This window comes from Cornus florida, unplaced genomic scaffold (genome assembly GCF_030987335.1).
Source record: "Cornus florida cultivar Cherokee Brave unplaced genomic scaffold, ASM3098733v1 CherokeeBrave_3.0.0_Hap2_Chr08, whole genome shotgun sequence".
NCBI lineage: Eukaryota > Viridiplantae > Streptophyta > Magnoliopsida > Cornales > Cornaceae > Cornus > Cornus florida.
The window spans coordinates 62,179,679-62,251,767 of record NW_026775578.1 but is presented as its reverse complement, the minus strand read 5'-3'; the positions used below and the strand labels follow the sequence as shown (position 1 = coordinate 62,251,767).

The 72,089-nt window shown below is 37.4% G+C and overlaps 1 protein-coding gene, 1 long non-coding RNA gene and 1 pseudogene across 2 annotated transcripts; 2 read left to right on the top strand and 1 right to left on the bottom strand.

Moving 5' to 3' along the window:
* Positions 1 to 14,675: 14,675 nt before the first annotated feature.
* LOC132271855 (uncharacterized) lies at positions 14,676 to 20,526 on the top strand. The gene is made up of 3 exons (XR_009469861.1): positions 14,676 to 14,965; positions 15,834 to 17,563; positions 20,512 to 20,526. It is a non-coding gene; the product is annotated as an uncharacterized LOC132271855 (long non-coding RNA).
* Positions 20,527 to 34,170: 13,644 nt separating this feature from the next.
* Positions 34,171 to 34,269, bottom strand: LOC132272094 (small nucleolar RNA R71; annotated as a pseudogene).
* Positions 34,270 to 49,061: 14,792 nt separating this feature from the next.
* Positions 49,062 to 50,430, top strand: LOC132271854 (U-box domain-containing protein 21-like). Its single transcript, XM_059773356.1, has one exon. It carries the CDS (start codon positions 49,501 to 49,503, stop codon positions 50,230 to 50,232), a length of 732 nt encoding a protein of 243 aa, XP_059629339.1. The 5' UTR covers positions 49,062 to 49,500; the 3' UTR covers positions 50,233 to 50,430.
* Positions 50,431 to 72,089: the final 21,659 nt, after the last annotated feature.

Genomic DNA, 72,089 nt, shown 5'->3' with positions numbered 1-72,089 from the left:
GTGTGTATAGAGGGAGTGAAAGTCAGTGTCCTAGTGAGTACAAGGTGGTTGGAAAGTGAAGATGGTGAGCTAGTGTGTGTGGATCGGTTGTGAAAGCTAGTGTCTATTCATGTACAAGGGTGTGTGCAGTGAGTGAGATAGCTGAGTGTGTAACAAGATTCATACTACCAGTGGAGGCATTTATTGGCTGAGGCCAAGAACCAAGGTTTTTCCCTTTTGAAAGGGTTTCCTTGTATATCTTGTGTTATGTGCTTATTGTGTGTTTAATTGGTATTGTTGATTGAAAAGTAAAAGGTTTAGAAAGACCAATTCACCCCCCCTCTTGGTCCAACACAAATGGAAGTCCTCTCCAAGCTTTCCAACTTTCCCTTCTTCCCCTCCCTCAAAATATAACACTAACCTCTCCAAAATCAAGATTTAATCCATAGAGATATATATGTGTTTAGATGTAGAAATATGGACAGAAAAAAGGAGAAAGATAGAAAAAGAATGGGGATTGCCGAAAATAAAGAGAAAATGGAGGGGTTGGCTTGTCTTCCCAACTCATGAATGGCTCTTATTAAGCCACTTGTCAACACATGAATGGATACTAATATTTGGTCAAGTTAACATTTTGTCCTTGCTTTTTCCTTACAATGCCTTCCATATCTCACAAAATATCTTTCTAATATATAGCTACACATATATGTATATGCATGTGAAATGACTACAATGCCCCTCACTTAAAATAAGAAAACTGGGAAAAGTTTCCAAGTCCAGAAATCGTTCCGACTACCGAAAAATTCTAAAAATTATACCGTCACTTCTAATTGACTTAAAATAATTAAAAATAAATGTCTTAAACCCTCGGTTCAAGGAATTAACTAAAATGGCCATCGGGACCTGCGTGACATACAAAACGAGGCAATGATTAAAATAATCCTGAAAAATAAAATAACCTAGAAAATGGAAAATGGAAAAATCAATAACATTACAATCTCCCCAACTCTAAAATATTTTGTCCTTGAAATCAACCCACCTCACAAGAGAAGGACGAAAGGATACAAAAACGGAGTATGTCTCTGAGTACCCTAAGCAACACGCTACAGTAAAAATCCCGACACGAAGAATCCCACATCCCATGTCACTCGCAACCGTGTGCTTGTGACCTAACGTAACATCGACCGATCAATGACCACCATCACATGCAACCTTCCCCCCACAACAACTAATTGAACGTAGAGACATATCTCGTGCCGAACAAAACTCTCTACCACCACTTACCATAAATAAGGGTATCAACCACTAAGCGCACTAGGCGCAAGCACCCAACCAAACTCCATGACTCCACCGAGTCCTGACCACAGAGAACCATTAAAATCGTCATCCTTCTAACTAGAATATACCACTAGTCGATATTAAATCTGCAAATAACAGCTTCAGTCCTCCCACCCAAATACACGTATCACAAAAAGAATCCTCCAATCCAAGTCACCATAACACTCAACCATCTACTTCCGCATGAAAGATCAAGGGAAAAAAAATACTTAACCCAGGACAAAACCATTCCGACAGATAAAATCGTACTAACACAGCCCACGTAAGACATCCACTAAAAAGCTATTGGATCCCATACACGGTACGTCTAACCAGCAGCACCTCACACAATCCGTGCTAAATGTTCTAAGGCCCACAAAACAGTGGTTACAAAACTACTCAACAAACCTACACTCGAGTTGAACTCGCGATCCCAAAGAAACCTTTAAAACCATCTCTGATGACTGTTGCCTTCAATAGCTATAAAATAGCTGAACACCCATGACTATAATTGAGAAAACCATTAGCATAACTCAATGATCAACTGATCCAACAACTGAAATTCCTTAGACACGTAGTCCCGTACCAAGTATACCACCATCCACGACAAGTCACCTGAACACGTACAAAGAATACCAAAAATACCAAGCGAGACTCACTCTAAAATGGGATTGCACATCTAAACGTACGCAACACAAAACACCGTACTCTAACTGTCCCTAATAACACTAAAAGCAATGATCATTGACCTTTGACCTAACATTATGTTAAGGAAAGACTGACTCAGAGAAATGGTTGGCTAGGCTATTTCCGTCGTCAATCCGACCTAAACATTGACATTATCCTTATCCTCAGGTGCAATCCTCAAGCATACACACACGACACTCTTTATATCTAACTCTAAACACACGGTTCAGGAGACATGGTATAACCATTCCCCACACATGAGTCACATCACAGCTACTAGATACCAATGCTAACACCAAGATTATAAGAAAACATACATAACGGTCAACAAGTCTCATCAATAACATTTAGAGTAACATGGTTAAAAATCCTCTTGTCATTAATCTATCAATAAAATTAACACATAAGAGCTCAATTGCTCATAAAATACACATCGTTATCCAATAAAGTTATCTATAAATACATATATAGTCATACAAATACGTCATTGCCTTAATACTTAATGGTCATAACCGGTACAATATTACAAACTTGAAACCTATACAAAATATCTCAAACTATAGCATTCCCCAATCCGGAACCATACTACGGGACATGTCCACCATCCTGGCATAGATGAAACAGATATTACATAAAACCAGAACAATAGTGTACAGGTGTTCACCCAATCTCACAGGTATCCCCTATTACAACCAGCACAATAGTTCACAGGCATCCGCCCAATCTCACAAGTATCCCCCATTACAAAACTCACAGGTATCCCCCGTTACAAACCAGACTCATAGGTATCCCCGTTACAAAACTCACAGGTATCCCCCGTTACAAACTAGACTCACAGGTATCCCCCGTTACGACATAACACATACACAACTCACTGACAATAACACGACAAGACTCATAGATAATAATATGACGTGACTCACATATAACAATACGATATGACTCACAGACAACAATATGACATGACTCATAGACAATAATACGACATGACTCATAGGTGTCCAATGTTACAATGTAAACTGACTCACAAGTGTCCCCCGTTATAACATGACACAACTCACGGGTATCCCCTATTACAACATGACACGACTCATAGATATCCCTCATTACAACATAATTACAGGTAACTCCCCGTTACAAAACTCACAGGTAGCCCCTACAACCTGTACAATAGTGTAGAGGCATCTGCCCAATCTCACAGGTATCCCCTGTTACATCAAGAACCAATCACAGTAATGTCTCATCTCTTCTATAGACAATCCCTTTTCATGTGGCCTGGCTGACCACACAGAAAACAAACTCCAGAACTAGGTCTATCAAAAGGAAACTTCGTCTTGCGGTGTCTTGGATGTCTACAATGACAACATACCATACTCACCTTAGAAGACTCTAAAGACATACCAACAGTAGGAGTAACATATGTCGTCCACTGCTCTTGAGAAAGCAATAAAGCACCCCTATGCCTTTTCCTATCCTTGCTCCACGAAAAAGTACCCGCACTCATACCTCGTTCTTGAGAACCTACAATACCATTCTTTTCTTGCCAATCCTTGGTTTCTGCCTCTACCATCAGTTCTTTCATAACCGCCTCCGAATAGCTCTTTAATCCCAAAAATGTCATCCCCAGCCTAATAGAATGATTTAGGCCATACAAAAACTGCTATGTCTTCTCCTCCCCATTCCCTAACACATCCGTAGCGAAACGCGAAAGAGAAGTGAACTTATTCTCATACTTCGTCACTGACATATCACCTTGCTCAAGACTGTCAAATTACGTCCTCAATTCCCGTCTCTTGGTCTGCAGGAAATACTTATCAAATAAAAGATTCTTGAATGTATCCCAACTCATACTGTCAATATCATGCGCGCTAGTCATGGTCTTCCACCATACTGCCGTATCGCTAACAAACTTATTCATGGCTAAGGAGATCTTTAACCAATCATCGGGCACGGCTATTGCCCTGAAATGCTTTTTTACTTGATTAAGCCAGTTATCTACAACTAACGGGTTTGGACCTCCCTCAAATGTCACTTTCATGAGTTTGTTAAACTAGATAAGGTACCAAAGATTTTGCTCCATACCCGTCTCTTGTGGCTGAATAGTTGGTTGTGGTACCACTTGAGGAGCTGTGGTACTCGCTAAATTCTGAAAAGCTGAGGCTATAGCCCTTGCTAATTGGACATCGTCCACCGGTACTTATGGATTATCTTCACCTGCTCGCTCCACAACTTCATTTGGATCCATCACTTCATATAGTCCTTAAGCACGGTACTACAAAAACAACTATATGATTAAAACAATAATACTTGAAATAACTCAATCCACAAGCTATGGTACTCGCACTATCCGTTCGATAAGAACTAAAATATTTATAAATGTAAGAATAATCAAGTTTCGCACATACGTGGGTCAGAACCCACCATAACCCAACACACAGCACCATCATAGTGTAAACTTAAACGTGCAACTACGTCCCAAAACAGGATCATAACTATCGTACTCAAATAGACGTCATCACCTCATATAACACATGCTTTCATAAATAATAAAAACTTAACAATTAGGTACGTAGTCAATTAAGCATGCTTTCATCAACATTAAATAGTTAACAATTAACCACATAACAAATCAAACATACTTTAAACAAATTTAATCACATAAGTAGTTGCACATAAACATTTAACATCAATCAATTGGTCATGCATTTACATTCGATAATCAATAAACTCAATGAGAAATGAACACATAAACATCTACCAAACATGACCATGAAATACACATATTAACATTTAAACATATACGCACATAGTAATAAGTTATGCTTTAGAACTAAACAAACAATAGTCATATAAGTACGCAATGCCGTTAAACCCAACTCTGACTCAACCTTGGTTAACCCTACCCGTTGTCCTTAAGTTTTCTAACCTAAAGCTCTGATACCAAATTTGTAACAACCCAAACTCGGGGATCCAAATCGCTAATCGGGTCCTTACCCGAACCCTATGACACATTAGGGGCAAAATGGTCTTTTTAAAATAAGTAAGGATAATCTGTCCTTAAACTAGTCAAATGAAGTTTAAAATAATCATCCTAGTCATTCCATAACATTCGAAGAGACTCTACAGTCATTGGTCAGGATTTCTCAGAAGTGCCCCTACTCGGTTTAAGGGAAATCTCGACACTGTCTCACTAAAATGACCATATCTCCTAACATGAACAAAATTTGAAGATTAGGTTAGTATCAATAGAAAACTGACTCTAAATCCTTAAAAATGGACTCAAGAATAACCTTATTTGGGTTTGGAACGAAGAAATTATGACCGCACAAAGTCAGGTGATCAAAACTGACAAACTGTCAAGGAAAAATGAAACACTGGAGGACCTGAACCAGTTCAATGACCCTGAACCAGTTCAACATGGGTAGTATACCCAAACTTGAACCAAATTCACCCCTTGAACAGGTTAAATGAGGTTGAACCGATTCCAGATGACCAGAACCTTAAAATTAGTCCAAAAAAGTCTAAAATTGAGTACCTGTGCACATGAACACCCCTTTGGTCCCTTGGTGATCTCATTTAAGGTCTAAACGTGTCTTGAATCATGCAATTAACGGTGTATTAAATATAATTAAACTCTCATACCTTCAATTAAACCGAATACAAGCCCAATACATCGTTTAAAGACAAATAAGTCCAATTACATCAAAATATGGCCTTAAGGCCTTACATATACAACTTTTAATAAAAAATGAATTTCCATCCATGCCTTAGATACAAAATGTAACTCATTACAAATTTACAACAAAATGGAAGTAGATACATCAATTACAAGGGAAAACAAAAAATCTCATCCAACCCAACTAAGCTTATGGGGGCGTTGTCCGCCACCTCTTTCCCAGGACCTTTAAATGATTAGCCAAACAATGCCTTAGCAAGCCCTAACTTCAAAATTCTCAAAGCCTTAGCAATATGGGTGCCAAATGGAAGCCCTCTCTAAGCTCTCCAACTTTCTATTCTTCCCCTCCCTCAAAATCTAACTCTAACCTTTCTAAAATCAAGATTTAATCCATCAAGATATATATGTGTTTAGATGTAGAAATATAGAGAAAGGAAAGGAGAAAGATATAAAGAGAAAGGGGATTGCTGAAAATGAAGAGGAAATGGAGGGGTTAGATTGTCTTGCCAACTCATGAATGGCTCTAATTGAGCCACGTGTCAATAGATGAATGGATATTAATATTTAGTCAAGTTACCACTTTGTTCTTGCTCTTCCCTTACAATGCCTTTCATATCCCACAAAATATCTTTCGAATATATAGCTACACATATATGTATATACATGTGAAATGACTGCAATGGCACTCACTTAAAATGAGAAAACTGGGAGAAGTTCCCGAGTCCTGAAATTGTCCCGACTTTCAAAAAATTCTAAAAATGATACCGTCACTTCTAATTGACTTAAAATGATTAAAAATAAATTTCTAAAACCCTCAATTCAAGGAATTAACTAGAATGGCCATTGGGACCCACGTGGCATGCAAAACGAGGCAATAATTAAATAATCCAAAAAAAATCAAAAAACCCAGAAAATGGAAAAATTGATAACATTACATTACCTAGGCCCTAAATGACACTAAAGAGTTACCTTAAGTTAGAAATAGTTAACCAATCCTCCTCTCGTGGCGCCGGGGAGTCACCTCGGGCCGAGTTACATTTAACGGTTTAATGGTTATGGTGTTGGAAATGATTTTGGAAAATAGGGAGCGACATTGACATTGCATTACATTTTGTGGATTATGTCGGATTTGTATGACGATGAGTATTTTCCTCAAATAAGCATGCCCTCTTTCCTTTATTCTATGCCTTGTATGTGATTCACGAAACTATTAAGGAGTGCGTTTTAGACACCTCCTACTGAGCCATTGTATTCACCCTTTATTATCATTTTTTAGGTCACGGAAAGGATGTGGTGGATGATATCCCCCCGCAAGCTTAAATGGGATTAGAGGACCATTAGATTTATTTTGTAATCAATGTAAATTTTGTAAACCCATGTGCTACATAAATATTATTTTGTAATAATTGCAATGGTGATGGAGCTTTACTCTTTTGGGTTTGTATTTATTAATTCTAAACATTATTTTGTAATCAAATGTATGGCGAGGAATATTTGTGAACGAATTTTAATTCCAAAAGGGGTTTTATGTCGTGTTGCAACGTATTTTTGGGTTATGAGACCTTAAAATTATAGCAATATACTTTTGGGACATGTTTTACATCTTACATATGGATAGGCCTAAAGCTATATTTGTATTGTTTTATTTGTTTACATAAGAATAAAATAATTATTAGGATATTTTCATGTAAGTGTAATATATATATATTTATACCTATAATGGTGTTATAGTATCATTTCAGTCTTCATGCCCACACGTCGACCGATATGTGGACAGTAACCAAAACATTGTTGTTATGACAAACTGGTCGACGTGTAACCACTCTACGTCGACCGATATCCTTCAATCGGTTAACGTGTAACCACTTCACGTTGACTGATTCCTGTAACCTGCCATTTTTATTTTTTCTTTCCTGTATTACCTCTCTTACCCTTATTTGATGACCTTAGTACACCACGTACATTATACTAATGGTGTTTAGGAAAGTGAATGATTGTTTAACTACTACGAGACATCGGGTTCGGGTAAGGACTTGGAGAACGATTTAGACCCACAAGTTCAGGTGGTTACACCCCATCCAGGGAAGCCTCGTTGTCAAAGTCTTCTTTCGGGAAACCCAACAAGATGCCTCATTTAGAGAACCCTGCCTAGGGATGCCCCGTATAAGGAAGCCTCGTTGTTTAATGAGATGCCGCATTCAGAGATGCTTAACATGTCAGATCAGCTCTATTACTACGCCACCATGCGTCTCAAGTGGTAATCCCACTCTTCCATGCGTTTTCACGTGCATCAGCGGTAATCCCGCACCTCAGCCTGTCAGAGCAGCTTTGTCATCGCGCCACCACGCACCATTAGTGGTCATCATATGCTCACACGTGCCTTCAACGTGGTGAATCTTCACAAATTCATCACATATCAGTTTATAGTAATTACCACTGGGAACCTATGCACACTCCGCAACTACCTCCAAGATCTTCACAGATCCACCCTATGTCACCTGACATGTTAGCATTGGTGCATCGTCAGACATATTTTGCAACAGTGCCGGTAGTTATGCCACATCACCTACCACGTCAGTTGCCACGCAGCAGTGGTGCCAACAGTAGTGCCAAGTCACCTGCCACTTTAGTTATTATGTCATCAACCACGTTAGTATCGGTGCCACGTAAGCTACATCAGGGTGAAAGGATTGTCTTCAAACTCAAGATGGCTTCATATAACCCACCTTGACTTTGAAGGGGGCTGTTACTATATATTATAGAATATATTGTTACCATGTATTATTAGAATATATTCTATAATATATTGTTATCATGTTTAAATTTACCATATAGGGTTTGGGTTTACTTGCTATCCATAGAGCTCTCAGCCCCAACAGTAATCCAATAGTTGAAGGAGTCTTGATAGGTATGTGAATGCCATCTAATAAATTAGAATATATATTGGTTCATTTTTTTAGTCTTCCCAACTACAAATTCAATCTTTCATTTATATGTTAGATGCGAGTTATCCAATAGTTGAATGGGTCTTGATAGGTTTTTTGATCTACAAAAGAGTCAAATTTTCTTCACGGAATAGGACCCATTGTATTATGAGGGATTGTGCTAGGTAGGTACGTGAATGCCATCTAATAAATTAGAATATATATTGGTTCATTTTTTTAGTCTTCGCAACTACAAATTCAGTCTTTTCATTGTATGTTAGATGCGAGTTATCCAATAGGTGAAGGATTAATGCAAGATTTTTCTACAAAAGAGTCAAATTTTCTTATTCATTGTATAATGAGGGTTTGTGCTAGGTAGGTACCTGAATGCCATCTAATAAATTAGAATATATATTGGTTCATGTTTTTTAGTCTTCACAACTATAAATTCAATCTTTCCATTATATGTTAGATGCGAGTTATTTAATAGTTGAAGGAATCATGATAAATTTTTCTATAGAAGAGTCGAATTTTTTTCATGGAATAGGACCCATTGTACAATGAGGGATTGTGCTAGGTAGGTAAATGCCATCTAATAAATTAAATATCTTATTCATTTCTTTATCTTCCCAACTACATATTCATTCTTTATCTTCCCAACTACATATTCAGCCTTTCCATTCTATGTTAGATGCGACTCCTTCACAAAAAGTCCTTTCATGTGGCCTAGGCTTTAAATTTTCAGACATTAAAGAACCACCCTCCTTTATCATTATATATATACACAACTGTATGATACTTCTATCACTTCATTGACTTGGTTGGCTAATGGCTGCATGACAGCTATAATGATTTTTAATATCTGGTGACCAATAATTGCCCAGTACACCATCGTGGACCAAATAAAAAAGAAAAGAAATAGATCGAAAAACAAGACAATAAAAAATAATATAAAAAGCAGAAAAAAAAAAAATAGTGAAAATTTTGTTATACTTATATTGAAAGTGCATAATATAAAAATCCTAATTCTGGTAAAGAATTTTTAATTATTTGACACATTGCTGGTAGTTTAATAATATAACCGGACTACTACTCTAACTACAGTAAAGGTGGTGTATTTATGTACTACAACTAGTTTTCCATTGAAAGTGCTAGGCATATGTACGTACTAAAAGTGGTGCCTCTCTTTAGCAAGTGATGAATTGTGGTTTTTCAAATAGTTGTAAATAAATTATTTCTGATTTGGGTATTTGGTCATTAGAAGAGAGTAATTGTGAAAGACAACTAACCCACTTTTCTCAATGATCATTAAAGTGAAATTTTAGAGGAATGCTTGTGACGTTAGGAAACTCATCGTCAACAGGGTGAGATTTATTATTTTTGTTGATGGAATCCACCTTATTTTGGTGAAACTTGTTTCTGTGGGTATCCTAGGGATATATTTCTGATTTGTAAACCTCCATTTTAATTTAGAGAAGACCAATTGTAACCCTATTATTTTACATCGTGGAAGATATCATTCAGAGTTGTCTTGTGATATTTTTCTCCAATTTGAAGGGATTTTCCGCGTATATCTTGGTGTTCTGGTTGAAATTTATTTTTATTGCTATATATATATGAATTTAATTACTATGAGACTAATCATTAGAAGAATTTTGTTACTTCACATCTTCTTGTTGAAGTTGGTGCAGTTAAGGAATTTAACGCAGTAAAAGAACAAGATGGTTTTGATGAATTTGAGATTCAAATTGGTGAAGGATCATTATTTGAGCAGATTGCAATGAGAGTTTTTATTCAGAAAGGTGCTAATGAAATACTGTGGTGTTATGCTTTAGAAATTCTCATAGCAGTGAATAATATGATTTTGTGGTAGGCAAAAATTCATGTTGTTCGCGGCCAAACTCGAGAACGAGTTTTTTTTGAAGTAGAGGGACTGATGCAGGATATAATTCTGAACAGTTCAACAACCAGTTCAACAAGTCCATTTTCAATAAACCAATAGTGTTTTTTGGGTGGAAACGGCGCATTCAGAAAAACCCACAATTCTGAACAGTTCGACAAACAATTCGACAAGTCCGTTTTCGACAAACCAATAGTATTATTTGACTGGAAATGGCGCATCGAGAAAAACCCACTAGTTAAAGCTTGTGGGCCATGCTCGTTTTTGGCTGAAAACCTTCATTTAGGGCTCAAAAATCACATTTTTATCGTTTTATACGAAGCCTGCTAATTATTTAGGGATTTTTGTTTAAGGCCTTAACGAACTCAGATTGTTCTAAAATTTTAAATTTTTTATTTTTTATTTATTAGGTTTCTTATTCTATCTTTTCTGATTTTTTAGAGAGATTTTATTTTTATACTTATTTCTGATATTAGTTTCCTTGTAGGAATAGATTTTAATTTTCTTTCTAGTGTTAGGGTTTCTTTTATTATAAATATGTGTACTGCGAATTAACTTTTTATTCATTCAATTATTAATACAAATATCAGATTTTTCTAAAATTATCATTTATTTTGTGGATTCAAAAAATGCACCATACTTTGTGGATTCAAAATAAACCGTTCCTTGTGACCAAATTTATTGCTTTTGTCAACTCGAATGGATTGGTCATTTCTGATGCCATCTTTTGTTGCTGTTGGTAGATTGTAGATGGTGGGATTTTTTTTTTTTTTTTTTTTTTTTTTTTTTTTTTTTTCACTCACACACCCATTTACACAAACTTTTTTGCCCGCACCTGACATGAACCCCTACCCTCCTCTTTGGGGAATGGAAGGTTCTGCCACTGTGCTAGATTGAAGATTAATATTCTACTTTAAAAGTAAATTTTTCATTGTCACAAGCACCATAAGGCCCAATAAAACTAATTTTGTTTCTATAAAAAATTAGATTTTAGTGACCAAAATAAAAATATAACTTCAAAGCGATCTAAAAGTTACAAAAAGATGAATAGTCAACAATCTTTGCAACTAAATTGCTCTCTATGTATCGCACAATAATAGACCGCATATTCACTGCCTCCGACTACACCAATCCCTCCCAAAACTCGCCATCTAGTCCTTCATCTTCTTCGTGTCATGTCTCTCATTCTTTGTCCTATCACTCACTCTTTGCGCAAGGGATCGACTCACTCAATGTCCCACTCTCTTACCACACATCAATCTCAATACTTTGGTCATTTTCCTTTGCTTTCATATTTTCTACAACTATTAATCCAAGGGATGCACTAATATATATATATATATATATATTCATTTGCAAAAAACACATTCAAACCTCTACATACACATACACTTTTTTACCCAGGCTGAACCTCTCCCTTCTTCTTCGAGGATGGAGAGGAAATACCATTGGCAGGGACGGAGCCATTGCCCCGACTGAAATTTTTTGTAGAGCAATATATTGTTGGTTTTTTCTCTGATATCACTTTGTTAGCTTTGCTGTGATACCACTTTGTTGAAATAAGTGGGCTAGACACACAATACTCAATATTTGAGAAGAGAAGAAGATATGGAGGAATACTTAAGAAATTATTATTTTCACTTATACTATTTCATCTTATTCTTCTACTCACATATTCTCTTACATATAAAATAGGTCCATTACATGAGTTTATATAGGATTCTAGACATATGTAACCAAAATTGTTCTTGCTTAGGTCCAAGTAATTCAAATGCTTCAAATCGAGCAAGGAATGATTTAGGTTACCACCCAACGCGGTCTGTGATGACCTTGTGGGCGGGTGTGCCGTGGGCGGGTGCAAGAGACACTGTCAGGCTACCACATTGGCGAACTACGGATGCACAAGTCCCACATCACCTGGGTAGAGGAAAGGTGAAGTGCTTATATGTAAGCGTGTCACCTCCAATTGGTATGAGGTCTTTTGGGGTGAAACTCAAGTGCAAAACCGTGCGGGCTCAGGCCCAAAGCGGACAATATCATACCATGTGGTGGAGCGGGTCGTTACAAATGGTATCAGAGCCTGACCCAGCCGGAAGTGTGCCGACGAGGACGTCGGGCCTCCAAGGGGGGTGGATTGTGATGACCTTGTGGGCGGGTGTGCTGTGGGCGGGTGCAAGAGACACTGTCAGGCTACCACATTGGCGAACTACGGGTGCACAAGTCCCACATCGCCTGGGTAGAGGAAAGGTGAAGTGCTTATATGTAAATGTGTCACCTCCAATTGGTATGAGGCCTTTTGGGGTGAAACCCAAGAGCAAAACCGTACGGGCTCAGGCCCAAAGCGGACAATATCATACCATGTGGTGGAGCGGGTTGTTACATGAGGTCAGCCATATCTGCAGTACGAAAATGTTCTTCACTATTTTTCAAATATTCCTTAGCACTATCAGTTTGGGGAAGAGTTGTTTTGATCGTAATACTCAATCTGTTCGATTTCTCCAAAACTTTATGGAGAGTCTTTTTTCCTCACTGCTTTCATCAATAATAGCAGTAGGTTTCTCAATTTAAAATGCTAAATCAAGATCTAACACACCTAAGTTGAACTGAACTTGCTCATTCCATTCTGAGAAGTTAGTCCCGTTGAGAATTGGAACAGATGAAGCATGCGAATTCATTGAAATAGGAAGAGATACTGCATTAAAATAATTATAATAAGGTAAATGCTCATAACGTTAATACTTTGAGATAACAACACATATAAAAATAAATAAATACATTGTACAACTATAGTACCCCTTTGGGTAATAACCACAAAATACAAAAAATGATGCTTAGATGTATTTTTATATATAACTTCATTGGTGATGCACTAATTAATTAAATAGACAAGTTACCTTTAGATATCCTATATCTACCCAATTAAAAATTACATACAACCCCTTAATGTTTATTTAATCACTTGAAAATTAATTCCGTTTGAGGAATTATTTCTAATAATTGAATAAACCCAATATTTATGAATTTTACAAAAAATTATAAGCATCATTATTCATGAAATATTGCAATTATGCCTACCACTAAAATTAATATCCATTAATCATTATGGTTATGTCACTTTGGTACCTACCAATCTTTCTATAATATGAATATTTAATTATCTAGTGATAAATTCAACATTAAATTACCTACCACATTAAGCATACATAATTTACAAAATCAATTAATTAAATTGCTAGTGGGTGTTCAAAATTTTCATAAATATATGTACCGTAAGGTATATTAATAAGCATATATTTAATTATGTACAAAACAACAGCATTACAATTCATAGTCTTGATTTACGCAGTGGAATCAAAAGTAAAAATTTTCCATTCTGTATCATTATACAAAAAAAAAAAACAAGCAACTTGTTTTGTCTCTGTATCACTGTACGAAAAAATAACAAGCTTGTTTTGTCTCATTACTTTATATATATGTGTGTATATATATATATAATCTAAGTAATATGTGACAACCCGAATTTTCAAGATTTTAAGTTATATTTATTTCATGCTTATTAGTTGTCAAGATTGAGTATTTATTTAAATTAATGATTTATCCAATTGCGATTTAATGGATTAATTTGGTTTGTTGAATATTATATATATATATATATATATATATATATATATATATGGTTTGATGAAGAAAAGAGGGCAGGTGCCATATTAAAGGAAGAGAAATGGGTTAGATTTGGTGTCACAAAATGTGTGCATATATATAAGCATCGGATGATGATCGAAGAAAAAAGGGCAGCAAATTGAAGGTGCCAGCCGAGATTTAGAAAGAAAATAGGAAAATGGAAATTGTTATTTGTGGGTCCACTAGATGAAATATTGGTTTGATTTTTGAAGTTTGTTGCAATATATATATATATATTGGTGCAAAAAGAATGCTGCCAGCCGAATTAATGGGAGAAGAAAACTGGTAATGTTGATATGATTTTTTTACGGGTCCCACCACAAGATTGTTTGGCCAAAATGCTTTTGGCTTTGATTTTTAGTCACGTGGGCTTAAATGTGACTTACCTTTTTGTACTACTTTCGTCCAAGATAGAACTTTCACTTTATTCTTATTAGAGGGTTTTTTTTTTTTTTGTTGGTGGAGTAAGGAAAGCAAATGAGATAAGAAGGAATAAAAACGGAGCAGCCGAAGTGATAAGGGAGAGAGAAAGTGGCGGGGTCCACTATTGGTTTTGATATTTGTTAGTGCAAAGTGAGATATAATTGTATAGTGTCGGTGGTTTTGCTATATATTGATGGTGCTGTGCACTGAATGAGAAAAAAATGAAGAAAATATAGAGGAACATACATAGCCGAGATACAAAGAGAGAGAGAGAGAGAGAGAGAGCCGAGATGAATAGACAGGGAGAGGTCTGAGAGTTGCAGAGGAGGCCGGAAGCTGGAGGCCTTGATGATCTAGTGATGAAAATTCTTTGTTAAGGTAGGGGTCTCTAATACTCAAATTCTTGTTCCTTTGTGAGTTTTTCTACTTTAATTGTTGTCAAGCATGATTAAATTGAATTGATTGTTCCTTAGATGATTTAATTGAGTATATGAACCATGTAATTATGTGTATTTGTTGATTTACTTGGAAAGTATGCTTAATGTGTTAATTTTCTATGCCTATGATGCTTAATAATTTGTTAGAAATTTTATATAGAAGCATGCTAATTGTGTGATAATAATTCTCTCTATTTCCATGGTGTTAAAAAGACGTGCGATATGCATACAAGCATTGGACATAAAAGAAATGGGAAAGTGTTTTGAAATGAAATTGAAAAGGGGATTTTGGGTAGAAATTTGAGAAAATGGTTTTGAGGAAACCCGGTTGCCGCGGAGTTACCAAAGGACCGATGTGTTAATATAGCCTAGAGGGAACTAGGGAGATTGCCCTAGCGTGGTTGAGCTATCTGGGCATCAAATGATGCTGCAGAGGTACCAAAGGTTAGGGACAGTAGCCAATCCTTCTCTCGTGTCGCTGCGGAGTCACCAAAAGGTGAGCTATATTAACAGTTTTTGAAATGATGGAAGTTTTCTGAAAAATGGGGAGTGACATGCATGACATTGCATTCATGACACGGCATTCTTTTGTTTTGGACTTAAAAATGTATATTGTATTTTTCCCAGCTTTGTATGACCCCGTTCCCTATTGTCCTATTCATTGTTTAGATTCACGGGGCTACAAGAGGTGAGTCTTTGATAAGCGCCGAATATTGTATATTCAAGCGCCCTAAATTGCATTAGTTAAGTTCTTTATTTGTGTATTTTATATAGATTACCTTCATATGCACGTTTTTGCATATTTTCAGGTTCATTGGCCAAAAAGAAGCAAGAAGGATGCTTTGTGGAGTTTTGAACATCAAAGGTCACAATGCTGAATTTCTGGCAGCAGTGGAACCTGGACTTTGCTCGCCATTTTGACCTTGAAAACTCGAGAACTGGACTTCCCTCATAACATGACATATTTAGAGCTCTGAATCAGCTTTCCAAATCTTCAAGCGGTTCATCATTCGGAGTTTGGAGCAGAGAGTTATAATCTTCTTATCAGAGGTGCTCAGAACTGCCTGGCAGCAATGAATTTTTGTCTTTCTCTTCAATTTCGACCAACCAGACTTGAGAATTGGATCTCCACCAAAACATAAAGTTTTTAGAGCTCTGAATTAGCTTTCCAAATCTTCAAATGGTTCATCATTCAGAGTTCGGAGCGCAAAGTTATGGCTATTTTACCAAAGTAGGTCCGGGCAAATCAATGCAAGCATGGAGCAATCTGTTCCATTTTCGAGTGCTCGAGGCCCTATTTCGAGCACTCGAAATTGGGGCAGAATTGCCTTCAGGAATCCTCATTTTGGCAGCCACTTGTGCATTGGTTTCCTCATTTCTACTTACTTCTTTATGAGGTGGTTGGGGATGTTTTTGGAGGAGAGAGAGAGCTTTGTTGGAGGAGATAAGGCAAGGGAGGCCACACATTTACATGATCCTTCATTCTACAAGATTAGAGGAGAGAGAAGAGAGCAAGAAAGGTGTTCTTGAAGCTTAAAGAAGGGAGCTCGAAAATGGCTTGTCCATCCATGCTTCTTCCTTCTTCTAGCTCACTCATGGGTAACTAAACTCCATCTAGGGAGGTGATGAAGCCTCCCCTTTTGTTCATGTTCTAGATTAGGTTCTATTTTGGGGATTATAATGTATAAACTTTGGTCTTTTCATAGTTTAAGAGCTTATTATTTCTTGTAATGAATATTCATGTTTAAATGATTGATGTGAGTTCTTTAGCTTGTCTTGATGATTCTTACATTAGTCTTATTGCTTTTATTTTCATAGTGACAATGAAGATATTAACTATGAATGGTTTTCAAGGCATGTTGATTTTGAAACTTGATATTCCATTGCTTAGGTACCTCCTTTGATGGACTATGCTTGATTCTTACCTTCATGTGCTTCATCATTTGATTGAATGCTTGATGGTCTTCTGCTTAAGTTAATGTATTTGATACTACACCCTAGTCTAGGTAGTCCAAATGTGTTGTCTTTTGATAGACCATTCTTGTTTTAATCTCATGAACTTTTTATTGGTTATGAAGCAACTATGTGTTGCTACATAATTCTTGATCATTACCTATATAGTGTTTATCCCCAATTTAGTCTTGATTTAGCATGTATTTAGGGCGTAGGTGGATTCACTTCCTTAGTTTCCCCTTTTATTATCTCTAACTCTCATTTACTAGCATTCTTGTTTTATGCACACTTCAATTACTAGTTTAGTGACAAACCAATCAACAACTCCTTATTACACCTTATCATTCTAAAATGACTCTAGATACTTAGGTTGTCTTAAGACTAGCGCAGTCCCAGTGGTTCGACTTACCTGACCAATAGCCCTATTTTACAATGATTTGTGCTATTGCGAAGGTTGATGTATAGTTGATCAACCGATCAGTCTTAGGCACTACCTACTGAGCAATTTTGTCACCCCATTACATTTAATATTTTTCAGGACACGGATGGCAAGTGACGGACGACACTCCTCTACAGGGTTGGATGGGTTAGTAGACCATTTTGACATACTTTGTAGTTATAATCTTATTTTATTATTATTATTATTTATCTATTTATTATTACTTATTTTTTTATAAACCCGGAATGACATATATAATATGTATTAACGTAGGAAAGAATGGTGTTATCCCTAGTTGACCTCGGGTTCGGTTAAGGACCCGACTAACGGTTCGGACCTACGGATTCGGGTCGTTACAAATTTGGTATCAGAGCAATGGTTCGAATACCATTAGGACGATGGGTAGAGGCCTACTTGGTATTGCATGGGGAAGTTGAATTGCATGTTTATATACTTATGTGCTAAGTGTTTTAATTTTTTGAAAAGCATGCCTAATTGCTTACTTACTTACCTGCTTATGTGTTAATTACTTGTCGAGTTAAAGCATGCTTCAGTATTTAATGATAAGTGACAATATTTATGAGATTAATAGCATGGTTAAAATTTTTAAGGCATACTAAAATGACAAGGTGTCTGTTAATTGAGTTGCTTATCGTGTATATGGATATCCTTACGCGATTATGTACTTACTTTCTAAGTTGTTTATTGTTGTACAAGCATACTATATGTGCTAAGATGACGAGTGTTAAAGTTATGAAATATGTTATATGATGAGTATGACTATGTGCTAAGTACCACGCATGCTTATATGTTATATGTGTGTAGTACTGACTTAAATGATCAATGAGTAGGTTTTATGTTTTCAGTATGTAATTGTTTAGCCGGCGCGTTTTTATATTGTATTAGTTCTGTGAGTTGTCACCAACGACTGGGGAAGGTATCAGTGTTGTGAGCAGGGGTGATGTGAATAGCACGATCTTTTGATTCCGGTTTGATCTGGACACATTGTTCCATTATGAGTCTTTTCCCTAGAGACTGGTAACGGTGAAAGGGTTTGATTTTAGGTGTTTTCCGAGACTGAAGTCCTCATTTTTCTTGCACGGGCGAAAGCTTGTGTTGTGTTTCTCAGTATAGTGAGTGGACTCTTGGGATGATGGATTAGTAGGGTATGGTGTGTGAGTCATGGGATCCTTTCATATAAGCAAAGTTGATTATATGTCATAGGACGTGAGGTGGTATATAGGGTATGACTTGTACCTTAGATTGTCATTTTGAGAGTATGAAAGAGGTTGACCTTGAGTTGGCGACGAGATGAGTAAGTTGCACATTTTGTTTTGATTTCCAATAAGGAAGGTAAAAGGTTAGTCTGGTGCTGTTTGGTGACCATAGAGTGTTGGTCACAGATTGTGTTGAGCCAGGATGAGGAGTGACCTTTTGGGCTTAGCGGCCTGTTCTATTTGATTTCTTTGTTTTGTGGCCCTGTGGGTGGGTGTGCATGAGCATGTGCAGGTGGCACCAGAAGGCTACCACACTGGGTGAGCTGCGGGCACACAACTCAGATGAAATCGATGTGGACATTCTATTGCGTTAGATGGTAATCGTAGCGATTGATTGGGAAATGATAGTGCTGGGGGTGTAAGAGTTGTATACCCTTTGGTTTGGTCGGATAAGTCAGTTGTAGGTATGACTTGAGCGTCCAGTTAGATACCAATGAGGGACCATTGTTTTGTAGTTGTTGTAGAGTGTAGTTTACGTGGTTGATCGTTTGGGCATGGTGTCTGTTGTCCCTCTTAGGGATTATTCCTGTAGCGTTGCCGCGTAGGATTTTTATTTTCTTGTAGCGGGTTGTTGACTATGGTGTCGGGTATCATGAGTGATGTGTGTTTTCATGTCGAGTTAGCATCACTTTTGAATGAGTGGTTGGTAGTGGAGGCTTGTTGTTTCCAAGGGATTGGAGTTTGTGTAGTTATTTTGGGAAGGATGATCATGGGGATATTAGTACTTGAGGTTCCTGTATTAGAGAGTAAGTCAGTTTAGGGGTGACCCCAATATTCAGGAAAAAAGTGGTGATAGATTTCATCGTTGATGGTTTTAAGGAGACAGTTGGGTGTTGAGTATTTTGGATTTCTATGCTCATTTTTGTTTTGAGGATTTGTTGGCATGGTATTGTCATATGGATGTTCTTTTCTAGTGGTAAATAGTGGTTATTATAGGGAGTAGCAAGAGTTATGTTTGTTCTTTTGTTACAGTGATATTATCTTAAGGATGTTCGAGGAAAAATCCTTTGGTAATGACTTGATGGTCTGATGGGATAATAGGGTTGAGTGGTTATTGGAATGAGCGACAGTGGAGGTGTTATGGTGTCATGGTGTGTTATTTCATGCTAATGAGCAAGATGGTTTAAGGTGTGATCCGAGAATGGGTTAGAGATTATAAGCTGTTTATTATGTGCTGATAGGTAGGTGGTGGGATTGTGCGCCAATTGAGACAATTGTGGATAGTTGAGTCTTTAGGACCAATGAGGGCGATGTTGCCAGATAGACACCTTTTTCTTTTGACAAGTAGTGGGTTGTTATGACAGAGGTCGCGGGTCTTGTGTGCGCGGAGATCGAGGTAATGTCACCTGGGGAGGTAAAGATAGAATGGGTGGCAAAATGTTGTTTTATGGTATAAGAGTTGTCATTTGGGGGATGACGGGTTCAGGTATAATGAAATAAGGTGTTCAATGTACAGTGATGGTTCCTAGTGTAAGTACGTTGTGGGCATTCGTACCCTTATCTGATTGATTTTCTTCAGTATGGGTGTTGCGGAGTAGCATGTGTGGGGTTCCAGTGTTGATAATTATGACGATCCGTTAGCGGCGAGGTCGCCTAGGTTTATGTTCGTAGTCCCATATGTGTTTCCAGTTAATTCTTCTCATTGTGTGTAAGGAGTTCAATTCATCTCAGGAGAGATTGGGTGTCCATAGTTGGACGAATGATAAGTGATAAGCGCCGAATATTGCATATTCAAGCGCCTTTATTTGCATTAGTTAAGTACATTAGTTGATAATAATGTATAGTTTAGCTTTATTTGTTTGCTTTCGTCTCTTTCAGGCCAGTCTCCCAAATATGGTTAAAGAAGCGGTTTTGTCAATCTTTTGAAGAACCAAAGCAAGCCGTGCTGGGGACTGTTTTTGAGCCAAGTTTCTTCAGCCATCATCTGTATAAGTCTTGCAGCATCACTTTTTAGAATGACGATCGTGTCGTCAGGCCAATCCAAAGTGGCCAAGGAGAAGACTGCATGCCATGAGCACAGGCCTCCGCGGGTGCCCGCCGCGCCACCGCCAAGCATCTCAGTAGCATGCCTTCCTCCGCGGGGCCCCGCAGGTCTAGCGGGTCCCCGCCGAGCCTCCGCGGGTGCCTGCCGCGCTACCGCGGGCTCCCGCCATTTTGTTTAGAGAGCTTCTTCGATTCCCGAGCCCCCGTGGGCGCCCGCCGATCTGCGGATAATAGATCACCTGCTCCTGAATTCCAGCTGAATCTTATTCCCTATACAATTTGTGTGGTGCAGATTACTCCTAGGGTGGTTGGAGCTCGTGATGGAGTGTGGGGAGAGGGGTTTTTGGCTAGATTAGAGCCTTAGAGCTTGGATAATAAGATAGATATTTTTTTGGCAAGATTTCTAGAGAGAGAAATATTAGAGAGAGGGTTTTTGTGTGGCTTGAAGGGCTGAGCTCGAAAATGAAAGAAGTCTCAAAGCTTCCTCCTTCCTCTAGTGCATCCATGGGTAACTAAACCTTCATCTAGGGAGGTGATGAAGCCCTTTCTTGTAAACATGTTCTAGATTAATTTATATTTTGGGGATAATAATGTATAATTTTGGTCTTTCCATGACCTAGAGCTTCTCACTTGTTGTAATGGATTCTAATGTCTATAAATGGTTATTTTAAGTTAATTGTCTTGTCTTAGATGATTTCTTTTATTAACCACAATGCTTGTATTTTCATAGTGACAATGAAAATAAGGTTGTGGAATGGTTTTAATGGCATGTTGATAGAGAGCCTTGATAGTCCATTGCTTAGGTAATCCCTTTGATAGTTTATGCTTGATTCTTAACTTCATGTGCTTTATCATTTGATTAAGGGCTTGATGATCTTTTGCTTAAGAGAGTATGCTTGATACTACACCCTAGTTTAGGTAGTTCAATTTATATGAACTTTTGATGGATCATTCTTGTTTTTGATTTAATGAACTTCTTAACGATTATATGGCAACCATAGGTTGCTATATAATTCTTAACCATTATATATATTGTTTCTCCCCAATTTAGTCTTTTTCTAGCATGTGTAAAGGGTTGGAGTGGATTCATTTCCCTAGTCTTCTTTTTCTGAATTTCTTTTCACTAAAGTTCTTGCAAGTTATTGTTTTATGCATTTTAAATTCCTAAGTTTAGTGACAAACCAACAAACCTCTATATACCCTTTCATCATTCTAAAAGTGATTCTAGATATCTTAGTGGCCATAAACTAGCAGTCCTAGTGGTTCGACTTACCCGACCAATAGCCCTATTTTACAATGATTTGTGCTATTGCAAAGGTTGATGTATAATTGTCATACCGATTAATTTTTGGCGCCGTTGCCGGGGACTGCAAATGGTTTGGCAACCGAGGTTTTAGGATTACCTTTGGTTTAATTGGTAATATTGTGTCTGCGAATATTTTCTTGCGTGGTTTTGATCATTGTGACATTTTAAGTGTTTGTGAGATTCTAGGTATTCATGGCTTGTTGAGGAAAGCTAGCAAATTTGTAAGTCTAGACGACTTTAGGTAAGTTTTCGAAGCTCTAGTTTCAAAGTTGTGAATATCTTGCATGTGTTTAGATTAGATTTAGTTAAGTTGTGAAGCCCTTATCGAGGCTATTTATTGTTCTTTTCAATTGCAAGCATCGGTCCTTGTCGTGGCTATTTACATTTCTATCTTGATTTGAGGAGAACGGGAACATTGTATGTGGAGGTTATGGTGATGCATTGTTGTTTTGATTGTGTTGTGAGTTATTGATGTTTGGTCGCAGATCACTTTTCTTACCGACTCTTAACTTACCAGTTGACATAAATTCACTTGAAAGGACTCTTAGAAGAAACCTTAGGGAATCTGCTAACATAAGAGGAATTGAACTTGAATTTAATACAATGGCTAAAAATGTAGGAAATGTCAGAAATAAGGGAATTAATAATGATAGGGTCGAAATTCCAAATGTGGTTCCCATGACTCTTTGGGACCACTTCATCCCTACAACCTATGCATCTCCCTCTTGCATAGTGATGCCGAATATCGATGCAGCCCAATATGAAATCAAATCTAGTTCAATTCAAATGCTTCCTTCCTTTCATAGCTTGGAACATAAGGACCCCTACAAGCATCTTGATGAGTTCCTTGAAATCTACTCTACCATCAAGCTTAAGGGCTTCCTTGAAAATGCTCTCCATTTGCATCTCTTCCCATTTGCCTTAAAAGATAGGGCAAAATATTGGTTGAACTCCCTTACTGCAAATTCCATCATTACATGGGCTCAATTGCAACAAGAATTCTTAAAAAAATATTATCCAGTGAGTAAAACCAATCTAATGAGGCGTTCTATTCTTAGCTTTTCACAAAGCGATGGGGAAAACTCCATGAGACTTGGGAAAGACTACAAGACCTCCTTAGGAAATGTTCGCTTCACCTAATTCCAAAATGGCAATTGGTACAAGCTTTCTATGCTGGTTTGACCGACACCCATAGATTCATGGTTGACTCATCATGTGGAGGGATGTTCATGTCTAAAAGTGCGGATGAGGCGTGGACCTTACTAGAGAATTTGAGTGAGAATTCATTGCAACACAATTCTCGTAGGGCTCCAACCTTAACCAATGCCAAGAACACCAACCCTTGTCAACCGAAGACAATGAGGGAAGAATCATCTCAAGTGGATGCCATAGCTCATAAATTTTATCAATTGATGGCACCACATCTATCTCCTTCCTTGTCTCAAAATTCAGCTAGTGCGGTGTGTGCATCATGCACTAATCCTTTCCATCTCTCGGAAGATTGTCCCACACCAGAACAATTTTCTATTCCCAATCAAGAGCAAGCAAATGCAATGTTCTCAAGGCCAGGAAATAATTCATATTCCAATACTTACAATCCAGGATGGAGAGATCATCCGAATTTCTCGTGGAGGCAACAAGCCCCATAAAATTCGCAATTTCAAAATCAAGGGTAGCAAAATCAGCCCTCTTCTCAATTTCAAAATAGGCCATATCAGGCCTCGTTAAGCTACCGTCCCCCTTATAATCCAAATGTCTCTAATCAACCTCCTGTGTTCCTAACGGATGAGATTATGGCTGCAAATAAGCAAATGATGGAATCTCTAAATAATCAAATGATGGAATCCAAAAAACAACTCTTGTCATCTTTGTAGCCCACTCTCCAAATGGTTCATTCCCACACTTAGTCTATTGTTAAACTTGAGAATCAAGTGGGGCAAATAGTCACTTCAATGAACCAACTCCTTCAAAGAGATAAGGGGAAGCTTCCCGCTCAACCATTTGAAAATCCTAGAGGGATTCATGTGATTAATGAAACCCCTCCTCTGAGTGGGCCAACTCATGAACAAGTCTAAGCAATCACTACCCTTCGGGGTCGAGTTGTGGATAATAAGGTTGATGGAAGTAGCAATGACAAAGTTCTTCCTCCCAAAAATCCAAATCTCATCTCTTCTAATCCAAAGTTCACTCCTAAAAATCCAAAGTCTAATGCTGAAAATTACAAGCTTGCCAACCCAAATGTGGAGATTTCTTATGAGCCTAAGGCTCCGTTTCCTCAACATCTCCAAGAGCCAACACATTTTGGGAACAAAAATTGCAAAATTCAAGACATGTGGGAAGTTTTTAAGCAAGTAAAGATCAACTTGCCTCTCTTAGATGCTATCAAGCAAATCCCTCCCTATGCAAAATTTCTCAAGGATTTGTGCACTCAAAAGCGCACTTCCAAAAATCACTTGCCAAAAAAGGTAAGATTAACTAAAAATGTGAGTGCAATTATTCAACACAGTGCTCCTCCAAAATATAAGGATCCGGGTGCCCCAACTATCTCGTGTGTCATTGGCGACAATAAGATAGAAAGGGCCCTTCTTGATTTAGGAGCCAGTGTAAATTTCATTCCATATTCAGTTTGCTTACAACTTGGGTTGGGAGACCTAAAGCCAACTTCAGTGGTCTTGTAGCTTGCCGACAGATCGGTCAAGCATCCATGGGGCATTCTTGAAGATGTCATCAACAAAGTGGATAAATTCTACTTCTCGGTAGACTTTGTGGTTCTTGACATGGAACCGATCCATGACCCAAAAAAGCACATTCCCATGATCCTCGGTAGGCCATTCTTAGCTATGGCTAATGCTTTAATTAATTGCCGAACCGGGGTGATGGACATCGCCTTTGGAAACATGTAATTCAAACTCCATATCTTCCATGCAACTCAACATCCTTTCGATGAGGATGATTGTTTCTTATCGATGTGATAGACGAAGTTGTTGAGAAATCCCTCCCTTTCACTCTAAGCAAAGATCCTTTGAAAACTTTCATGTCTCACTATGACTTCTTAAGCTTTGACATTGACCAATCCATCAAGGAAGTAAATTCTTTGCTTGACATTAATATTATCATGGATTGTCCTTCTTGGAAAATACCGAGAGAACCACTTCCTCAACTTTTCACTACTCCTCCGGTCCCTTCCTTGAAATCTCCACCACAACTTGAGTTAAAGCCACTCCCGGCCCACCTCAAGTATGTGCTTCTTGGTGTCAATCAAACTCTTCTGGTCATCATTGCATCGAACCTTTTAAAAGACCAAGAAAATAGCCTTTTAGCGGTGCTTCAAGAGCACAAAGAAGCTATTGGCTGGGCAGTGGCTGATTTGAAAGGAATCGATCCTTCTATTTGTAAGCACCGCATTCATTTGGAGGACGACGCTAAACCTTCTAGAGAGGTGCAACGCCGGTTGAATCCCAACATGAAGGAAGTGGTCATAAAAAAAGTGATCAAGCTATTGGATGTAGGAATTATCTACCCCATTTCTGATAGCAAGTGGGTGAGTCCCACTCAAGTTGTTCCCAAGAAATCTGGCCTCACCGACGTCAAAAATTCCCCGGGAGAGCTCGTGCCACAACGCACCACCACCGGGTGGCATGTGTGCATTGACTACCGAAAACTTAACTCTACCACTAGGAAGGATCATTTTCCACTCCCATTCATTAATCAAATCCTAGAGAGGTTAGCCGGCCAAAGCTTCTATTGTTTCCTTGATGGTTATTCCGGCTATAACCAAGTGGCAATTGATCCACAAGATCAAGAGAAGACCACATTCACATGCCCCTTCGGAACCTTTGCTTATAGACGCATGCCTTTTAGGCTATGCAATGCACCGGCCACGGTCCAAAGATGCATGATGTCCATATTTTCGGATATATTTAAAAAATTCTTAAAGGTGTTCATTGACGATTTTTCCGTCTTTGGATCCTCCTTTGACTCGTGTCTCCACAATCTATCTCTTGTACTTCAAAGGTCCAAGGAAACAAATCTTATTCCAAGTTGGGAGAAAAGTCACTTTATGGTCCAAGAAGGCATTGTTTTAGGACATGTCATTTCAAAAAGGGGGATTGAGGTTGACAAAGCTAAAGTTTAGTTAATCTCTAACCTCCCTCCTCCAAACTCGATCTTTCAAATCCACTCCTTCCTTGGACATGCCGGTTTCTATCGTCGTTTCATCAAAGATTTTAGCAAAATCTCTCGGCCCTTGTGTAATCTTCTTGCCAAGGACGTTCTGTTCAATTTTGATGAAGCTTGTATGGAAGCTTTCGCGAAACTTCGCACTCTTCTCTCCTCTGCCCCAATCATGAAACCACCCAATTGGTCTCTTCCATTTGAGATCATATGTGATGCATCCAATTATGCATTGGGTACGGTTCTGGGCCAGCATGTGGATAAGCTTCCGCATGCTATCTATTATGCTAGCAAGATTCTTTCCGATGCTTAGTTAAATTACATCACCACTGAAAAAGAATTGTTAGCTGTGGCCTTGGATAAATTCCGTTCATATCTTCTTGGATCCAAGGTAATAGTCTTTTCGGATCATGCTGCTCTTAGGCATTTGCTCGCTAAGAAAGAGACCAAACCCCGTCTCATCCGATGGATACTCTTACTCCAAGAGTTTGACATTGAGATTCGGTATAAAAATGGATCAGACAATGTTGTCGTCGACCATCTCTCTCGCTTACTCATTGAGAAATCCTCTGAATTTGCTGCAGTCTAAGATTCCTTTCCGGATGAGCAATTATTTTAGATTTCCCATTCAAATCTCCCATGGTTTGTGGATATTGTCAACTACCTTGCGGTAGGCAAAATTCCCTCCAATTGGTCAAAACAAGAGAAAGACCGGTTCTTTTCCCAAGTTAAGCATTTCTTTTTGGAAGATCCGAAATTGTTTAAGTATTGCCCGGATCAAATCATCCAGAGATGCATTCTCGACAATGAAACCACAAATGTCCTAAATTTCTGCCACACTCTTGCTTGTGGGGGACACTTTAGTGCCAAAAAGACCGCTGACAAAGTCTTTCAAAGTGGATTTTATTAGCCATCCTTGTTTCGGGATGCTTATAATTTCTGTAAATCTTGTGAGCGTTGCCAAAAGCTCGGATCCATGTCTAGGAGAGACATGATGCCCTTTACTCCCATCCTAATTATTAAAATTTTTGATGTGTGGGGGATCTACTTCATGGGACCATTCCCATCTTTTTATGGCTATGAGTATATCCTTGTAGCGGTGAATTATGTTTCCAAATGGGTTGAGGCCGAGGCTACCAGAACCAATGATTATAAAATCATGATTAAGTTCATTCAATCCAACATTTTTAGTCATTTTGGAACACCCTGAGCAATCATCAGTGATGGTGGATCTCATTTCAGAAATCGTTATCTTAAATCCGTCCTCTCTAAGTACTCTGTCATTCACAAGGTTGCCACACCTTATCACCCTCAAATGAGTGGTCAAGTGGAAGTATCTAATCGGGAGATTAAGCACATCTTGGAAAAAATGGTTCGATCGGACCGCAAAGATTGGTCGTTAAGACTAAACGATGCGCTTTGGGCCTATTGGACGGCTTACAAGACGCCAATTGGCATGTCGCTATATCAACTTTCCTTTGGCAAAGCCTGTCATCTCCCAGTTGAACTATAGCACCGTGCTTATTGGGCAATAAAAAGGCTCAACTTTGATCTCAAACGAGCCAGCTCTACTCGCAAATTGCAGCTCAATGAGCTTGAAGAACTTCATAATGATGCGTATGAAAGCGCCAAAATCTATAAGGCAAAGACTAAAGCTTTCATGACAAGCACACTGTCACAAAGTCTTTTGCCCCTGGACAAAAAGTTTGGCTTTTTAAATCTAGATTGAGACTCTTTCCCGGTAAACTCCGTTCATAGTGGGATGGTCCATATGTCATCACCGCCGTCTTTCCTCATGGTGCAGTCGAACTCCAAGATCCTACCAATGGATCTCTCTCTAAGGTTAATGGCCAACGGCTTAAGCCTTATGTTAATGGCATAGTTCCTATCCGCAAAATAGAGAAAGTCCTATTAACGGACCTAATTTACGAGGACTAATGTGCCATGCAAATCCTGGTTCGTCTAGCTATCGACATTAAATTTAGCATTCATGGGAAGCAATTCTTCCATCTTCCGAGCTTCCCTCTTCCAAGTGTCAATTGCCTAAAATTTTTCGGGAATTCGCTAAGTTGAACCAAAATGTGTACTTTCAGGAATTGTCTCATCTTGCATTCCGTGGTCACATTCGGTTTTCATAGTCGTTTTCAGGTCTCCGTACCATGTCTGGAATTATTCATGGTCATTTAGGCATTTGTCTCGTCCAAATCCAAAAATTCAAATAGCATTTGGATCTCATGGCTGTCGCTTCTGACTTTGAGCACCTAATCTAGCTCCGGCAATGCTTCACGTGTACTAGGGCCTTGGAGTACTTTCAGTCCACGTTTAAGTTGCTTGCGATACCATCCTAGGCTTTACAAGCCAAATTAGGCTGCTCAAGGAAGCATCTGCAAAGCTCTACGGGCGCTCGCCGAGCCACCGCGGGCGCCCGCCAAACTGGGTAGTAGCCATGATGTCACCGCGGAGCCCCCACATAGCTCTCACGGGTGCCCGCCGTTCCCGCTGGTGCCCACCGTTTTAGGCAGTAGATACTTCAGATCCCGCGGGCGCCCGTTGCCCGTCGCTGGCACTTTAAGTGGGCATGTCCAGCCTATTTTATTTCCTTCTAAATCTCTCTCTCTCTCAACCCTCGCCCACACCCCTCCTACATCTTCTAACCTCACTTCATCTCTTCCTCTCCCATTTCCATCATTCTTCTACCCATCCTTCCTTCTTCCATCTTCCTCTCATCCTCAGGATCCTCCATCACCAAGCAAAGGTTTTTGGTTCCTCCATTGGGTAAGTTCTCTCCTCTTGCTTTTTCTTTGATTTCATGATCAATGGAGGTTGGGAATCTATTATTAGAGGATTGGAGATTATTTGGTGATGATTGCATGTCCTTTACAGGTTGAAATTTTGGGAATTTTTCATATCTAACATCATTTTTTCCCTCTTCCCCATTCTTGTGCACGCCATGTGTTTCTAGAAATTCTTGAACCAAATTTCCTCACTCCAATGGCTCCCAAAGTTGCATCTAAGCGTGCTCGCTCGTTCGTCCGAAGGCCCTTCTAATATGCCTCCAACTCCAAATTGGGCGGAATGGCCAATTGTTCCCGAAGCAAAATTCAACATTGCCAATGATTTTGAACAAAATCAAGAAACCGCATAGTCAGTCCACGAATTACGGGCACGTGGCCTCTCATCGCTTTTTAAACCACGCGTTCATACCTACTACCCGCGTGTGGTCCATCTGTTCTACGCAAACTTGTTCCACTCATGTGCGGAACCTGACGTCATCAAGACCACCATTGATGGCGATATTTATGAATTTAACCTAGATGACCTTGCTATGGCCATGGATTATCCATTGGCTTCGTCGGTGGATGTGGCAGGCCTCCCTTTTTATGTTGACCCACCGGCTCAGCTTCCCATGGCGGACACTGTGGGCGAAATTTGTCACAGTCAATTTACCGACAATCGAACCACAAACACCAATAAATCCTTCTTACCATGCCGGCTGTGGTTTCTTGATTCGGTCCTGGCCAAGAACGTCCTTCCCGTGCCAGGCCATTCCGAGCGTAAGGGGGATTTTCTGAAAGCCCTCTACGCCACTGAAAAGGAGTACTGGTTTTGCGTCCCACAGCTTGTCTGGGGCCAAATTCTGAAGATTTATAATGAGTTGATCTTGGTGAGGTCCAACAGTGCCACCACCTGGGTATTTCCATTTCCATACCTTATCACCAGATTACTTAAAGATGCTGAGTTTAAAGCCCCTCGTGGTGAGGCGAAAGAAAAGACAGTGGCTGACTTCAACCTCGGGGTCTGGAAGTCCAGCATAGTTCAGCTTAAGACGTCCCGACAGGCTCGAAATGGAGGTGACTTAGATTGGGGTGCTCCAGCCCCTCCAATGGCTCCGGCCCCTGAGGCCCCCGTTGCTCCAACTGCCCCTATTGCTCCGCCGTTAGATGTCATGACCCGTGCTGATTATCTTGCCCTCAATGCTCATCTTGATGCGTTTGACATACGTTTTGGCAACATAGAGGGTGCCATTCAGAAAACTCAGGAGAGCCAGGAGGTTTTGCAGGTTATGCTCCAGACTTTGCTTGACCGAGCACCCAACGCACCAGGCGGTTCCTCCACCACTCTGATGATAGAGTGATTCTATGCTTCTAGTCTTATTTCTCTTTTCTGTAGTACTTTTTAGACTTCTTTTGGGCCGCGTTTGGCAATTGCTTTTTATCTTCTTTTGAACTTACAACTGCATCATTTTTGCTACTTTGCATGGATTATAGTTTTTAGTTGAATAAATTACAGTTATTTTCATTCATTTTGGATTCATATGATTCTTGCTGTGTATAAATGCTTTTGACAGGTTTTTGCAACCAAGTTTGGGGGTATGCTCATGGAATTCGCGAAGTGGCCTATTTTTGCACCGCCACTCAATTCCTCTTCAACTTGGTACTATTGTTCTTGTTGCACTCTTCTTTGTTCATTATTTATCCTTTATCTTCTCATATTGAGGACAATATGACATTTAAGTTTGGGGTGCATTGCAATTGTTGCTTTTTTTAGATAAAGTTTTTGCTTGCATGTCCATATCTTGATGCATGTAAGTTAGTAAAGTCATTTTGTTGGAAGCAATGATAGTGTAATCATGGAACTCATTGGAGATGGAAGCATATGTTTAAGACTTTGTGTATAGAGGCAAAAATATTTTTGAAAATAAAGAAAAATTTGTAATGACCATGTTGATTCTTATCAGTTTGTATAAGCGCTTCAATTAGATTTTCGTTGGATTTCAAACTCTTCTATGCTTCACATTGCACAAATGCACACCATAAACCTAATTATAAGGTATGCACCCCAATTGACCTTGATCATGACTCAGCTGATTTGAGGTGATTGATGAGCGCTGAAAAGTGCGTATTTAAACCCCTTAAGCTTAGGCATTCTAGTACCTTTATCTATCTTACTTTACCGTTTTAGATTGATTTCGTATTATTTCCATTTTCAGGCACTTATCCCAAAAATAAGCTAACATAGCCAAATAAGAGCTTAATTGAAGCAATTCTGGGATTAAACAAAGAAAAGAGCAAAGTGGAGAAAGAAGGAAGCAAATGAAGCCAAAGGTGACAAGCAGCAACGTTCGATCGATCCAAGTTCAAGGTTCGATCAATCGAACAATGATTGATCTCAGCACTTCAAGATAGATCCAAGCCTAGACCCAAAAACATAAAGTCCAAAAGTTCGATCGATCCAACACCATTCTTCGATTGATTGAACAATTTTGTCCTTACTCAAATGATTGATCCTATCCACAACTGTACCACCCACTAACCACTTTTATCCTTTTCCCATAAATATCTCCTAAATTATCTTGGATTTGCCTTTTCCCAAAAAGCTCAACCAGTTGGATCGATCCAGCCTAAGTTCGATAGATCTCAGCCAGTTTGATCGATCCAAGACCAAGGTTCAATTGATCGAACTTCCTCCAGTGTGAAAAAGTTAAATTTCCATCTCATTAAAAGTTGTCCTTTATCCAATCATTAGGGAATATTGTGTGCACGACCCCAGCTCATTTTGGGTGTCATTTTGACCTACCTATATAAGGATAAGGATTGCTTTTTACAAGGGGAGCCAATTTGATTTTCATATCATCTCTTGGAGAGGAAGTTGAGAGGAAGAGGAGTCTAGAGACCCCATTGGAGTTCTTCATCAACAAGGAGTAAATTTTAACCATGGAGTTAGCCCTTGAGGGTTGGAGCAACATCACCATGAGTGGCTAGACATCCTCTTGGGGCTAGAGTTAGCCCCAAGCATGCTTTCTATATCTTAATCTTGTGTATTATTGAGGGATTAGTGTTGTAATTGATGTTTTGACACTTTAATATATATAGATCTTGTTTATTCAATGATTTTTGTGGTTTAATGCTTCCAATTGATCATTTCATTCTATCCATATGTCTATGTATGCTAGAATAGATATTCATGTGCTTGTCTCTAGATTTTGTGTTATTGATGCATGTTTATGTGTATTGATGCTATAAATTTGGAGATTGTCAAAACATAGTGCTTAAAGGAATGATTTTGTGATTCTCTTGGTGGTTCATACTTATCTCTCGATGGATTGTGCCTCTCCCCTAGTTTATTTTCATGCTAGTAGTGTAGATGTAGTGTAGTTGTACTGTTCTGTTAAATGGGAGGACAATCTATGCTTGTTGTTTGATGATCCAAGCTTTTGAATGCAAGTAGTATATGTCTCTAACCTTATGTTGTATTTGGATTGTGAGCTTAATGAAAGGATTAATGACTTATTTTGATCTATTATGCCTTTCACATGTTGTTTAGACAATATATGCTTCATTGCTTAGATATATTGTAACTTTCACATGATGTTTAGACAATACATGCTTAACTAGTCATCCTTGCTTATTGTATCAACCAAACACACATACACACCAATATTGCAACACATCATTTGCCCTCATTAATCACTTATTAATGATATAGAGATGCATTGCTTGGTGGTGATCTCTAAACCCCAAGATCTCTCTCTCTCTAACTTACTCTTAATTGCATTCTTTTGCTATCACTTAGTTTAATCTAGTTGCTCTCTAATCAACCAACCAACCAATTGTTTGATCACTCGACCTACTAGCTCTAATAACAATTCCACAACATTGTTCGATCCTCATAATCCCTTGGGACGATCCCTACTCGCCCTAGCTATATTTATAGTTAAAGGTAGTAGTGGCTTCTATAAATGTAAAAGTCTTGGCCCTCGCCTTAAAATTCACACTCTTAAACTTATGGTAGGACGACGAACCACAACAAGTTTTTGGCGCCATTGCCGGGGATTGATTGATTAGATTAGGCAACATTGGATTTGTGAAATTGATTAGGATTAGTACTCTTTTGATCGTGTCTTTACTTTACTTCTATTTTTCTTTTTGGATTACTTATTGTGTTGTTCTTACTTGACAAGGTGCATTGTTGGAGAGGAAGCAAGCAATGGAGCGATCAAACATTTAAGCAATCAAGAAAGTAAAAAGCTAAAAATTCTAAAAATTGCTAAGCTAAGCTATAAATTTGGAGTTGAAGTACTAAAGGACCTTTATGAGACTTTCTTTACTCAATCCCTTTGTTAAATCGTCGGCCCGCGTGGAGGCTTATATTTAATTATCTTGCATCATTGTTGTTAAAGCATAGGAGTATGAATTAAATGTGTGTGGAAGAAGTCTAATTGCATTGTTGTGAAGGCATAGTGTTTGTCATTCTTTGTGTTTGTTGTATTTTGCATTGTGCATGCATAGACGTCGTTCATTGAGACCAACTCTTGTCCCTCTTGATTTGTATCTTGAATCTATCATTAGAAATCCTAGGGGTAGAGGAAGTTCAAATAGAGCCAATCTATCAATGGATGACGATAATGACAATCATGTTGAGGACCTTAGTCACATAGACCAACAAGGTATCCTTCATCCCAATGTGCACAATGAGAACATACAAGTACCATTAGGCATGCCTAGGCCATTCATTCACCAACCACCACAACAACAAGGCCAAGTTCCATATGGAATGCCAAGGCAAATGTATGCTCCACAACCTCCCATCAACAATCAAGGAATTCAAAACCAAGGTGTTCATGTTGCACCTCAAGTAGCTAATCCACCTCTTACTTTAAGAGACCATTATGTGCCTAATGAGTATAATGCACCTATATGCATCCAATTGCCTCCATTTAGAGCACATCATTATGAAATTAAGCTACAAACCATTCAAATGCTTCCTAACTATCATGGACCTCCAAGTGAAGAACCTTACAAGCATTTGGATGAGTTTCTTAAAGTATGTTCCACCGTAAAATATACGGACATGCCGGAAGAGGTTTTAAGACTCAAACTTTTTCCATTCACCTTAAAAGACAAGGCAAAGTATTGGTTTAACAATCTTAGGCCTTTTTCAATCACTTCTTGGGCAGAATTGCAACAAGAATTCTTGAAGAAGTACTATCCAGTTTCTAAGACCAATGCCATGAGAACCTCAATTCGAGAATTTTCACATAGGAATAGAGAAATGTTTCATGAGGCATGGGAATGCTTCAATGAATTGCTTAGGAAGTGTCCACATCATGACATGCCCAAATGGCAATTAGTTCAATACTTCTTTGAGAGCTTATCGGACAACTATAAGGGTATGGTTGATGCTTCCATAGGTGGCTCAAACATTGATAGGCATGAGGATGACGTGTGGCGTCTCTATGAGAGCATGAGTGAAAATTCTTTGTATAGAACACTATCATCTAAGAATGGTAAAAAGTCACAAGGTAGGAAGAGTGTTGGCTTACATCAAGTCGACCATTCAAATGAAATAGCCGCCGAAATGAAGTCTTTATCTCAAAGGTTTGATTAATTTTTGATTAACCAAAACTTGGCGAACCAAGTATCTTCCTTTTCTAACCATTCTCATCGTGCATCAAATGAAACATGTATGACTTGTTCTAGTGCTCTTCATTCTACTTCTCATTGTCCTCACGGATAAGTGCAAAGTGAACCTAATAAACAAGTCAATGCGGCTTTTGTGAACCAAGGGAACAATCCTTATGGTATTCATTATAATCCAAGTTGGAGAAATCATCCGAATTTCTTTTGGAAAAACCAAGGAGAGGGCTCAAACCCTCCCCAAGGCGGTTTTCAAGGGAAGTACATTCCACCTTCACTTCAAAACCAAGGATCCCAAGGTTATAGACCTTATCAATCACAAGGGAATCAATTTGCTAATTCTTATTTTCCCAACCAATCTTATTCCCAAGGTAATACTAGAAGTCCCGCCTTTGAAGAGAAAGTTTTGAATGCTTTGGGCACTTTAGAGGCTAACACTCAATTGCTTCATTCTCACTCTCAATCTATTACGAAGCTAGAAACCCAAGTAGGGCAAATAGTAAGCACTCTCAATGCAAGAGAGAATGGAAAGATGCCTATTAATGCCCCACCTAAGCAACAATGTGTTGTGGAAACCCATTCCTCATCGGAAGGCCACACCATTGAACATGTTAATGCGGCGACTACCTTGCGGAGTGGTAGGATTGTGGACAATCAAGTTGGAATGTCAAATGAAGAGAGTGAACTAGTGCAACCTCAAATTGTCACCCGTCCCGTTTCACATCCCATTCCTCCTTCATTGTATATATATGATCTTGTAAATGAGAAAGTTTTGAAAGATGTGATTGAAAAAGAAGTTTTGAAAAATGATGTTGAAAAATGATTTGAAAACTTCTTGTGTTGAAAAGAGTTCAAAAGAAAATTTTGAAAAAGTGTTTGAACCAAAGGTTCCATTTCCGGGTGCTTTAAAAGGATCCATTTCAAAAGACAAATAAAAGGCAAAAACCAATGAAATCATGGAAATGTTTAGGCAAGTGAAAGTTAATCTTCCACTATTGGATGCAATCAAGGAAATTCCGGCTTATGCTAAATTCTTGAAAGACTTGTGCACCCAAAAGCGAAAGAATAAGAGCCAAGCACCAAGAAAAGTGGTTTTGACCGAGCAAGTAAGCTCAATTTTGCAACATAACACTCTTCTAAAGTTTAAGGACCACGGTTCACCCACTACATCATGCATTATTGGTGATCATATCATTAATCGGGCGCTTCTTGACTTAGGAGCAAGTGTTAACCTTCTTCCATACTCGGTTTATGTCAAATTGGGCCTAGGTGAATTAAAACCGACGTCGGTAGTTTTGTAACTTGCCGACTGATCCATTAAGAAGCCTAGGGGTATAATTGAGGATGTTTTAATTAAGACTGACAAATTTTTCTTCCCGGTTGATTTCATTGTCATAGACACGAAACCGGTCCCCAATCCTAAGAGCCAAATTCCCGTTATCCTTGGCCGTCCTTTCTTGACAACCGCTAATGCCAACATCAATTGTAGGACGGGAATAATGAAGATCTCATTTGGCCACATAAAGGTGAAGTTGAATATCTTTAATCCCACGCCCAATTCATTTGACAAATATGAAGGAGAAGTTAATGTTATAGATAAATGTCATGATCTTCAATATCAAGGAAATAAGCTTTTGTGTAAAACCAAAACTTCCAAAAAATCATCTTCAACTTTGCATTCTCAAAATCTTGTTTCAAATTCTTGCTTTAAAAGGGCATGGAAGCCCAAAGGTTGTGATTGCATAGACAAGGGACCAAACATTTCTTTTGAGCTTAATCCAACAAGTTCTTCAAAAGACCATTTTTTGGGTGAATTTCAAAGCATCTATCATCCCAACAAGGAGGGGATGCATTATAAGATCTTTGATCCGGGCTAAAAGAGCCCAATGTCTTGCTAGAGACATTAAAGACTAGCAAAGACATTTCGTAGGGTGTCAAAACCCCCCCATTTCTATTTTTCATTTCATTTCTTACGAAGTCTAGATACTTGTTTTTGGTTCATATGCATTTCAAGGAACTTTGGTGAGGATTGCATAAGCTTTTATGTCATTAATGAGCATTCTGCATAGTTCGATCGATCTCAAACTTGAGTTCGATCGATCGAACTCCATTCTGCATCCAACACTTAGAAAAAATTTCGACCTGCAGAAACCTGCATCCAAATCACCTCTCTGTCCCATCGTTCAAACTAACTATTAGATCGATCAAGAGACCTTCGATCGATCCAACTTCCAATTTCGATCGATCTCATGATTCAACACTTACAAAAATTTTGAGCCTGCAAAAACCTGCATATTTTTGCTCTCTATCTGATCGATCGAACTTTTGTTTCGATCGATCTCAGTCTTCATTTCATTATTATGACTTTGTTTTGACTTTTCAAATTTTCAAAAATCCAAAAATATTTTCACTTTTATTTTCATTTTCATTTTATTTTATTTTTCAAAAAGTTTTCAAAAATTCAAAAATATTCTATTTTAATTAATTTTTAATTATTAGTGTTTATTCAATTTAATTTATCCAAAAAAAAAAAACCAAAAATATTTAATTTTATTTTCCAATTTTTAATTTTCATTTTGCAATTTTCAAAAATTTCAAAAATCCAAAAATACTTTGAAGAGAGTTCATCAAAGTTCGATCGATCACAATTGAGTTCGTTCGATCGAACTCTGTCGGGAATATTTTTAAAAATAGAATCGAGGGTTCTCAAGATCAATTATTTAGATCGATCTCACCCTCTCTACAAACCCTTGTTTCCCTCTCTGCGCCACCGTGCACCCATCATCTTCCCCTTCTCCGGTAAGCCCTCCGGTGTCATCAAGCGTCCCAAATCACTCTCTCTCATCTCGATTTCATCTCTCCCTCTTCGTTTCCACTTTTCTCTTCAGTTAAGGTAAGAACCGAGATTTACTTTGAAACTTGATTTGATTTAATGCATACATGTTCTATATATTTGATTTAGGATGCTTAGATGATCGAATCCACCATTTTTGAAGCTTCGAAGCACTGTATTTCCATATATATATGTGTGTGTTGCTTCATGTATATATTTTGCATATTTTCAGATTTTGATCTCATTTTGGGAGTTTGGGCCTCGTTCAGTGATGGGGATTTGTTGATTTGATGTGTTGTTGGGCCCATGAACATATCACAGATCTGTGACCTTTGAGTTTTCAACATCGTACAGTTCGATCGATCGAACTTGTATCTCCGATCGATCTTGGGAGATCGATCGAACTCATGTCTTCAATCGATCGAAGTTGTGAGATCGATCTCACTTATTTTCGATCGATCCAACTTTTATGATTGATCTCATCTTTTTATGATCAATCAAACTTCATAGATCTCACACACACACTTCATTCATCATATTTTATGTTCATACTATCATATCTATGCCCAATGCCCGTGATATTCCACATTGGATGCATTTCATACTTACATTGTTTAGCATGTTTCATATTCTACCACTTGTATAGATTCATGTCATATTTGTTTTGTCTAGTTTACTTGACATACATGTTTCTATTTCGTGCTTAAAAATTTCTTATTCTGGCACTAACTACCATTGCAAGTTTTTCTTTTTCTTTTTACAGGCTATGGTTAAGAGGAAGACTATTGCCAACAGGCAACACGGGCCCACCCGACATATTAGGCCACAGACAGAGGAGCCATCAGAGCCCTCTTATGCACAGCAAGAGCCAACACAGGCTACCCCACCTCAGTCACCATCTCATGAGCCTGAGGATGATTACATACCCTCCACCTCCATGGCTCATCCTGCATTCACTCCATCACTATCTCCACCGCATCATTGGGCTGAGCATTCACATATACCCGCTCAGCCAGCTCATCTGGAGCGTGATAGGCCCGCGCGTCGATATGCGCACATGACGCTCGACCATGAGTCAGAGTTTGACACGGCCTTCTTCTCTAGATCGGTGCTGACCTGATCCGCCTACCATGATATTATTCAGAGGGGCCTGGTCGCTATTCTTGCCCCCGTCACAGAGCCGGTCTACCCACGGCTTGTACGGTTATTCTACAAGAACCTCCGACAATCGCCGCGTACTATAGCTGAGATGGTCACTTCTGTCGATGGCCATCCGATCACCATCACAGTAGACTCTTTAGCCCGCTCTTGCCGCTATCCACACAGATGTCCTCCAGAGATTCAGGACACATATCCGAGGCTATTCAGGCCTTCCTATACCGACATGGCAGTTTTTCTCACAGGGCACCATGCCAGTGGTGAGACCTTCGCCACTCGGACATTCATTCCCGACGACCTTTGGTTTACCTATTCCGTTCTCTATCAGAACATATACATGGCCGGGCACAAGATCCAGAGGAGGGGCGATTATCTGACAGCCCTCTACTCCTTCTACACCGGGCACTGGGTGTCCATTCCTGCGCTCATCTGGAGCGTGATAAGGAAGCTGTATGACGAGTACATCAGCAAGGAGATGCCCGGACGGGCTAAGTCTCTTCCCTTCAGCCACCTCATCACCTAGATTCTCATTGATTAGCGCTACCCCATCCATTCTCGGGAGCACCCCGAGAGAGGTTCCTGTCACTTCCTCAGGAAGGACTGGAACAAGACCTACTGATCCATTATTACCAGGCTGCAGGACCACACGGTAGTGGCTGCAGCGGAGTTAGAGTTAGAGGAGGCACAGGCACAGGCACCGACACCAGTAGAGGTAACAGCAGCACATCCCACAGCGAACAACACACCAGTTGATCCAGCTGCCAAGTATTTAGACATAGACTTAGAATGCCCTACAGACGGCGCAGAGCAGGACTCTCCAGCTAGGTCGCCCATTCATGAGCAGGAGCAGACTAAGGAGCTTTCTTCTGATTCATCTATGCAGATATGACCCTCGGCTTTGGAGTACGTCTGCAGATGCTTGAGGATCTTGTTGTTGCCATCCGAGCTGATCTCACAGCCCACAGAGCTGATTTTGCTGCCTTCCACACGGATGTCATGACCATGTTCAGAGATCTATCCAGAGACATCCGCGGAGCTAGACCTGCCTGTCCTACCTCATCCTCCTGAGCTCCCAGTCCTTTCTATCTCATGATCCCTCTCTCCTTGTGATACTTTACTTCTGTCACTGTACATTATTATTTTTACAGCTGGTATGTCGGCTTTGATATTTTTGTTGTACCTGCACTTTATCTATTTTATATATCTGTTTTTGATATGGATGTCATATATTATATTCTCATATCTGTATGTTTGACTCTATCAGGTGCATTATAGTGACTTCAGTGAGAGAGTGTTACCCAATTTTTAGGACCACCCTTACACCTCTCACATTTCTTTATCTGTTTATCCCATTTACACTTATATGTCCACTATGCACTGATTATCCCATTTTATTATCTGATGAGTTTATCCAAGTGCCAATTTTCAGGACCACAGTTCATCCCAAGGTTGGGGGGGCCATGCCACCCACTTCAGATACTTCAGTCCCGGTCATTCTTGCTTAGTTACACTGGTATACTCTTTCCTTTGTTCTCTTTGCACATTGAGGACATTGTGCAATTTAAGTTTGGGGGGAATGGTGCGTTACAGTGTTAGTTTTAAATTCAAAATTTTGAGCATGACTTGTGTATTTGAGGGATATTTCTATGATTGGTCCATATCTAGCTATGATTTTAATCTTTTGAGGACTATATTGCTTAAAATTTAAAAATTGATTGACTTGAGAGTCTAATACTCCTTGTATGCCTTATGAATGCCATTTAGGAGTAAATTTTTCAAAAAATTGATATCATGCTTACACTTGTGGTCCATATCATCTTGATTTTGTAATTGTTTTGAGATTCACTCTAGGATTCTACACTAGCACAGGTACACACTAGTATTCATTTGTGGGGTACATGCTCTGTTGATTATTGAATTGGTTATATCCCAATTGAACTAGTAGTGCATTGAAAGCTTTCATTCTTGATAAAGGTGGATAACAACCCCTTTTCACTAAGTAGCCGGGATTCTAGCCTCATCAAGCACTGAAGTTCTCGCACCGAAAGGTGGAGGGCCCAAACTTTAGGTTAGTAATTGAATTCAAAATTCAAAAAACAAAAAGTTGCAAAAGTAATAAAAAGTGAGGACTTCTCCCAAAAGGTGAGAAGTGGGAAATGATTAGATGGTTGTTGTCTTGATTTATAGCCTAGTTGATTTGAGCTTGTAAGTCAGTAGGGGTATTTGAATTCCTAATGCCCTAAAGCCATCTGGTTTGGGAGTCATTGACCTAACGCTCGACCTCATGAATCGCTAGAAAGCTTAATATATCAACACATTACACCATACTTCCATCTTTGATCCTATTAAAAAAAAAAATTAAAAAATATCGAGTGAAAAGAATAAGTGCACCTAGATGAATAAAGCTTTAATAAAAGAGTCCACTTTTTGTCTTGATGATCGATACTAGATTTGTGTGATAGTTTGAGGGTAAGGATGTGATTAATTCTTTAGTTGGCTAAGATAGCAACACATTTGATGCCGGTCCACTCAAAAGGATTCTAGAGTTGTTTTGATTTGCATGATCATTTTCTTGATGTGTGGAGGACCATATTTGCTCGCTTGATGTTGAGATTTTGAGAGATTGCTTAGAAATGTTTGAAAAATTGCATACTTGAGGTAGTGTTCTCCCAATGTTTGTTTGCAATATTGGTGCCTCTTTTAAAAGAATGAGCTTAATGTTTGTGGGTACCATTTCTAGAAACCCTCATGAGACTTCACTCGTCCACTAGGGGTAACCTAGGGGTTTAAAATGCTTGTTGCATGTGCTAAGTGCAATCGTATTCCCTACGACAGTGGCGTTATCCATTTATTATTTTCTAGTTTATAGTTGTATAGTTGTTCATTTCATTCCTTTACTCTCTAGTTCATTGCTAAGGACTAGCAATATTTAAGTTTGGGGGTGTGATGAATGCTGAAAAGTGCGTATTTAAACCCCTTAAGCTTAGGCATTCTGGTACCTTTATCTATCTTACTTTACCGTTTTAGATTAATTTCGTATTATTTCCATTTGCAGGCACTTATCCTGAAAATAAGCTAACTCAGCCAAATAAGAGCTTAATTGAAGCAATTCTGGGATTAAACAAAGAAAAGCAAAGTGGAGAAAGAAGGAAGCAAATGAAGCCAAAGGTGACAAGTAGAAAAGTTCAATCGATCCAAGTTCAAGGTTCGATCGATCGAACAATGATCGATCTCAGCACTTCAAGATAGATCCAAGCCTAGACCCAAAAGCATAAAATCCAAAAGTTCGATCGATCCAACACCATTCTTCGATAGATTGAACACTTTTGTCCTTATTCAAATAATTAATCCTATCCACAACTGTATCACCCACTAACCACTTTTGTCCTTTTCCCATAAATATCTCCCAAAATATCTCAGATTTGTCTTTTCCTAAAAAGCTCAGCCAATTGGATCGATCTAGCCTAAGTTCGATAGATCTCAGCCAGTTCAATTGATCCAAGACTAAGGTGCGATCGATCGAACTTCCTCCAGTACAAAAAAGTTAAATTTTTATCTCATTGAAAGTTGTCCTCTATCCAATCATTAGGGAATATTATGTGCACGACCCCTACTCATTTTGGGTGTCATTTTGACCTACCTATATAAGGATAAGGATTGCTTTTTACAAAGGGAGCCAATTTGATTTTCATATCATCTCTTGGAGAGGAAGTTGAGAGGAGGAAGAGGCTAGAGACACCATTGGTGTTCTTCATCAACAAGGAGCAGATTTCAACCATGGAGTTAGCCTTTGAGGGTTGGAGCAACATCACCATGAGTGGCTAGACATCCTCTTAGGGCTAGAGTTAGCCCCAAGTATGCTATTTATATCTTAATCTTGTGTATTATTGAGGGATTAGTGTTGTAATTGATGTTTTGGCACTTTGATATATATAAATCTTAGTTTAATGCTTCCAATTGATCATTTCATTCTATCCATATGTCTATGTATGCTAGAATAGATGTTCATGTGCTTGTCTCTAGATTTTGTGTTATTGATGCATGTCTATGTGTATTGATGCTATAGATTTGGCGATTGTCAAAACATAGTGCTTAAAGGAATGCTTTTGTGATTCTCTTGATGGTTCATACTTATCTCTTGATGGATTGTGCCTCTCCCCTAGTTTATTCTCATGTTAGTAGTGTAGATGTAGTGTAGTTGTAGTGTTGTGTTAAATGGGAAGACAATCTATGCTTGTTGTTTGATGTTCCAAGCTTTTGAATGCAAGTAGTATATGTCTCTAACCTTGTGTTGTATTTGGATTGTGAGCTTAATGAAAGGATTAATGACTTGTTTTGATCTATTGTGCCTTTCACATGTTGTTTAGACAATATGTGCTTCATTGCTTAGATATATTGTGCCTTTCACATGATGCTTAGACAATACATGCTTAACTAGTCATCATTGCTTGTTGAATCAACCAAACACACACACACACCAATATTGCAACACACCATTTGCCCTCATTAATCACTTTTCAATGATATAGAGATGCATTGCTTGGTGATGATCTCTAAACCCCAAGATCTCTCTCTCTCTTATTTACTCTTAATTGCATTTTTTTGCTATCACTTAGTTTAATCTAGTTGCTCTCTAATCAACCAACCAATTGTTTGATCACTCGACCTACTAGCTCTAATAACAATTCCACGACATTGCTCGATCTTCATAATCCCTTAGGACGATCCCTACTCGCCCTAGCTATATTTATAGTGAAAGGTAGTAGTGGCTTCTATAAATGTAAAATTCTTGGCCCTTGCCTTAAAATTCACACTCTTAAGCTTATGGTGGGACGATGGACCATAACAGTGATGACCCTAATGAATGGATATCTTTGGCATGCTTTTTTTTTAAAAAAAAAAAAAAAAAAAAAAAAAAAAAAAAAAAAAGGAGAAAAAAATAAGCAATGATAATGACCAGTTTGATTTCGTAGCATTTCCAACTAAAGTTATTAAGCCCTGTGAGTGTCTTTACACTTAACACCCTAAAGTCATCCGGTTGAGTTGCAGCCGGATGCAACAGATCTGGAGCCACCGTATCGCATTGTCGAACGTCGGGATCAAATCCTTCGTAATAAGGTTATCCCTTTAGTACGTGTTTAGTGGAGTCACCACAATGAGGCTGAGTCTACTTGGGAACGGGAAGATGTAATTCACTCACAGTTTCCTGAAATATTGGAATAAAATAAGAGCGTATTCCGAGGACGAAATTCCTTTTGTTAGGGGGGAAGAATGTAATACCATTAATTTTAGAAAGAATAGTCTCGGTATTTAATTAATTGTTTTGTTGCATTTTATTTAATTATTTGCTTATTTGATGATTTGTTTAATACCTATTTTATTTTATTTGAATTAATTGTTTATTTGTTGATTTAATTGAGTTAATGGATTAATAGGTTAATTATTTTATTTAACTGATTACTTGGTTTATTTGTTGTATTTACATTTATGGTTAGGTGGACTTAGTTTAAATATGAATTAAATGTATAATGTTAAATTTGGGTTTTTATTCTTTTATGAAATCACGTGTTGGCCGACTAGTATTTAGTAGGATTTTCCGTCTCTGATTATAATTGGACTTGGGGTTTTATGGAGGCCTATAAATACACTAGTATAAGTTTGCTAAGGGTTTTAGAACCCTAATCACGTAACAGTGAGGCGATGAGTTATACAGAGAGGTTTGAGAGGAAAACAGAAAGGGAGAATTGGAGTTTCGGCTGTAGATTAAAAGACGGACCAAGGAGGAGGGAAAGTATTGCTTGTGGTTTTAAACCAGGGCAGTAGGAGGTTGACAGTAAACGGACGTCGTCGGAAAAACTTAGGAAGATGAAGTTAAGGTTTCAATACGGAAATCTTCAAGGCAAGTTTTATTCTTACTCTCTTCCCTTGACCTGTGTTCTGTGCATGCCTAGATGATGTCTACGATTTTAATCGGACATTAAATAAATCTTGTATGCTTATTAAATCAGAATTAAACTGTGTAGGTACTGTAAATTCAATCTGTTTCTTCGCATCAATTGTTTAATCATATGTGTTCTAAGTTTCTATTAATGATGCATACTAGAGTTTAGATGCTTTATGAGGAATTTTGGGACATGATGAACCCTAGGAACTGTATTAAACATCACAGAAGGTTCTGTAATGTTGTCGGAGGCGAAGAAGACAAAATAGAGGAGGAAACAGCTCTCGATGTGAGAGAGAGCCGGCTCCCTAAGTGGGAAAGCTGGCTTTCCATGAGGGAGAGCCGGCTCCATGAGTAGGAGAGTCGGCTACCATGAAAGGGGAGCTGGCTCTCTTGCTGGAACACCCCTACGGGGTGTACGTTTGATATTTTTTGATTCCAGGGGCTAAATTGTGAATTCTAAAAATTAACGGGAGGTTTTAAATGTTTTAAATTAACTTGTTAAAACTCTAAAATAGTTAGGATATGCTAATATGCTAATATTACTAGACATCATGGAATTTAATTAATTATTTGCATGCTGTCAGTGGATGTGGACTATTTATTTACTTGTTGTTGTTCTAGCAAGTTAATTGATTGTGTATGATTATACTTAACTATAATTGAATATAATATGCTCAGTTGGTTATCTGATTTATATTATATCATTCCCTGGATTTTAGTTGACGCTCTATTGATTACTACTTTGTCAATTATTGGATTGTCTTGTGGATTAATTGAAGTTTAAATCTAATTATTTAAATATCAATTACATGGATATTATTCTGGATATTAATTGATTAATCGTTAAATTATGTTCTATTAATTATATGGATGTTATGGATTGTATGCACCGGTAAGGGACGGTGGCATACTAGGGATGGTTTAGCTCAAAACGCTAAGTCCTACCTACTTTAAAATAAGGGAATGGATTATAAAAATTAAATCCTACTTATATTTAAGTCAAATCAACAGAGTAAGTTGGGTGACTAACGGGATTATTTATTAGTTGTATTTAAGTCAGGTCAACAGAATATGTTAAGTGACTAACTGGATTAGTTGTTACTTATGTCAGATCAATGAACAATTGAATGACATATTCTGGTTTTGGATGGGTTTTAAATATATATTTATGGTACTACGATATGAGCTTGAGTCTCAGAATCGTTGGTTAGGGAGCGTATATGCATTGGGATGCATAGTTTGATATGATGGTAGAGGTGTACCCTGTTAGGTCTAGGTACTCCTGCCCACCTCTAGTGCGTTTTGCATGTAGTTTTCTATTCAGGTTGTGACTCCATTTGTAATCCAGTGAGAGTCCCTTAGTGTGGATATATATATGTATGGACGATATAGCTATTGGTGAGATATCTAAGATGTATCTGCATATCGGGTCTCTGTTTAGATTGTAGTTAGAATAAAACTTGTTCGTGAGCCTGACCTACTATTATGTTTTCATGTATTGGACGGTTCTAGTCGTAGAGCTTGTTCGTGCTAAGCAGTCACTCACTCTTCTGACGACGTAGGATTTTCTTCATGATTTAGCTGTAGATTTTATTTAAGTTGTTTACTTTTCAGTTGGGTTTTGGTTAGGGGTCCACTAGGTGGATTCCCGAGTTGTATCAAATATTGGAGCTTTTGTTTGCTGGATTTCAATTATTTAATCTTAAGGATTATATTTTAGAATTCTTTAACTTTTATTTGTTTATTTATTAATTCATTTTGTATTCCGTGTTCATTTAAATATTAATTGTCTGGTATCCCTCGGATCTGTGCTCAGACTTGATCACTCGTGGCTCTAGAATCGAGGGGTATCACATATGGCATATGCGATTAGGTCATCCCCATCATCCAGTCCTCTGAAGTTTTGCCTCGACCCATGCCATCACCGTCGACAAGTCCTGCTCAACTAAATCTATTTGTCTGAGTTGTTTAGTTGGAAAATGTCTAAATTTCCTTTTAGTTTTTTAGACTTTAAATTTTCATTCCCTTTAGATATTTTATATACTGATTGATAGGCCCTGCTCCTATTATATTCCATTGACGTCGTTGGATTGCTCAACCTCCTACCACCACTCCCAACCATGACCACCACTACTCATCACCACCACCGTGGAGTATCTATTCAACCTTGAAGATGATGATGGGAGGCTTGAGTTAGCGGGCGGAGGTTAGGGAATTGGGTGTGACGGGGTAGTGGAGGCGGCGTCGGATATGGGTTGCAGAAGAGGCGATGATGCAAGAGAGAAGGAGGGAAGGATGAGGGTAATTTGACTATTTAGAAGGATAGTTTGGTCCCATAAAATTAATAGTAAGTTTTAAAAGGGTAATTTCTTCATCTGAATAGGTTAATTAACAAGTGAAAGGGTAATACTGTCAATTTATCACATTTGGAGTGTCTTTGCTAACTTTATTAAACCTAAGGGGGTTGTGAGTGTAATTAACCCTTGTTATTATTATATCTATAAAATTAAAATTTACATTTAAAATATATATAGATATATATACATCTCTCTTTCTACTCCCTAACATTAACTTCACAAACCACTACCGTGAAATATCATATTTTTCTTTTTTGTTGCAATTTTATTTTTTTAATTAATTGGCAAGAGAGAACGGACTAAAGCAAAACATCAAAATGTTTGAAAGCAAATTGAAATTTTTTTTTGAATTAATATTTGGCCGTGAATGTATCTCAATGGAATTAAGACTTAATCAGTAGGCTAAGTAGCAATTGAAACCATTTGGCCAAAAATGTAGCTCAATGGAATCAGTAGGTAAGTAACAACTTTTTCTATTACGAAGTAGACACGCAAATTGAATTCTAGGCGTTGAAATCTATTGGAAGTTGTTGAAAATGCCAAGAAAGGGATTTGTGAGAAAGCTCTTGGAAATTTTTATACATTGCCCAAAGAGATAAAACATGGACTCAACAAACTTACTTCTATACATATACAAATAGAAAAAGCGTGACCAGTAAATAGATTCATCTTTTGGCAAAGTATGTGGATTGAGTTATGGAAATATAATTAATTTTAGTAGCATTTCATAGTGCTAATCTAAGAGCATTACTCAGTAATCATTAAGCTTAATTAGCCTTTGTCCAACAAATCCCACAAGTCTGGGAAATAAACAGCGTCCTCATCTTCATGATACTGGGTAGTTAGTTGAGATGGATTAACGCTACCATTAACGTTTGCTATTTTCACTCTCCTCTCTACTACAAACCTCGCTCTGATGCCACACTATTACAAAATACAGAGGCACTCAAAAGAAATACGTCTCTTCCAAATATAAGTTCGGAAGAGGTAAACACAAAATTGTAGAGAGAACAGTATAATATTGAAATCAAATCTCATTGTCCTAATAAATTTCTAATTACATGCTTAAATTGAGAAAATATTATTAAAAAAACTGAAAAAAAATTCTGGCTCCTGCTCTCACTGATTGTGTTTGAACATTAATCAAGATTTCTGGTTCCTGCTCTCACTGACGAAACATTAATCAAGAACGAATTGTGGAGAGAGAAGTATAATACTGAAATCAAATCTCATTGTCCTAATAAACTTCTAATTACATGCTTAAATAGAGAAAATATTATTAAAAAAGCTAAACCACACTAATACTAAACAACCACTAATAACACAAAATAATTCAGCAAACTAAATAGTTTTTTTTGCTTCGCCTCGTCTTTTCTGTGGTATTTCTATGTTATGCTAAACATTTTCTTTTTGGTTCAAATGAAAAGTTCCATTGTTATATGTTTCTACATTCTCTTCTTTGTGTGTGTACTCTGGTGAGTTTAGCTTCTTGTGTTTCATTCTCAAGACAACAATATATTTTTCTTTGGTATTTTCTATATTATAATGCCGTTTCCCTTGTTATTTGTTTGAAATTTATGAAAAATATATATATATATATTAAAATGATAAATTTATTGACCCAATGGTGGCCTTGATTTTGTGATTGTGTGCGTTCGGCAACTGCTTGGAATATATGATTGATTGGTCAAGAATGAATTGTTAGAAGACCTATTCACCGCCCTAGACCTAGAGTCCTTGTCTGGACAATAACCATAAAAGACATGTGTTCCCCTAATCTTTTCCAGACTTTGACTCATGACCCAGGAAAAATTACCATAAATGGTAAAACATAGACTTAATAACCATATATTGCATACTATAAATAGAAAACCATGAGCTTTACTCTTACTCGACGTCATATCTCTTTTCTGCCCTCTTTATTCTCTTCACACTCTGATTTTTTTCAAACATTCTTCAATCCATACACACATTGAGTTTTCACCGCCTTTATGCGCAACCACTATTCAATGCAATAACAATGGTAACAAGGCAGTCTTTTAAAATATCACAACAGTAGTTCAAGTTGTTCGTAAAAATAAAATCTCTCTAAATTTTTTTGTAAGATAAAAAATTATAAAAAACAATAAATAAATAACGGTTTTCTTTCTTCATTCATTGGACCACCATATACATGTACCATTTACGTATTCAGTTATTTACTTTCTCATTACGTCGTTTTCTTAACATCTACTCTTTCTTCATTTATGCAATGACACATTTAACGCAGATTCAACTTTTGACTAAACCTAACATACAAAAAAAAAACAAAATAAAATTGACTAAACCACACCCGATACACTAAATTTGAGCCACTTCAACAATATTTTGTTAGAGAATACCAGAAAAGCTCTCCCCTAGCAATTCCTATATGGAGATCCCAATTCCTCCCAATTTTCAGTGCCCAATCTCTCTTGAACTGATGAAAGATCCTGTCACCTTATCCACCGGAATCACATATGATCGAGAAAGCATCGATAACGCAGTACGAGGTCTCGGAGGAGTATGTATTATCATCCTCTTTTGAATCATATGCTAGTGTTTCAGTAGAGAAACATGCTTGTTTGTTAATTGAGATCTTGTGAAGATTGACATGGATGTTCCCGCTTGGTGTAGAAGCCCAATCTAAGCTAGCTTCGTCCACTTCTTTACGTTGCATGGCATGGTTTTTGAGAGGGGAAGATGTTTCCGGTAGGCGAGTCACGGTTTTAGCCCTAGCAGAGCTACTTGCATTGGATCAGGGATATGTTAACGCGTTTGCGGAGATGGAATGTGTTGCAGAAGCATTAGTGAAGATAATTAGGGTACCCATTTGCCCTAGAGCTACCAATGCTTCTCTAATGGCTATTTACCACATGATTTCACCGTCGGCGATGAGTGAAGAGATGACAAGAAGGTTTATGGAGATGGGTTTGGTTTCATTGATATTAGAAATTGTTCTAAATTACGAGAAAGGCATATGTGAGAAAGCTCTTGGTGTTTTAGACTGTATGTGTGATTGTGGTGAAGGGAGAGAATATTTGGCTCGAAACCATGAATCAACTATGCCAGCGTTAGTGGAGAAGATTTTAGGAGTATCGATGACAGCGACGGAGTTTTCAGTTTCGGCTCTTTGGAAGCTTTGCAAGGATGAAAATGGAGGTGTTGTGGTTGATGAGGCGGTTCATGAATTGGGTGTTTTTGAGAAGCTGTTGGTTGTTTTACAGGTGGGTTGTGACGAGAGAACAAAGGAAAGGGCTAATGAGTTATTGAAACTCTTCACTCGCTACAAAGAAAGGTTGGACTTGGATTCATCAATTTTATTCAAGTATCTCAAAAGGCCATACTGATTTTTTTTAATAATTTTTGGATCTAGTTATTTTCCATATGGAATATTGTGAAAATAACCATGTAAATATGTTAAATTCTCACAGTTCAGAGTAGAAATAACCTAACAAAAAGTTCTTGGCGCGCACAATTCCTTTAGACTATTGTGAAAGTATAACCTATGCTTTGTTTATTGTATTAGGTTTTTGACTACTCGATCATTCATGTGTTACCGATGCATGTTAATTTGTTATACTTTCTTACTAAACTTTTATATTTCTGTTAAACTCTCGATTTAATAGAATTATAATGTTGTAACACGATTTAATATGTTATATGAATATTATATCTTTGATTTAAACATATTACATCATTGTTACATGAGTTTTACATTTTGTAATATAATTGTGTTGCATTATAATAGGGAATCATTTTACACTCTTTCGCGTACAAGGCGAATAATACTTAGGTCCAATACCATATTGATCGTTGATGTGGACCAATAATAAATTGACACATTTTATTTTAATTACCAAATCAGAGATGGTGATTTGATTACCAACTCTGATTTGATAAGTGGGTATCTACCCCACCATATTGAATTTGATAATTAAAGATGACATGTTTATTTATTATTAGTTCACATCAATAATGAAGATGATGTAGATCAGGGGCGGAGTAAGGAATTTGTTTCCGGGGGCGCCGTATTAAAGATGATAAATTATATCTTTTTATTTTTAAACTCAGAAACATGTTTATTCTATTATTATATTATTTTTGGATTCATGTGTACGAGGCTTCAAAAATAATTTAATTAACTCACAAACAATCAAATATTTAACTGCTCAGTTTAATTAACTCACATTTTTAAAAATAATTTTGTAAGTTATACTAAAATATGACGTGATTTCTGATATTAAAGGAATATAATTATTTTAAGAAGTACAAGTCTTAAAGACAAACTTTACTAAGAGTAACAAAATTGATAATTGATTTTTTAAAAAAAAAATTCCTCACTCCTATTAAATTTTTTGCGCTTTTAAAATTTTATAAAAGGTCTCACATTTGAAACTTCGTTTAAAACCTCTTAAATTTTGAGGATATCAGGCTTTTATTATAAATGGCCCCATCAGCCCACTATCATGTTTTTTTCTACCGTCTAAAATTTGCATCTAACAGTTTTATTCTCTATCTGGTGATCATGGAACCACATAAATTAGTGGGACCTGCTATCGCATTCAGCGTGTTGTGAAGCTAAAGACCCCTTATATTTATGTGGTGTTGCAGAATTTTCAACACGATTTCTATTTTTAACAATTTATATTTATTTGTTGGTGATCATGGAACCACATAAATTAGTGGGACCTGCTATCGCATTCAGCGTGTTGTGAAGCTAAAGACCCCTTATATTTATGTGGTGTTGCAGAATTTTCAACACGATTTCTATTTTTAACAATTTATATTTATTTGTTTTAGTCAGATTTAATACTATGTTAAAAAGAACACGTAATGATAGCCCATGTGTTGTGTTGGGATTTTCAACACGGTTTCTATTTTTAACAATTTGCGTCTATTTTTAGAGTGGTGTTTAAAAATGTTTTAAAAATCACAATAGTAAAATTCTCTAATTTATATGGTATAACTGTTGTATATATATATTAATTTTGAAATATGATACCAATCATACCATCTTCAAAATACTTACCAATGATCACGTTATTTGGAGAAAAGTTGATGAAATTTATGTATATGTAGATATCATTTAATTATATAGACACATTTTGAAAATTTTGGATACAGATGATATGCAAAGTATGATGTATGTACACAGAAAATCGTTACAGTACTGATTCGATCGTGTTTAGCTCCCAAACTTCTTTTTTTTTATCAAAATAAAATGAAAAATGTGAAGGCCAACAGTGAAACCTACCCAAATTAGAGACAAGCAGTCTACCCACGAGATCACGTTGTATAATTAATTTTCCAATACATTTATATATAGTATTTGTTTTAGAATATATGATAGTATTTGTTTTAAAATATCAAAACATTGGACCACTTGTTATATTCCCTAATTTCGAAATACGAGTTGATTAAATCCGCGCATAAAATCAAGAGATATCAAAACAATTAAAGTATTTCAAACAAGCAAAGAGTACTGTAGACACTAAAATTTAGTGGCCTTTGGTTTTAACAAATGGACCCATTAAATATGGGCCTAATGTTTAATTAAATTATTTAATTGGTCTAGGTTTGGTCCACTTAAATTATTTAATTAACTCAGCCCAGATGATTAAATGAAAAGATAATTATTCCTAATAAAATATATTTGGATTAATTATTTTTAAGGATAATTATTATAATATAACCGGCCTGGCCCAAATATGATTTTTTCCTTATCAGGAGATGACACATATCATCATCCTATTAATACAAGAAGCCGATAAATAGAGGCCTAGAGGAAGAAGACAGGGGACAAAAATTCAGAATCCAGAAATCCAGAGACTCAAAAATCCAGAAGGTCTAAAAATTGAGAGAATCAGAAATCTAGAGGGCCAGAAATCCCGAGGGCAAACCTAAAGGCAAAGAATACCAAGCACATTCAAAATCGTGCCGTTCTTCACCAAATTCAACAAATTCTCTCCTTTCTGAAGACAAAGAATAATAAGCACATCCAAAGACGTGTCGTTCTTCCTCAAATTCAACAAAGGACACAAATTCAGAGTCCAGAAATCCAGAGATTCAGAATTCAGAAGTCCAAAAGTCCAGAGACTCAGAAATCCAGAGACTCAGAAGTTAGAGACACAAATTCAAAATCTAAACCCAAAAGCGAAGAACATTAAGCACATCCAACGACGTGCCGTTCTTCATCAAATCTCACGGTGATCAACAACAAGCACATCCAACAACGTGTCGTTCTTCATTAAATTCCACGGTGATTCAAGAACAAGCTTGTGCAGCCCTTGGATCCAACCAACAACAAAAAAAGAGATCGAATCAGAGGACCATTCTTTTTGTAAAAGATATTACAAATGATTGTACTCCAAATATTTATAAATTAATAAATTATTATTTTGCCCATATTTTGTCTTTATTTGCAGAGAACAAAATTCGTGTGTACAAATTTCTGGCATGCTCGATGGGACCTCCTTTGCTTCTCATCTCTTTCTCCTACCCTCAGGTTTCGTCTCTGTTAGATTCTATGGCTCCCCCTAAGACTTCGACAGACAAGAAAGCCCAAAAAGTATCGCTACTACAAAGGTCGACGCCAAAGCCACCATGAAAAGTGGCACGAAGGCCAAATCAAGTGATGGAAGTACCTTGGCGGGCCCTGTGACACGTAGCAAGTCCCAGTCGATGGCTTCATCCAAACATCAGCAAGACTTGGTGAAAACCAATCCTGTAAAGCCGGCGAACGTGAAAACTCAACATGTCAAGAACCCTGACGTTGTTCTAGAGGAGATTCCGCCACCAGATTTACCTCATTTCGTTTATGATGCTCACTCTAGTGTCGGTTCGCCCCTAGAGTCACCACGTCAGACTTCGGAGTAATCAATCACTTCAAGGAACGTTGACTCTCAAGGACTATCATACTCAGATGTGGTCGCTGCTATGATAACTAGAGCTGCCACGGTGGAGGAACAACTAGCAACTATGTCTCGTGCCATTGAGAACCCCACAAAGACTGTTGAAGAGAATGACTTACAAATCGTTACGCTGATGAACAAATTGGAAGTTCAGACCTTCGGTGAATCACCAGTACAATCTGGGCATCCTACATCTTCCACAGCACCGCCAACTAGGAATCGTGCAACTTTCACACCACCACTGTCTGGGAATCCTACATCTTCCACAGCAATGCCGACGGAGAATCCTAATTCTACAGCACAAGGTACTCGCATGGAGGAACCCAAACAGACGCCGGTGACAGAACAAGTGGCTAGTCAAAACCAGACGTCGGTGACAGAACATGCAACTAGTCAAACCAGTCATGCTTCTTCAGTCTCTTCATTAGCTGTTGCACAATTGCAAGATATGATAACGAATATAATCTGAGCCCAATATGGAGGTGTCTCACAGAACACTTTCATGTACTCAAAGCCCTATACAAGGAGGATTGATAGTATGAGGATGTATGTAGGATACTAACATCCGAAGATTCAGCAATTTGACCAAAAAGGTACCCCCAAGCAACACATTGCCCATTTTGTCGAGACTTGCAACAATGCCAGAACAAAGGGGGACATACTAGTTAAACAGTTTGTTCGCTCCCTTAAAGGAAACACGTTCGAGTGGTACACCGACCTAAGGTCAGAGTCAATTAATAGTTAGGACCAAATGGAACGAGAATTCTTAAACAAGTTCTATAGCACTCGTCGTACTGTTAGTATGATAGAGTTAACTAACACGAATCAATGGAAGGATGAGCTTGTAATCGACTACATTAATCGGTGGAGAGCAATTAGTCTTAATTGCAAGGACCGATTGACAAAAATCTCTGTTGTGGAGATGTGTATGCAGGGAATGCATTGGGGCCTTCTTTACATTCTGCAGGGTATAAAACCTTGCACATTTGAAGAATTGGCTACGCGTGCCCATGACATGGAGATTAGTATGAAATCCCATGATGGCAAAGGTCCCGTGGCCATAGAATCACGCAAGGATAAGAAAGACTGGAAGAAGGGCGATAAGTCGTCAAAGACCGCTACTAAAGATTCCATGGCTATCTTAACCACCCCAATCAAGATATCTGTTAAAGATGACAAGAAGGATGATAAAAAGCATCGCCAGTTTCAAGAGAGGGAAAGACTGCGTCCTACGCTAAAGGAGTTAGAGAAGAAGGAATACCCTTTCCCCGATTCTGATGTCCCTGGTATCTTGGAATGTTTACTCGAAAGTAAAGTTATAGAACTCCTTGAATACAAACGCCCTTAAGAGATGGGACGTGTCAACAATCCAAAATACTGCAAATATCATTGTATTGTCAGTCATCCAATTGAGAAATATTTTATCTTCAAGGAGGTGGTGATGAATTTGGCAAAATAAGGAAAAATCTTGTTGGACACTGTGATACCCCTCGGATCCGAGACACGGGTTGATTAGGCCCAAGCCCAAACCCGAGGGAATATCAGATAATTAATATTTTAAAACGAACACAGAATATAAAAATTTAAATAAGAACAAGAATAAAGCTGAAAGAAATATCCAATATAAAATCTTCCAAACGATAATAAATAATGTTAATCCAATTCTCCAAAATCTCCAAGAATACAACTCGGGAATCCATCTAGTGGACCCCTAAACAAAATCCCAACTGAACTGAAATAACTAAAAATAAACTAAACTAACATCGAGAGAAGTCCTACGTAAGCAGATGAATGAAAGTCTGTCCTCGACAAGCACGATCAAGCTCTAAGGCTGGAACCGTCCTGTACCTGGAAAGAATAAAATAGTGGGTCAGGCCCACGAACAAGTTCTAATATAATTGCAATTCATACAATGACCTGATACGCAGATACACCCTAAATACCTCACAATATCTATTTAATCCATACATATATATATCCACACTAAGGGACATTCACTGGACTATAATAGGGGTCTCAACTTGAATAGAAGGCAACATGCGAAAACGCACCCAAAGGTGGATTTGAGTACTTAGACTTAACAGGGTACACCTCAACCTACTATAGCTAGCTACGCATCCACTGTATATACGCACCCTAATCAACGAGCCTGAGACTCAAGCTCATCTCGTGGTACCATAACCATATATCTAAAGTCCGTCCAATACCAAAGTATGTCATTCAATTATTCATTGTGCCTTTTTATAAAAAAATAATAATAACAATAATAAGGATTTGGTGGGCTTTTAGGTCTTCAGGCCTGTTTGGAATGACTTAAGACATGGAAAAGAATAATCCCCGTAACTTGTAAATCCAATTTGTCATGGAAGGCTCAAGCTTCAGAAGTAGAGCTCGAGCTATTTGGCCCAAGCTCCAGCTTTGGGAGTAAAGCTCGAGCTTTCTTGAAATATGGCTCGAGCTTCAAAGAATGGTGCTTGATCCCTCCTTCATGGTGCTCGATCCCAAGGTGTTGGGCTCGAGCTTTGGGGTTGTGCGCTCGAGCTTCTTAGATATGTACTCAATCCCATGTTGTTTGGCACGAGGTCCTGGGACTTGAATCAACTTTTCACATTTCGACGCATCATGTGCTCGAGCTCTTAGGTAAAGGCTCAAGCACCCCGTGGTTGGGCTCGAGCTCTAGAGTTCAAAGCTTGAGCTTTCTTACCTTGGTGGAATTTTTTGTTTTTATCTATTGTACTCGAGCCATAGAATTGAGGTTCGAGCTTCTGAACTTGAACTCTTCCAAAATTCACCATTTTGATTCCTGGCTTGCTTCGGATGACCGGTAACGACGCAGTAAATTTCATTATCATTCTTTTCATCATAAAAACCCGGTTTTAGCTGCTTCTTTGGGAAAACATCTAAAAATATGAAATAAATATAAATCAGTATAAAATAGGATAGATGTATCACTTTAGGTCTTAACATATGTGTATTTAGGGGCTCGAATATGCAATATTTAGCACTAATCTCACCCCCAAACTTTACATATTGCTAGTCCCTTAGCAAAACAGAACTAAAAAGCCACGTTCGTGGGAATCACAGTTACATTTAGCCTATACAACAAGCCTTTAAACCCCAAGGTTACCCCTAGTGGATGAATTGTAGTCTCGTGAGGGTTTCCAGTGAAAATACTCATAAACTTCTCAAATCAGTACCTTAATTGCACTGTAAGCTCATTCAAACCTATTGTCATATCACGATGTCCTGACAATGCATTAATCAATCTACTATGACAAGGATATCGAGCTATATTAAACAGGAAAAATCTCAAATTCTCAACATTATATCAATGGTCATAGTCCCCGTATGTCAGTTTAATCACATGTTTAATAATTTCAATCCCCAAAATCCTTTTTAATAGTGAATTCACAATTTTAAACATGTGGCTTACCACCCATACTTATATCTAACCCATGTCATCCCTCAATTCACAAGTAAACTTTTCAAATTCTGATCCCAATGTATTTTTTTTTTTACTTTTCTATAGGTATGCATTTTTCAAAAAGGATACTGTGCAATGTCCAGGTTTATTAAGTTTTCTCAATCACCCATGTAACGAACTTTTAGCCAATGACTCCCAAACCAAATGGTCTTAGGGCATTAAGTGATAAAGCAACCCTCCGGACCTAATTGTTTAAGTAATCTAGGCAACTTAAACCCCTTATGTAATAAGCTTTCAGCCAATGAAACCCAAACCAAATGGTTTTAAAGCATTAGGTGTTAGAACACACCCTAAGGACTTAATTGCTCAAGCAATCTAGGTACAGACCTGAAATTGACCCTTTTTTATTTCTTTTCTTCATTTTTTTTTTCTTTATTCTTTTCACATTGGTGAAGAATTTTCTTTCATTTGTTGCATACATACCTTTTCTTTCCCTAACAACAGCGCCAAAAATTTATGTGTTTTTATTTACCAATAATAAAATACCACTCGCAATAAAACGAATCCTTATAGGATAGGGCTATGTTAAGGGTGTCGAACCTCAAGGACTGTGGTGGTTTAGTGAGTCTTTAATTAATTGCTATTTTAATTAAGAAAGAAGATTTGATTTGTGTGCAATAACATAAACAGAAAATAAATAAAGTAAAAGAAAAGATCAAGGGTAGAGATACTTAGGAATTGACTTCACCACAATCCTCCTACTATGTTCAACTGTTCAACCTTGAGATTTCAATAATTTATATACCATATGAATTAACCTCAATAACATTCATTTAATTTGGTTTTAAAGAAAGATGTTTCATGAATTTCAATTAACTATATCATATCTGTGGTTAGCATGGACTATCCATCTACCTACGTCTAACTAATTTTGCAGTATAATCTATCTTTCCTAAACATAGCCTATGAAAATATTTATTTACAAAAAATATTTGAACACCATTACAAGATCTCCATTCTTACGTCCAGTAGGGCTCTGCCAGATACCATCCAATAAAAATGGGTTGAGAACAGTTTATGAATAGTGATATCTATGACAAAGTAATAACTATTCAGAAATTATTAATTCATTAAAACACCAATTGAGTTGACTCAATTGCTCAAAATCATATAATCAAAGTATATAAATTATTAAATTTCCAAAGTATAAACAATCAAACCATGGTAATCGGATCGGATTACATCAATGCCCTAAGAGAGGAATTAGCCACTCATAACGACGCTAGATATCATTTGTGTTGGTGTAGTCTTCATCATCAATGTCTGCACTTCTCTCTTAGGGAGTTCCCTTCAAAACCCTAAAAGCGGCTGTTAGATAGAGGAATGAGATGATGGAATCAAAACTATTTTCCTTGTGACCTTTCCTCTTCTTTTATAGGAGAATTAAGTCCTAATCCCCTATAGATTGGTTTTACAATTTTTGGGAACCATTAGGCCTTTAAAGAAATAAAGAGAGGTGAAAATATATAATTCCCGCATGTATTTTTAACCTCTAGGATGTCAAAGCTCGAGCTTTGGAGATCCGGGCTCGAGTTCCACCAGCAAGCAACTTATTCTGACATTGTAACGCAATTTTGACCCATTTAGAGTGTGAATCTCGAGATTTCTATTAAAGATAAAAACATCAGGCTTCGAGTCTTCGTTCCAAAGCCGTTGAGTTTGCTCAATTTGAAGTTTTGAGACAAAAGTTATGCCCAAAATACTAAAGTAGGTCCAGAGTTTTCAGTAATACTCGAGCCCTAAGTGGTTGTGCTCGAGCTTTGAAGCTTGGACTCGAGCTTTGGGAGTAAAATTTGTCTGAAATGTCTTTTTATTGATGGTGCTCGATCCTTTCTTCATAGTGCTCGATCCCATGGTGTTGGGCTCGAGCTCTAGGGCTGTGGGCTCGAGCTCTAGGTGTCAGTGCTTGATCCCTTGAGGTCTAGCACGAGGTCCTGGGACTTGGATCAACTCTTCAAATTTCGACGCACTGAGCTCGAGCTCTTAGGCAACGGCTCGAGCTTCTTGAAGTTAGGCTCGAGCTCTGAGGATTAAGGCTCAAGCTTTAACACTTGAATTTTCCAAAGTTGACAATTTTGACTCTCAGGTTGCTATGACTGTTCGGCAATGACACAGTAAACGTCATTATCAATCTTTTCATCATAAAAGCTCGGTTTTAATCGTTTCTTTAGGAAAGTACCTAAAAACACGAAATAAACATAAATCAGTATAAAACTGGATAAAAGTATTACTTTAGGTCTTAACATATGTATATTTAGGGGCTCTAATATGCAATATTCAGGGCTCATCAACATTGCTTGGAGTGTGCTTGAGAGGTTATTCCTTGTCACTTCCCTTTTTATAGCTTTAAGTCACTCAAGTGATATTTGTTGGGCCTCCAGATCGAAGGTGGGTTAGGGCCTATGTCCGGGTCATGTTGCCCAAATCCTTATTTTTCTAGTGCTGCCGCCAAGTGTACCTTCCTCATTGAGTGATCCAAAGGTAGTTGTACTCATTCCAACTGTCTTTTGCCCTTATCCACAAATTAGGTCTTTCCTTAGTGAACAAGACATTACTAATTTTCTATCATCCATTCTAAATTCCCTTATGCATTCCCCTTGGCCTTGAAGGGCCCTACTACCCTTCATTGCTTCTGTTCTGATAGTATAGTTCTAAGTTTGTTAATCGAGGTTCAGGGCTCGTTGATTGATAATTTATGGTTGGGTTGGATAGGGGCTCCAGGCCAGTTGACAGTTCGTGGCTTGGTCGGATCGAGGTTCGAGGCCCGTCAATCGACAGCTCGTGGCTTAGTTGGATCGAGGTTTAAGTTCGACAGTTCATAGCTTGGTCAGATCAAGGTTCAAGGCCCATTGATCGACAGTTCGTGGCTTGGTTGGATTGAGATTCAAGGCCTGTCGATCGACGGTTCGTAGTGTGGTCAGATCGAGGTTCAAGGCCCGTCGATCAACAGTTCATTTGGTTGGGCCAGGGTTCGATGCCCACTGATCGATCATTGCTTTTGCTGAGATGGACTGTCTCGTCCAAGTGTTATCATTTTTGTCTTCTTGCTTGAAGATGGTACTATCGTGGGGTCATCTTGACTTGACCTTTGGTGACGTGGTTGAACTACATCCACAGTGAGCAAACCCAAGTAGCTCAATAAGTTCTTCTTTTACTTGTCCAAGTTGATGTTTGAAGGATTTCAGCTTTGACCTCTTGAGCAACTACAGAGAAAAAAAAATTAAGACTTAGAATTGTTTAGGAACAACCCAGCAGCTAGGCCGAAAGAATCCAAGTAGTTCTTAATAACAGCAATTCATATCCAAAAAAAAAAAAAAAAATCATAAGGACATTAATGAAAACCATCATATACAATCTGGAAATTCTTTTGTATAACATGACATTTTTTTTATTTATATATGATGACCACTATATACATGGGTAGAGTTCGTGTAAATTTGAAGTTTGATTCATTTTTTATTATTATTAATTACTCCACGTGGACATGATTTTAGAATTATATACAGTGTTAATAATCATGTAGCCAGGAAGTAGGTTATATAAGACTCTTTTATAGTAGATACTATTGTTGTAAAAGGTGAAAACACAAGCAGAAAATAGGCAACCCTAAAGGGTCTTAGGCAGCATATATTATTGGTCCCAAATATATAAGTAGGTAGCAGCATGATTGCTGTGACTGTAAAATTAGTTTTAATGACAGTGCCTTTTGTTGGAGGCAGTTTTACATATCTGTTGCTAGTGACTAAGATTATAGTTTTTAATCACACTTAGTAGCGGATATATCTGCTGCTATTTCATGTTTTTGTTGTAGGACTACCTTGTGCAAATTCATAATCTCATAATCTCCTCTGTCTACTCCCACCCTGCGTCACCATATCTCGTATTTAGTTTCCACTGATGATAAAAGTGTTGTTATTACTATTTTTAATCTTGCATTCATGTCTTGGACTCACATTGATAAACTTCTCTTCAGCTGGATCAATGCCACCCTTACCGAATATGTTCTTGCTCAAGTTATTGGGTTACCAACTTCTCGTGACATCTGGCTTGCTTTGGAAAAAGCCTTCTGTGGCATCTTGGTTTTTTATTAGGTTCTTTAATTTCTTAAGTAAATTATTTTTCTTTACACTACTATTTCTCTTGTTGTCACATGAATTTACTTTATCGTATCCTTAATATTTAAAATGCATCAAGATTTATTTTCTTTGTAATGACCTAGTCATTTCCTTCCCTTCCTTTTTTCCTCAGAATTTTACGGATGAATTTTTTTCATTAAAAAATTCTGTTCTAAGTTCGGTTTTTCGTCACTTAGTGTCGTCTCGAGTGATCGAAAATGGTTTTTGAGACTCTTTCCTTTGGATTGACAACTTCTTTAAAGGACCCGTCATTTCCACATTTTTCGTTTTTCGATACTATTCACTTTTTGTCATTTTCCTTATTTTATCTTTTCCCTATTTGTCACTTTGTTGGCAAAATCTCACTTTTGTGTTCGGAGTTGGTTTTTGACTTTATATATCTTCATTCTAAGTGGTTTTCATGAAATACGTATCTTTACTTTTGTAGGAAAGTACTTTGATTACTCCTAGTGTCCATAGAGGCATGAATGCATAGTTTTTCAGAATCTTTTTATTTTCTTGGGTGGTTTTTCATAAATATCTTTTGAAGATATTTTACTTTAGGGGTTTTTAAGAAAATATTTGTGGAAGATATTTTCATTCTGGGTCATTAGTGCAATTTTCACTTTTTAGAGGGGCCATTGTGCAATTAATGAAAGTTATTGCAAAAATGCCTCGTTTTGAGCCTAGATCCTCGTACGGGATTCATTTTCACATTTCGTCGAGTTATGTGCTCTCAGAATTTCCTTCTGGTCGTTTTTCTCCAGTTTCAGGGTTCTTGGCCTCAATTGCCGCTGAACTTGTCCGGGCATATCTCTCTGCTCGGGACTTAGTTTTCAATATCGTTTCTTCCGTTATTCATATTTTCTCATTTTGGTTCTTTTTCATTCACGGAGTTTTTCCGTTTGAGCGTGTCTGCTCAAATTCCACTTTTCTGGACCCAACGGGACCTTTACGGGGCACTTTTAGGGTTTTCCTATAAATAGGGGGTTATAAAATTAAGAACTCATCTTCTCCTCTCTTCATACACGACCAGCAGCTGCCGTGGCAGCCCCCCTTCTTCTCTCAATTAAACCTCCTTCCCTTTATTATAAAGTCATAGGGTCTTTGCGTTTTGTGTTTGTCTTGACGACGCGCATCTTTCCTTATTAGAACCTGTTTTTGGCCAAATTATGAGTTTGGATTTGAGTTCAAGTAAGGATTTGGGTAGGTCCTCTTTGGAGTTTAATGTTCACCATGTTGTCCCCCACAAAACCCTGAAGTATCGTCGGATTCGGAGCAGTTTCATTTTGGACGCTTTTGAGATTTTCATCTCAAATTGAGGTAGGGGATGTCTAAGGTTTATATTAATGTGTTATTGATTGTTATATAAACATATACAACTTGTAAGCATGCTTTTGTTTAAGTTTTAGAATTTAATTTAATTATTTTCTATGTTTAAGATTTAATTCTCATGAAGATGTGTACCTTAGAATTAAATTGTGGTATATTAGTAAATTATGCATTGGTATGTATATCAGCATATATTAAATTGGGAGCATTTGAATAAGAAATGCAAATTTTATTTAATATTTATCTTTTGTAATAGATTAATTCACATAGTTATAACAAGCATGAAATCAACTTGTAATGTGATATTAAAATAGGCCTTAGTATGTTCTTCAACCTATGCAAAATTGAGGACATTTGGAGTTATTTGGAAATCTAGAGAAAATTAATTAATGAGTTTAATTAATTTTATTTTAAGTGTTTTAATTCCTTGATTCAATATTTGATGTGATATATGTGAAGATTATGTTATGTCCATTAACATATATTAATTTGAGATTATTTGGGATTGATTTGAAATTTAGAAAATTTAATTATTTTAGTTAATTAAATTCTATCTACTTGTTCCATGGATTTAACTATGTCTTTGAAATTGTTTCTATGTTTAAATCAAGAATTGAACTTAGCATAATATAGGATATCATTGTCTTGCATGACTTGTTTAAATATATCTTGTGTAGGTATATAGCTTGTTAGAATATTACAATTATTTACCTTGAAAGTTAGTTACTAAATTGTAGCTTATTTAGTACTTGTGGCTTAGGATGGTAATTTGGTTCAATTGTTGTAAAATATTCTTACTTTGGGTATAAATTGCATATTGAGGACATGACATGTCATATGCTATATAGACTTGAATTCTAGGACATGGTTTGTATGGACTCAACCTTACTTGTGCATGGAATATGGTAACTTGCATTTGATTTGTTATAAGTTTTGAACTTATTAATTTTGGAATACTTGTGAGGACATAATTTATGTGATGGCTAGGGTTTGGCTCTAGTACGTGGACAAGTGTCCTCTAAGTTATAAGTGCGCACTAGGTGGTACCTTGTGGGTCGTAATTACCCGAAAATACTTACTTGGTCTAGTGACCACATATCCTAGTCTTTCCATTATTTGATTTCGTGTTAATTTCAAATTGTTAATCATGGATTACTTGTAGCTTAAGAATTGATACTTGCTTTAGGTATTTGAATCTTGTTTAGTATACTTGAACTTGTATACTTGTTCCATGAGTTTAAATAGCATTTAGTATACTTGTGTTGTGTACTTGATATACGAGATTCCACATTAAATGTATACTTGTGTGAATATATTTAGACATTGCATGACTTGTCTTAATATGGTTTAGTATACTTGGAAATGATGCTTATATGTTGTATATCGTGTTTTAGTATCGTTTTGTATACCTGAGTATGTATACTTGTATGTCGTTGTTCGTTTCAATTGCATGAGTAGCTTAGGGTGATCATTGAGTCTCACTTATGACATAGACGTTAGGTAGCATGATCCTTGAATTGCTTCATGTAAATATAATAACCTTGTAAAATGCTAGGTTAATGCATGCTCATTTCCTACGAGTAGCTTTATGTTACTCACCCCGAAGTTACTGGGGTTTTGTTTCAGGTGTGAAGACTTGGTTCATGATGCTCATCATACTTTGGATGACTTATAGCTTTTAAGTTTCCATTTCATGCAAATGTTAGCATGAAATGTCATTTTGTAGCCTTATATGTCAAAACTTGTATCTTTGATTCCATATATATAATATGTACATAAGTACACCTTTTGTAATGTATTTAACATGTATGAGATGTGGTCGGAGGCCAATGGCATGTATTTTGTATTCTAGGTAACTTTTGACTTCATGAAATATTATAAAAATATTAAAAAATCACAAGTCATTGTTTCACCATGGTTGCATCGGGTGTGGGAATTCCATTTTCTTCCATAGGGTCTCATTAATCATGTTTGAAGTGTGGCCAAGGGCCAAATGGTAATTTGAAATCATTTGTTAATTTTGGTTTTCAAATTTCCCATTTCGTGTTCATTTTTGCCTTTTTGGCCGTTGGGGGGTCGGATTTTGCATCGGCGGTATTTTTAAACCGTGAACCATTGTAGCACGTCCAAATAAGTAAGTTACATTTGCGTGCATGATTGTTTTTAAGAAAAACCTCATCCTTGGTGATTTGAGCCTCCTATGGACTCATTTTACATTTTTATTGCATAATCTAATTTTAGGGCATTTTTGGATTTTCCTTCAAGAAATAATTTATGGTCTTCACATGGTCACTTAAAAAACGTGATTTTAGGGGGGGATTTTTCTTTATGTTTTTCTAGAAAATGTTATCTTGGTACCGGAAATCCCTCGCAAAATTCAGTTCTCAGTTTTGTATTTTAGCAGCTTTTTAACCCTCATGACCAGATTTCATGGAGGGGAATTTTGGGCATTTTACAGCCAGTTTTTTTTTTTTTCATTTTCTCCTATGTTGCTGAGTAGAAAATTTGATTCCGGGAGGGGTTTCTTCTTCGTGTTTTTTCAAAAAAAATCGTTTGGTAGCCCGTTTTTTATCTCAGATGTGGACAGTCACTATAGCATCTCTTGACCTCTTCTGATCTAAGGGAATTTTGGGTATTTCACATTATGTTTTTTTCATTTCCATTTGCATTGTCGGGTAGAAAACTCGATTTTAGGGGGGGTTTCTTCTTCGTGTTTTTCCAGAAAAACTCGTTTCGACCTCCGTTTCAAGCCTCAGTTCTGAAAACTCAAATTTTTTTTTTATTATTGTTAGCATGTGCATGCCATTGGGCACTGCATGAGGCGCCGGTGGGCTCGCGCATGGGCGCTGGGCCAGCCATGGCCTTTGTCGGGCCGTTGCGACGTCTCAACTTCAAACCCTCATCTGAACTCCAAATCGAGTGAACTTTTTTTGAACTTGACTAATTTTTCGCTGTCTTTCTAACGGTGTGCTCGGTTGCATCTAGACCTTTCTGGATAATTACCAGTTTACCCTTTTTGCCTTACGTGCTCATTTTTCTTTGTCATGTCGTTTCTCCTTTGTCCGGATTCCGAATCATGCGATTCTTGAGTCCATCTTGATTAGTTTTTCGTTGTCTTTCCAGCGGTGTGCTCGGTGGCACCTGAATCTATAGTTTTAAAAAATTACCATTTTGCCTCGGGGGCTTATTTGGTCTTTTTCTGATCTTTTCTTCCACGTCAGTTCTCATGGAGTTCCGTGGCCTTATGAAAGGTCACTTTGGTATCCTAGGGATGTTGCATATCCCTAGAGACTTGTTTTCTGTTTTTGCTTCCGCATTTCGGATCTATTATCGGGTCAAACTATGGTTTATCACAGGACGCACTCGCTTGAAAAATCAAGGCCGTCACATTCATATTCTATGTGAGTTAAGTTGTTTTATTTCTATTTTGCTAAATTTTTCTCCATAGTGGTATTTTGTTATTTTCCTTAGTTTAAGTAAAAAGGTGGGTCACCTTTGGGATAACTATGCAATTAGCTGGCTAAGTTGTGCAACATTAGAGGATTTTGGAGAAATAATTGATGTTTTTGTGTAATTTAAATTAGTTGGTAAGAAAACTTATATTTTTGCATAAGATATATATTATTGGAAAACACTTGTCCACATTTCCAGCATCCTAACGACACAACCTTGTTCTAAGGTTGACACCAAGACACCAAAGTTTAGGTCTTTTCCCATATTTCTCTGCATGGAAGATTGAAAAAAAAAAAAAAAAAAAAAAAAATGTCGACATAGATACAAAAGGCTGGCTGAATTGCTAAAAAGGGTAAAGGGAGAGATCGACCAAGGAAGAGATGACGAGAAAGGCTGGGGATTTACTCATCACTGTTTCTTCATCTATGTAATTGGTAGGGATTTTCTAATTTTGCTGATTTGGGAGATTTTCATTCTCCAAAATTTCTTTGATAGTTCTGTATGTTATCTTGAAATTACTTTGGTTATAGGCTCGAGAAATATTGCTTTCTAGTTGTGATAATTAGAACTTTTGATTGTCATATATGTTTTCTAATATTTATAGATTCTGATTTTCCTTTTTGAAAGATTGAGATAAGCATTTGTCTATACCATGTTAAAAACTAATTTTTTTTTTTTTTTTTTTTTAATTATTTGAAAAGAAGGGTACTTCCAGTTAATATTTTATAAAATTCATTTATGCTTCAAAGTGAGATGTTTACTGGTTTGTGCATAAGAAACAAATTGAGTAGACTCCCTTCAAGTTTGAACTTCTAAATTGGTACAACAGACATCATAAAAATAGATTTTCTTGCGTGAATTGAGACTAGGTGGGTGTAGTCTTGTAATGGAAAAAGGAGGGTGCAAGATACCTTAGAGTGAAAGTCCGGAAACCCACAGCGGTAGACTCTTGTTTGGGTATTGGGAGTTGGCTATACGTTGATCAGTGGGGGAGTGACGACGTAGAGGACTCTCGAATGGGTAGAAGTTGTTTGATGGAATGTACCAACGAAGGGAAAAATGTTTCTAAAAATGGGTTCTCCTTTTGTTACCTTGTTTGGTTTTTGGGTTTGTATTATAAAAGGTTTGACATTTTTTAACATGAAAAAGAGTGTGTAATTAATGAAATGTCTGGCATTTGCATAAAACCTCATTATAAGCAATATTAGAGTTTTCCTACTGGGATTGCTCACTCCTAACATTTTTCAAGGGCTGTTACCCGAGATGGTGGATGGAAGGATGCTAGCTTTGAACTTTGAAATTAGTTAGTGCTGGATATGTTTCGCATGAGGCCAAGGTTGCTATGCTAAAATGAAGATTATAGCATGCTCTATTCTATAAGTTTTGTTTCGTTTTGGTGTTGCACATAAATATCCTACTACATAAATCATGCTAGGGTGTTAATGTATGTACATAGTTTGTTTGGGCAAGAGAGTTGTACTCTCTTTTGTGTATAGTTAGGTTTGCTCTTAATATGTTTATATTTTGTTTTCCATCTGAAGATGGTAACATGACCCTTAGTTGTATATGTTTTGCAGTTAATGTATGTATATAATTAATGATGTATGTTGGAAGCTATGGCTGATGGGTTAAATCCTAAGTCACACAGAGCGGGAGTGAGTGCGGAAGCGGGAGCAAAAGCGAGAGTGCAAAAGCGTCAATGTCTAAAAAAATTTAGAGCGGGAGCGTCTTGAGAGTGTCTGTATATTAGGTTTAAATAAAATTATATCAGGTCATGACATATATATTTTTATTTATTTAAATACGTATGCAAATATATTCATGACTATTTATTCCATTAATGATATATGTAATAAATAAGCTAATTTTTCCCACTAATAGATGCTTAATTTATTTGTAATATTCTCTAATTGAGAAGTTTTTTAGTAGTATATTTTAAAACATGTATAATTAATATATATATATATATATATATATATATGGTAGTATAGCAATGCCATACAACTAGGGCACACTGAAATTAAAGTAATTAATGTATATATTGAATAATATTGTAAGTAATAAATGCATATATGGTAATATAGGTGTTCCATATCGCTGGGACTCTAACAAATTTAGCTATGTAGAGTAAATTTGTATGGAAATCGCGAATTAAGAAAACAAATTCGAGAATTGCAAAAATTAAATTCGCATATTTTGTGCGAATTCACTCCCAAATCGCAAATTCGCGTGCGGAGCTTGAGAGCGGAGCCTCTTTGGATTAATTGTGTGACTAAGGTAAAATCTGTTCTAGAAACATGAAAGGTGTAATTATCTAGTTGTTTATAGATAGTCATATGCTTTTGTTGTTGGGAACACCAAAGACTCTTTTGATGCTTGACATTATATTATGCAAAACAGAGACCTTTATTTTGTTGGAAATCAATATTTTCTCCAGGGGGTTGTAATGATTTGATTGCTACAAAATATTTACCACATGTTCCTCTACACATCTAATTACTCTCTAGAAAATTTCATAATTTTTGAATGAACGGTTATTTTTTAAATAATTCGATTGTTGTTCGTATATTATCACTACTACGGAACAGATTTTTAGGTGATTTATTTGATAAACTTTTCGATACTGAACAATCATCAAAACAATATTGTTTTTTTAGACCAAAGTTCAGTGTGATAGATTTTTGCCCCATCAACGTAGTTAATTTTTTATCTAAAAATTGTTTTCATTGGCCTGGCTTTAGCTGCTAGGAGGAGATCGGTCATACTGCATTTTGCGTCTAGTTTCCAAATCATTTTCATTTGCCCTATTTCAATTTAAAATGAATTTTCTACAGATTTTTTTATTAACCACTACTTAGTTTTCCTTTCAATTAGAATGAGCTATCTTAACTTCTTTGGAAAGGTAAATTATCACGCCCTATGGTTATGGGGCGTGACACCTTCTCTGCCTCTTCTAGCCAATGCTCTTTTTCCTTGCGCTTTCATCTTCAAAACCTTAAACGAGTGAGTTAGTCATTCCATCACTGACTATCTTCAGGAAATTAAAGGTATTTCGGATGCTCTCGCCGCCATCTGACAACTTCTCTCTGAATCTGATCTCATTTTACATGTCTTCACTGGTCTCGAGCCCAACTATGAGTTTTTTCGTATGGCGATTATGATTCACTCCGACCCCATTTCCTTCATGGAACTATAATCTTTTTTCCTGTCTCATGAACTCCATCTTTCTCAATAAACTATTCAAAACATTGCCTTTGTAGCAATACGTGGTGGCCGTGGTGGTCGTGGTTATCGAGGTAGCTGTGGTTGGAACTCTCCCACCTCTTTTAATTTTACTTCAAATCACTCTGGCCAACCTTCTCATAGTCATGGTCGCTCCGTATATGCCTCTTTTGGCCCCCGCTCCAATAGTGGTATTCTTAGCTCTACTCCTTTAGACATTTTCCAGATTTATTGTGGTTGCGGTCATACTGCACTTCGCTACTATAACCATTTTGATCAAACTTATCAGGCTGATGACCTACCATCGGCCTTTGCTACGATGCATCTTCATTCTCAAGATCATCAGTGGTATCCAGACACTGGCGCCACCAATCATATGAATGCTGATTTTCAATCTTTTCAGTTACCTAGTGAGTATCTTGGCAGTGACTTTATAAGCGTGGCTAATGGACAAACTATACCTATCACTCATACCGGTAAACTTACTCTCAGTACTCCTTCTTCCTATTTAACTCTCCAAAATGTCTTTTGTGCGCGCTCATTCTATTAAGAAAACCCTTATCTTTGTGGCTCAACTCACTCATGATCTAATTGTTATTATTATTTTTTTTTTTCACTCTTATGGTTTTGTTATTAAGGATTGCGCAACGGGGAAAATCCTACTCTACGATCCATGTGAAGTTGGTCTTTACCCTCTCAAGGTTTCTTCCTTTGGTCTATGTGTGTCTCCTCCTTATACCGCACTCATTAGCCGTCGCATATATGGAGATGTATGGCATATGTGATTAGGCCATCCCTATCATCCAGTCCTCCAATGTTTTGCCTTGACCCATGCCATCACCGTCGACAAGTCCTGCTCAACTAAATCTAGTTGTCTGAGTTGTTTAGTTGGAAAATGTTTAAATTTCCTTTAAGTTTTTCAGACTTTAAATTTTCATTCCCTTTAGATATTTTATATAGTGATTTATAGGCCCTACTCCTATTATATTCTATTGACGTCATTGGATTGCTCCACCTCCTACCACCATTCCCAACCACGACCACCACTACTCATCACCACCACCGTGCAGTATTTGTTCAACCTTGAACATGATAACGGGAGGCTTGAGTTGGCGGGCGGAGGTTGGGGAATTGGGTGTGACAGGGTAGTGGAGGCGGCGTCGGATATGGGTTGCAGGAGAGGCGATGATGCAAGAAGTATTGTTAGAAAAGACAGTCTCGGTATTTAATTAATTATTTTATTGCATTTTATTTAATTATTTGTTTATTTGCTTATTTGTTTAATACTTGTTTTATTTTATTTGAATTAATTGTTTATTTATTGATTTTATTGAGTTAATGGATTACTTGGTTAATTATTTTATTTAATTGATTACTTGGTTTATTTGTTGTATTTACATTTATGCTTAGGTGGACTTAGTTTAAATATGAATTAAATGTATAATGTTAAACTAGGGTTTTTATTCTTTTATGAAATCACGTGTTGGTCGACTAGTATTTAGTTAGGTTTTTCATCTCTGATTATAATTGGACTTAGGGTTTTATGGAGGACTATAAATATACTGGTATAAGTTTGCCAAGGGTTTTAGAACCCTAATCACGTAACAGTGAGGCGACGAGTTATACAGAGAGGTTTGAGAGGAAAACAGAGAGGGGGAATTGGAGTTTCGACTGTAAATTAAAGGACGGACTAAAGAAGAGGGAAGGTACCGCTTATGGTTTTAAACCAAAGCAGTAGGAGGTTGACAGTAAACGGACGTCGTCGGAAAAACTTAGGAAGACGAAGTTAAGGTTTCAATACTAAAATCTTCAAGGCAAGTTTTATTCTTACTCTCTCCCCTTGACCTGTGTTCTGTGCATGCCTTGATGATCTCTACGATTTTAATCAGACATTAAATAAATCTTGTATGCTTATTAAATCATAATTAAACTGTGTAGATACTGTAAATTCAATCTGTTTCTTCGCATATTTTGTTCCCTCATATGTGTTCTAAGTACTTGTTAATGATGTATACTGGAGTTTAGATGCTTTATGAGGATTTTTGGGACATGAATTGAACCCTAGGAACTGTATTAGACATCACAGAAGGTTCTATAACGTTGTCGGAGGTGAAGAAGACGAAACAGAGGAGGAAACCACTCTCGGTGTGAAAGAGAGCCGGCTCCCTAAAGGAGGGAGCCGGCTCTCCATGAGGGAGAGCCGGCTCTCCATGAGTGGGAGAGCCGGCTCCCATGAAAGGGAGCTGGCTCCCAGGTTGGAACACCCCTACGGGGTGTACTTTTGATATTTTTTTGATTCCACGGGCTAAACTGTGAATTTTGAAAATTAACTGGAGGTTTTAAATGTTTTAGATTAACTTGTTAAAACCCTAAAATAGTTAGGATATGCTAATATGCTAATATTACTGGACATCATGGAATTTAATTAATTATTTGCATACTGTCAGTAGATGTGAACTATTTATTTACTTCTTGTTTTTTTAGCAAGTTAATTGGTTGTGTATGATTAAACTTAAGTATAATTGAATATAATATGCTTAGTTGGTTATCTAATTTATATTATATCATTCCTTAGATTTTAATTGACGCTCTATTGATTACTACTTTGTCAATTATTGGACTGTCTTGTGGATTAATTAAAGTTTACATCTAATTATTTAAATTGTCGATTACATAGATATTATTCT

Coding starts and splice junctions, on each gene's coding strand:
- LOC132271854 (XM_059773356.1), top strand. CDS start 49,501: ATGTTCCCGCTTGGTGTAGAAGCCCAATCTAAGCTAGCTTCGTCCACT.